Genomic DNA, 69,660 nt, shown 5'->3' with positions numbered 1-69,660 from the left:
TGCGTTTGGCCCTGGAGAAACTCCAATAATGAAATGCCTCTTAATAGTAAAAGTGGAAATATGCCTTACCTTTTGCTTCTCCAGAAGAATATTCTGGTAATAACAAGATTTAGGTAAAGCGGAGGCAGTAAAACAACATTGTTATTGAAAATTAGGTAGATTCAACTTCTTTTTAAGTCTGATACTGCCCTCTGCTGGGGCGTGGGAGAGGAGCAAAGCTGGCTTGTGCTTCTACATGAGTGTCTTAGTATGTGTGTGTGTGTGTGCATGTGTGCGTGTGAGCCTTGCAGTGTGGGGCAGCAGGGGAAAGAGGAGAAAGGGAATTTCTTCTAGCTATAAAGCAATCCCTGCAGCTACCTCAAATGGATTCAATTTCAAAAGGACCCAAAATGAATTCTTTCTTGAAGATTGTCTTTCATCTGTGACCCCTAGATTTGTCAGCCATCTTGTTATTATCAAAATATAAGGTTCCTATAAATCTCTTTACTCTCCCTCGCCTCTAAGAGCAGTAAGTGTTAACATTCTGTCCATTTTATCCTCAAGAATCCCTTCTTTTCCAACGAGGCCATTCGTGGGCAGTCCTCAAGAGCCAAGTCAGTTACCCTGACTTTCCCATGCTCAATACCTGAGTGTCTTCCTTCCACAGCCATCCCTGCAGGGCGCGGGGCTGCACATGGATCTTAGGTCAAAGAATCATCTATCGTCATGTCAAATCTTGGAGACCAAATAGCCAACCTCTCTAATTTTAATGAGGAGTGTTACGGAGCAGCCCCGATATTGAACGGGTTCCTGGCTGTGGGTCCTCACCCTCACGCTTAAAAGGGACTTATGAATACTCCACTGCAGGCACACACAAAAGGTTCATAAAAGGTTTATTTACAAGGGAAAAGGAAATAAGGAAAATGTACAACTCAGGGAGAAAATAGGGAAATAAAGTCTTCAATGCGTCCTACCCGATCCGCCGACCTGGAAACCCAAAGTCACTCTCAGAGCTGGCCGGACGCTGCGAGCTGGCGTGGAGCCAAAATGGTGGGCCCTCCAAAGCCCACGTGTCTGCCTTTATACCAACCTGGCTGCTGAACCCCACCCTCAGGTCCCAGCCATCTTCCCTTTGGTGGTGATGGGATTTGGAGTTCCCAGTGTCTTTGGCTTTGGCCTGGGGTGGGGGTGGAGTCCACAAAGCCTGTATGGAAGTAGCTTTAGGACAGCCTTTCCCCCTAACAGGAGGACACTGAATCCCAGAGAGGGGAGGAGCACTTGACATCTTTCAACTTAAAAGAAAATTGACCTCAATTGCAGTTAGGAAGGAGGTCACCTGACTCCAAATCCATTGTCAGTGGATCTGGGGCCTGAAGAGAAAGAAAAGAGAGTGAGTGTGTGAAATCATAGCGTCCCTGCTCCCCTGGAGTTGAAACTCCCTGCACCCCTGGAGTTGAGATTTGGGTTTCCTGGAGAGTCTCTGCTTGGGGTTTATCATCAGTGTCTGTGTGCTCTATCCCCGTGCTGGGGAGTGGTTTCTCCACCCTCATATTATTCCCACTTAATCGCTACCCTTGGGCGGCTGTCAGTCTGCTGAGACATAGATCTGTGAGAAAAGGACAGTGACAAATGTGTGGTCATCACATGTTTTACCACAGAAAAATCATCATTCCTGAAAAAAAAATGTTGCAGGGGAGTTGTGTCTGAGGTAAAATTGGGAGTGTGCCTGAGGTAAAATTGGGAATGTGTCTGAGGTAAAGTCAGTTGTGTCTGAGGTATAATTGGAAGTTGTTTCTGAGGTAAAATCAGGAATTGTGTTTGAGGTAAAAATGTAACTGGTGGCTGAAGCCGAAGACTGTTACAGGTGGAGCCCCCTGGAGGGGGGGTGCTGGTGAGGGTGGAGAGCCCCAGATGAGATATGAACAAAGTCTCAGTGGGGGTGGAGACTCTGATAAGAAATAAAAGGAAATGCAGAAGCAGCCCCTGGGATTCAGTGTTTGGGATACAGCTTTCAGGATTTTAGCATTTTTGGATCTGCAGGGATTCTGGGGTCAGCCATTTCTGCCCCACCATGCTAATCTTCCAGAAGGCAGTTGCAAGCCTCTGAAGAACATGGAGAGGACTCCAGCAGCCAGCCTCAGAGAGGAAAAGCTCAGAGGCTTTGCAAGTAACTGAGCAACTGAAACTTTTCCCAGTGTTGCTGCTGTTACAGTGGTGAAGGTGAAGACCGGAGCAGGCACCTCCTGAGCTGCGTGAATGTGTCCAGTCCTTCAGCTACCACAGCTGCTGTTTCCAGTGTTGCTTGTCTGGTGTTGCACTGGCGCATCTCTGCAGCTCCGGGAGCATCTCCTGTTGTGTCTCCTGCTGTCTTTGTGAGTTGGATCCCGGCCTACAGTCTGGCTGCCACGAGCTCCAGTTCCTCAGTGGTGGGAAGACACCATATGGAAGCGTTTGTGTTTAGGACTTTAAAATAACGGACTCGGGGCCTCCCCGGTGGCGCAGCGGTTGAGCGCTGGGTTGCGAAGCTGCCTGAGGCATCTGTGGCGCTGGTTCGATCCCCGGCTGCTGCCCGGCCACCAGAGGAGGGTCCCACATGGCGTGCAGACCTCTCCTGCCGCCCGCTGCTCCCCTCAGCAGTGTACTCGGTCCCTCTGCCTGCTCTGCTTCCCGCTCTGGCTCTGGTGAATTCACTCATCCTCCCGCACTTCTGACTGTACCCAGTGCTTGTATAAACAAACAAACAAACAAATAAATAAATAATACATGCCTCTTTAAAAAAAAAACAAAAACAATTAAAAAAAATAAAACAATGGACTCGGCTTCGGGTGAGTTAAACAGTCATTTTGGCCTAATAATTCTTTGTTTTTCCCTGGTTTGTTAAATAAATCCCATTATTGTTTTTTCCTAGAATTGAATATTCTTGCAATTGTGCATGCGGTGAAGAACTCAGATGGTGACCAGTAAACCATTTGGGCAGTGTCCTTGGCCAGCTTTAGTGCCCCTTGCGGTATCAAAGCAAGTAGGAATTCCTTTGCATTTTGGTAAGGTACTATCAACCTCAGTAGCCCAGTGTACTTGAATATTTGCAGGAGTGGGGGTCCTTTATTTCCAAACTTGGACTCCACAGACTACCTAATTCTATTATTTTTTTTTTTTAAGAATTCTAGAAGCCCATGTCCCAAAGCATGCCATCAAGATGATCTAGGAAATAATTTATGAGCTTGCGCTCTATGGGCAGCAGCTGGCTCTACAACATGCTTCCTTTTTCTGAGGCAGTGGAAGGGCCTTTGCAAGTGTCTTCCACCAGCACGTTTGTATACAAGAGGACACTGGCTCCGCTGCACTGTGCCAGCGTCACAGAGGTACAGAGATACAAAGCTGAGTCCCCCACCTCTGCAGGATGGATCTTCAGGGTGGAAAATGTTCCATTAGGTCTTTCGGCTACGAAGCGTTTCTTGAGCCTCTCGGACTCACTTGCAATTTTTTGGTATTGGAAAGAAATCAGAAATTCCATTTCATGCCTGAGGTTCTGACGGTACCAGTAAAGAAATGTGTCCCTAATAATTGGATCTCATCACATTATCACCCCCTGTCCGATCTCTATGATCCTGTGTCTGGGGGTCTGTCTGATTCCAGAATCTGTGTATCCTGTGGGAAAGACAGAGCCATAGAGAGGGAAGGGTGTCCCGAGGAAAACATACACAAATTCTCCTGAACCCCAGAGCTCACCTGTCCCCAGAAGACAGAGAGTCACCCAGCAGAGGAGCCTGGCACCCATGCAGGATCCCAGCAAGATGAGGTTCTCCTGGTAATGGTTCATGAAGCCCAGCAGCACAGAGAAATGGCAGTTGAGGTTCCGGAGGCCCCACAATGTAGATCTGACCGAGACATCACAGTTCCTGGTAACCCCAGCTGTCCCAGGGACACCCTTTTTATAGGAGAGGAGTAACCCCTGGTCCTGATGTTTTGACCCAGGGGTTTATTTTGCTACGTGGTTGATGTAAACAGGCTCCAACCCCTTTGAGGGTCTTACAGAAGTTGGAGTGTAAGGAAAATACGAGTGAAAAAGGGAATAGAAGAGAGACAAAAAATGCAAGAAGAAAATGGTAGGGCCTCAAGCTAAAGTTGCTATGTGTTCCATCTTATAAAGTTCTCCTGGCAGAGGTGCTCAAACTTTAGCATGAACAAAAATCACTAGTGGCTTCATAAAATTATATATATTCCTATAACTCAACTCCAGAAACTCTGACTGTAATTTTACCCTGTTCTGAAATTACTTGTCTAACATGTTTCCCAGGTGACACTGAGCAAAGTCGTCTCAGAATACACTTTGCATTTTTTATTTAGAGATTTTTCATAGCTAAAAAATCAAAAAGAAGACTACTTTTTGCAAAACAAAAAATGAGAATGTTAAAAATTTAAATATAAAAATGGAATTTTCCACAGAATGGGAATATTTAATGGGTAGATTTAACTTCTGAAAACTATATTTAAAAAAAGAGATAGGGAATGAGAGTTGTAACTGAAAATGTGAAAGAAGATGAGGGAAAGAAATTTCCAGGACTTACTATATGGTCAATGTTGTCCAGTGTGTCCAAATGATCACTCAGGCAGAGAAAAAAATGTCTTTGTTGTAGTAAATATGTAATTATGACCTTGAGTGGAATAGTTTCATAAAAATGAAATATCTACAGTTCACTCAATAAAAATAATTTAAAATAAAATTTAGAACTAAAAAAAGACATTCTGTGAAAAAACTGAAGGTGGCATCCAAAGACTGATTAAAACATGATTTCTGGACGATGAAAGTAAGGATTTAGAGGAGAGTGGCTTGGAGAGGAATAGGAATAGATCAAAGCAACACTCATTTTTGAGCCCTGGAAAAGGAACTTGAATATGAACAAGACAACAGGTTCAGTTTATGTTAAAATGAGAAAAGATGCCGTGAGAGATGGTTGATAGACTTCCCCAAAGTTGGTGTATGTGGTGCTGAAATGACCGGTTTTGTCAACAGAATCCATTCTCAAATTTTAATTCATAATCCTGTGTCCATCAGGTATTTTCCCACTGAGGACACAAAAATCTGCTTCTTAGCGCCATAGGAACTAATGAGTGTCTTTACTGGATCTGTCCCACTTAAAATTAACATTTTTTTTTCCTGTCTGGATTTAACTTCTTAAAAAATAATTAAGCATAGTCTGCATTTGGGCTGGCATTGTTCTGGAAACTAAGAATTTCCCCAGCATGCATCCATCATGGAGCCCTGGAATGTGAGAAGAGACATAGAGCCCCGACTTCTCATTTGCAGAAGGAAAAACTGGGAATTAGGCAGATGAATAAGGAGCAGAAGCTTTAATCATCTGTGAGGAAAGGGGTGATAGTAGGTTTCCAAGTCACACCATTTCAATCCATGCCCCTTTGTTACAACATTGACAAGAAAAGAATTAGTGCTGGCGCGTGCTGAACACAAAATTTTTGAGAAAGTGTTTTCCTTATAAGTCATTTTATTTAAAGTCACAGTTTTGAAGAACCCATGGAGGGCGAAAGTGAGGACTGATTATTGATTTGGGGGGGCGCCAAGAGAGAAGTGTTTTTAGCAGGTGGGGAGCCCAGGTAACTGTGTTTACTTCTCTGACTTTTACTTAAAATCAGTAGAATAGCACCTTGGGGGGACTTCTGAGCCTCTTGAGGAAAGAGTTGGAAGCCAGTGATGCTGACTATGCAAAAATAAAATTTGCATTGCGGGAATATCTCCATGTTCTTTGGAATTAAGATGAGGACACATTCTTACCCTCTGAATCAGGCACCCCATGCCTGCAGCCCCTGGTGTCTTCCTGCATCCTTGGAATGTATTCACTGGGGCATCCAGGAATCAGTCAGTCATCCTAGATATTCCCATATGGTAAAGAAACCACAAGACACATAATGGCTTTTTGAAAGCTCTTCTAGCAGATTCCAGAAATCTGTTTTGTTTAAAAAACTATGGCACTTGTCATTTTTATTAAATTAATTTTATTAAATTAATATTAAATGTATTGATAATATTCAAAATGAAAATATTTTTAAAATTAATGAAAATTTAATTAATATTTAAAATTTAAAAATGCAAAGCAACCTCTAGTATCTTTCAAAGCACTGCTTCTAGCTTTTGAACTGAGACTTATCGTGTGGGCCACTTTCATAGTTCTAGACAGGTGAAGAGCAGGAAAGACAGGTAAACATGGGATGTGAAAAGCATGACCCAGGCAGTCATTTGTCTTCAGGGCTGGCACGGATTTCTAGCACTTGGAATTTCCCCACTTGCTAAGAACTCTGTGCGATTGTGTCCACATGCATTTGGGGCAGCCTCTTCTTAGTCAAAGGTCAAGAGAGTGGGCCCATCTCTGGCCTGGGCCTGCCCTGTAACAGCTCTATGACTCCAACTTAGATTTTTTAAAAAGCAAGTTAAAAAAAAGCAACTATTGGGCCTCCCGGTGGCGCAGCGGTTGAGCGATGGGTTGCAAAGCTGCCTGCAGCCTCTGCAGCGCCAGTTCGATCCTTGGCCACCAGGCAAGGGTCCCACATGGCGCGCAGACCTCTCCTGCCGCCCGCTGCTCCCCTCAGCAGTGTACTTCGGTCCTTCTGCCTGCTCTGCTTCCCGCTCTGGTTCTGGTGAATTCTCTCACTCTCCTGCACTTCTGACTGTACCCAGTGCGTGTATAAATAAATAAATTAAATCTTAAAAAAAAAAAAGAGCAAGGATTGAAAAAAAAAAAGCAACTATTTTCTACGGGCGAGGGCAGTGAAGGGGTGACTGAGGTCAACGGGAAACACCACAAAGGAAACGTGGGTAAGTGCGGCCCCTTCTCCACTCTGGGCATGATGATGCGAATGGTCTCTGCAGGTCTGTGTCCAACCACTGCCCACAGAGACAGCGTGAGCCCCGAACCACTTCCTGCTGGGGCGGTGGCAGCGGGCTCTCAGGAAGGGTGCAGGAGACAGAGGTTTATGAACAGAGGGGAGGGAGCCCTTTAGCGCTGTGCCTCTGCTGCTGGCACAGAGATACAGGGCTGAGTCCTCCAAGCCTGCTGGCTGGATGGCAAGAGCACAGAGAGACGTGCTATGCTGGGTGCCATCGAAATTTTCAGGGGTGTCTTTCTCCTTATTTTTGTTATTGTTATAAAAATAGAGCAGCGGCACTGGTGCCTGCCCCGGCTTCTGCTGGTACCAGTACATGGCATTATGCTGCAGATTCTGAGTACAGCTCAGGGTCACATGTTGGCCTGCCTTGGCCACCTGGAATCTTGGGGTCTGGGTGACTGAGGCATCCAGGCGACCTGCAGGGACACGAGGAGAAATGAGGGATGGTCAGAGGAGGCCAGTGTTGCTGCCATGGAGAGGACAGTGACGAGGACAAGATCGGCGCAGCCCGAGAGTTCTCTCTGGGCAGGACCCACCTGCTCCCAGGAGACAAAGGGCCACACACAGCAGAAGGCTGGGACCCATGGCGGGGCGCAATGGGCAGGGGCCTGTCCCTGACCTGATCTCTGGCTTGCGAGGCGGGTGTTCCGAGGCCCTGGTCCCTGATAGGTAGTCTGCGTGTGATGACAGCGCTGCCGGCGACTTCCCCCCACAAGCCTGTCCTTATTGGGGTGTTGTCCCCAGCTTCCTCCTGGCAGGCTTCTGGGCTGGGCTTGGCAGGAGCAGTTCCTTGGCTTGGGGGGAGAAGCTCATCCTTGGATGAGCGGTTACTTTATTTGCCCATCCTCCCTCTGCTGCCCAGGCCACAGGGTCTCTCCGCCTCCCGCCTCCCTTCCATGTGCCTCAGCCTAGGAACAGCTTTTGCGGATGTCCCACGAACCTGTTGAGAGGATGTCTTTGTGTTCTGCTAAGCACATCCCCAGTGGGTGACTGATTCTGCAAGCTATTTCCACCTTAGAAACCAAACCCTGGAGTTCCTCCACCTCAACCCACTTTTCAGGACATGCTCTGCACCTGCAGCTCTCTGCAGCTCTCCCTGGTGCCACAATGCCTCCTTGTGGCCACCAAAGGGTCTAGGAGCAGCCTTCCTACACTGTGGCAGGAAATCTGCATAAGGCAAGACATGGCAGGTCTTAGAAATGTCCCTGATCCCTCATCCTGTGCCAGATAATCTCCCTGACAGGGACCAAGCCAAGCCTTCCTTAACCCTCCTTCTCCCAGCGCTGCCATCATTACTCACAGTGGGCACAGCGCCCCCAAGTGGCCAGCTGGGGCGGCTGCTTTACCTACACTATCCAGAACCTCCTGATCCACCAGGACCCAGCACAGTGCTGGCTGATTTGCTCACCTGCCTCCCAGCTCACCCTTTGCATAAAGCATGGGGCTAAAGCAAACATTTCTCCAAAAGGAAACAAAAAATCTGATCTCCTCAATGAGCTTCTAGAAAAGGGAGTGTCAGCTAGCTGCTTGATGTCGGTGTACCTGGAAACAGGTGAGGCTTGGGCAAAGCATCTTATTTATCCAAATAGAGACAATCCCTGGGGAGAGATGACCATGGAGTTCTAGCAGCCAGAACATCCCCTAAACAGCTGGAACAATCCCATCAGCTGTGAAGAGGGAACTGCCTATTTACATGTGTTGTTATTTAAAACACCCAATTCAACTCTTTGGCCATTTTAAAGGGAGAACAGCTGGATAGTCCCAGGCACTCAGTTCCCCTGGGGAGGGGAGTACTGAGCACCTGCATGCTTCAGGGCCTCTGGGTGCTAGGAGGGCACTTCTGAGGTTTGTGAGCAGGAAAGCAGTGGCGGGGCCACACTGTGTCTAAGCTGCTGGCGCAGAGGTACACGGCCGAGTCCCGCAGCTCTGTGAAGTTGATCTTCAGGGTGGAGGATCAACCCTGTGGTCTATGAGCAGAGAACCGATCCTGAGGCAGCCCTGACTTGTCTCCTTCATTCTTGCCTTGGAAGTACACCAAAAACTTTGGGCCCTGCCCCAGCGTCTGTTGGTACCAATACAAGACAGTGTCCCAGAAATAGGGTCACAGCTGAGAGTTACATTCTGTCCAGTCTGTGCAACCCGGTACCTGGGGGTCTGGGTCACTCCAGCACCTGAGTGGGCTGTGGAGACAGGATCTGGGAATAGAATGAGGAGAACGTCTGTCATCATCACACACACACGCACGCGCACACACACACACACGCACACACACTGGGCTGCTGGGTGTCTGAGGACTCACCTGCCCCCAGGAGACAGAGGGCCGCCCAGCACAGGAGCCTGGTGTCCATGGCAGGGAGGCAGGAGCAGGAGCCGTCCCGGGGGCTGTGAACGTGGCCGGGAGGAGGGGCGTCCTGGCCCCGCCAGGCAGTTCCTGTGGTGACGTCACTGCCTCTGTTGCCCCACCTCAGGGTCAGGCTCTCCATGTCCCTTGGATGACAGCTTGGGAGGATTTTTAGCGGCTTTTTCTGTTTAACAAAATCTTGCCTGCGCCTCAGCTCCGGCCGCAGCGCTTTGGGTGCCTCCCTGGCACCTGGGCCGTGTTCTCATCACCCACCTCCCCTCGGGGTCCCGGGCGTTGTCCCCAAGCCGTGTCCAAGGCACCTCCGGGGCTAGATGCCAAAGGTGTTCCCCGCCTCCTCGCAAGCCAGACCCCCTGTGAGTGTCACTATTCCCTGCACATCCCCTCCCCCTCCAGCATCTCCTGGTCAGTGTCACCCACACCTGAGTGGAAGGTGCTCCATCTCGAAGCCCCCGACTGCAGGGACGTATTCAGAGAAAAGATAAAAGACAGGATAGATGACGCCTTACTTTAAGAAGGTCTGACTAAACCGTAAATGAATCACATGAGAGGAGCGTCTTAAACTATCTCACGCCGCCTCCCTCACGTCCAATTTAGAGATGAACCTCACCCAACAAGCCCAACACAGGACACTCACACACATCACACATTGAGAAAGTGACAAGTTATTGTGACGCAAACAGACAACTTTCAAATTTGGCATCAAAAGCAGCAGGACGGATATTTTTGCTGAGAGTCCTGAGGAGCGTGGCTGTAGCCAGACACACACTCCAAAAACAAGCTCCTCGTGTGCGTGTAAAGCTCTGGGTACCCCGGCTGCTGTCCGGGCCGTGATGACAGTTGGTCACTCAGCACCTCCCCGCTCACGGGTCATGCAGATTTTCAGCAGTTTGCACGGTGTAGCGGCTGGTCTTTTGCCAGGTCCACAGCCGTCCAACCCTCGGAGGCATGTGCTAGTGGTGCTGTGCCTCTGCCTCCCCACTTTCCCTGCAGGCTGGGGTGCAGGGGCACAAGAGGGTAACAGTTTATGAAGTGCTTCAGGTCTGTACTTCATAGATGCCCAACTGCCCCCGCCTCAGCCAGTGAATGGACCCCAGCCATGAAGTCTCACACAGGGGTGCACACTCCTGTGGAGGGATGTGACTGGGAGAAAATAAAGTTATTGTGCAATTGGTAGTTTAACAAAAAAATTTGAAACCATGAATTTTAATCCAAGCCAAAGGAATAGTAATAATTTGTTCTTTCTACTTTTCCCACTTTTTATAAAATTAAGTTTATATTTTTAAAGTGAGGTAAATGGTTTCCAACACTCTATATGGTTTTAGGTATAGGATCACATCTCCTCAGGTGGACATTACACCACACGCACCACCCCAATCCCTATGGCTTCCACAGACTCCATAGGGCCCCCGCATGTCTTTGTTCCCCATCTGCTCCCTGCCATGACTACAAACCTCAGAATTTCAGTGAAATTTCTAAGCTTTGTTATGGAATAGTTTTGTCTATTCCTTGTTTTGTTTCTTTATATTCTCCATTAGAGTGAAATCATGCAGCATTTGCCCTTCTTATGACTTATTTTGCTTAGCATCATCCAACCAGTTATGTTGTTCCAAACGGTAACTCGTGTCTTTTTTATGACCGAGGAATATTCCACCGAGCGTATACACCAGCCCTTCTTTATCCACTCACCCATCCTGAGACACTTAGGCTGTTTCCAAATCTCCGCTATTGTAAACATCGCTGCAGCGAACAGAGAGTCATAAATCTGTCCATTTAGTTTTTTAGACTCCTAATCTACCATCCAAAGTCTCCAGAGAGTGCAAACACTGCTCTGTGCTCACAGAGATTTCGTTAGTCATCTCGTTTTGATCATTCTGCAAGTCAGCAGCACTGTAAGTTGTCTTAGTTTCCTAAGATTTTCCTTAAGTAATTTTTCCACTGTGTGTTGGATGACTTGTTATTGAGAATCTTTCCTCTGGAGGATTTCTGTTTGGTATTCTATGGACTTGAAATCCAAGGCAACTGTCCGTAATAACTGCAGATGCGGAGGATCCAGATCACCCAGGATGCTGAGGCGGTTCATTAGCTTTCTTATTTGCTCTTCTATACTGAAAAGAAAATGAAATAGAAATTTCCTGTTGGATGCTGCTGTTTCTCAGCTTTACTCAGTGCCAGAATATTCTAGATCCAATGAACAGTGTAAAGTGCTGTTTGTACACACACACACACACACACACACCCCGATGGACCTCAGCCACACTCTCTAGGACCCTCAGCCTGAAATGCCATTGCTGGGGGTTCTGGGAAGAACAGCCGGGTTAGGGAGATGTTCACTCTGGTTTTGGAGACACGCTGGCCCTCTGGATAAGGCCCTGCAGCCCTGCTGACCTACCTGAATAATGGAGCACCTGGACAATTGCCCCATGTCCTGTCTAGACAGATGGTCTGTCTGCTGAGGGCATTCCAGCGCCATCCTGTGTCCTGCTGCCTAAGTGGCTCCTTTGCAGCTGCAGGTTACAGCACGCATGGAGGCCCCTGGAGACAGACACACAATACACACAAGGCTGAGGCAGTAGCTTGAATCTGCAAAGGCAAGGGAAGGAGGCTGGGAGCTGCAACTTTCAAAGTATGACAGAAGCTTCCAGCTCAATCCAGAGCTCACCTGCCCCAGGAGCACATGGAAGATGTCTGGACTCATAGCAGGGTCAGGAGGAGAGTGTAGTCCAGCTAAATGCTCTGATCCAGAGGACTGAGTGAAGGAGATTGGAAGTTTTTTCCTCAAAGCAAGGACTGTGACATAACTGCCACGGCTCTGCAGAGTCTCCCCCTCCAGGTCTATAGGCAACTATGGGGCCTCCTCGGTGGCGCAGCGGTTGAGCGATGGGTTGCGAAGCTTCCCACAGCCTCTGAAGGCGGTTCGATCCCCGGCTGCTCCCCAGCCACCGGAGGAGGGTCCCACATGGCGCGCAGACCTCTCCTGCCGCCCGCTGCTCCCCTCAGCAGTGTATTTCATCGATCTGCCTGCTCTGCTCCCCGCTCTGGCTCTGGTGAGTTCTCTCACCCTCCCGTGCTTCTGACTGTACCCAGTGCTTGTATAAATAAATAAACTAAATCTTAAAAAAAAAACAAAAAGAGCAAGGATTAAAAAAAAAAAAGCAAGTATTTTCTACGGGCGAGGGCAGTGAAGGGGTGACTGAGGTCATCGGGAAACTCCGCAAACGCAACGTGGGTAAGTGCGGCCCCTTCTCCACTCTGGGGGTGATGATGCGAATGGTCTCTGCAGGTCTGTGTCCAACCGCCCCCCACAGAGACAGTGTGAGCCCAGAACCACTTCCTGCTGGGGCAGTGGCTGCCGGCTCTCAGGAAGGGTGCAGGAGACAGAGGTTTATGAACAGAGGGGAGGGAGCCCTTTAGCGCTGTGCCTCTGCTGCTGGCACAGAGATACAGGGCTGAGTCCTCCAAGCCTGCCCGCTGGATGGCAAGAGAACAAAGAGACGTGCTATGCCGGGTGCCCTTGAAGTTTTTGGCGATGTCTTTCTCCTTTCTTTCATCCTTGTTGTAAAGATAGAGCAGCAGCACTGGCGCCTGCCCCGGCTTCTGCTGGTACCAGTACATGACTTCATGATTCCGATTCTGAGTACAGTTCAGGGTCACATTTTGGCCTGCCTTGGCCACCTGGAATCTTGGGGTCTGGGTGACTGAGGCATCCAGGCGACCTGCAGGGACACGAGGAGAAATGAGGCATGGTCAGAGGAGACCAGTGTGGCTGCCATGGAGAAGACAGTGACGAGGTCAAGATCCGCGCAGCCCGAGAGTTCTCTCTGGGCAGGACCCACCTGCTCCCAGGAGACAAAGGGCCACACACAGCAGAAGGCTGGGACCCATGGCGGGGCGCAATGGGCAGGGGCCTGTCCCCGACCTGATCTCTGGCTTGTGAGGCGGGTGTTCCCAGGCCCTGGTCCCTGATAGGTAGTCTGCGTGTGATGACAGCGCTGCCGGCGACTTCCCCCCACAAGCCTGTCCTTATTGGGGTGTTGTCCCCAGCTTCCTCCTGGCAGGTGTCTGGGCTGGGCTTGGCAGGAGCAGTTCCTTGGCTTGGGGGGAGCAGCTCATCCTTGGATGAGCTGTTCCATTATTTGCCCCATCCTCCCTCTGCCGCCCATGGCACAGGGTCTCTCTGCCTCCCGCCTCCCTTCCATGTGCCTCAGCCTAGGAACAGCTTTTGCGGACGTCCCAAGAACCTGTTGAGAGGATGTCTTTGTGTTCTGCTAAGCACATCCCCAGTGGGTGACTGATTCTGCAGCTATTTCCACCTTAGAAACCAAACCCTGGAATTCCTCCTCCTCCACCCACTTTTCAGGACATGCTCTGCAACTGCAGCTCTCTGCAGCTCTCCCTGGTGCCACAATGCCTCCTTGTGGCCACCGAAGGGTCCAGGAGCAGCCTTCCTACACTGTGGCAGGAAATCTGCATGAGGCAAGACATGGCAGGTCTTAGAAATGCATCTGATCCCTCATCCTGTGCCTGCATTCCCCTGCCATGGCAGTGAGCAGACCTCTGAGAACAGCAGCTGCAGTGACCGCCAAGTGTTCAGGGTCGGCAGACACACAGCTCTGGATAGTGCTGACCCAGATCTTTCTTACATAAAAATAAGCAGACCCTGCGGATACAGAAAATTATCTCTATTTGTAATAATGAACAAATATTTTCTGAACACACAGTGTGCCGACACCTGGGAAACTCCCCCCGTAGAAAGCAGAGAAGCAGAGAGGGAAGGACAGATAGCAATGTCACTCCTGTCCATGGTGGCAGCAACTCGGGGGAGCCTGCTGTTTGCTGTTTGCTGCTGTCATGTAACCACCATCTGCATCGTCAGAGCCGACTGTCTGGGTTTTGATTGCATCTGTTTACAGGACAGTCATTACCAGCCCCCGATGGCTGAGTCTTTGAATTCTGGACTCTGGGGTTGCTGCCCAGCACTGCTTCAAGGCCCCACGTGATAATTACGTTCAAACAGCATTTTCAGTCTTCGTGCTTCAACAAATCACTGATGTGGTCAGGGCGGAGAGGAAAGATCCCGCCACGTTCCTCTTGGGCTGGCCCAGCAATCACATTAGCATCCGTCAGATTAGCAGGAGGAAAGAACAAATTTAATAACGTACCTACAGGGAATCAACTGGATGTAACTTCTAAAGTGAAGGGGGCAAAATGGCGGTATTTATCCTGAGCTAAGGAATGGGCAGGGCCCGAGGCTTCGGGAGGACCGAATGCTCTGATTCCCGTTCCCCTGCTGTATTGACAGGGGCCTCTGCTAGCACAGTCATTTCTGCAGATCACCCCCAGCTGGGTAAAGCTCCCGACTTCCATTCCTAGAGGAAGCTAAGGGGGTGGGAAACATTGCTCGTGAGCCTGCCGGACTCCAGTGACCCCAACTTGAAATATTTCTCACGCCAAAGTGACACTTCTTGAGAAGGCCTGTTCTGGCCATCTTGGGGGTGTCTGCTCGCCCTGCAGATCCGCTTCTTCCCCTGCAGAATGAGGATGAAGCTGAGGTTTCTGTTCAGCGCTGCTGGGAGCCGAGTGAGCGAGGAAACCAAAATGTTTGTGCACAGGAAGAAAGCGTGTCTGCCAGGCTGTGGCTAAGCTTCTGGCACAGAAGTACATGGCCAAGTCCCCCTGCTCAACGGGCTGGATCCGGAGTGTGGAATTGACTCTTTTGGGTCTCTCTGCAGAAAACCGTTTCTCAGGCATCTGTGAACCAAGGACAGACTCGTCCTCAAAGCGAATCAGAAGCTAGAGGCCTGTCCCGGGGTCTGCCGGTACCAATACAGGCTAGGGTGCTTGGAAACAGGATCACACCACAAAGCTACGCCCTTCTCCAACTTGAAATCTATGTCCTAGAAGTTGTTAGGCTCTACATTCCCTCAACCACACACCACAGCCTCCTCCCCCAGCCTAGCAGGTCTCCAAATGCACGAGACAATACTCTGCAGCGTCTTCTTGACCATGACCTGAGGTACACCATGGGATTTTAGGGGAGCATTGAGCTGTAGGCTCGACAGCTGCCCTGATGATGTGAATATGAGAGACTTGGAAGATCTCTGGGCTCCACCTTCTCTCTGTACATGGTTTACCAAGCTCTTCCTCCTCTGGGCCTCCCCACCAGTGCCCGTCCTGCACAGGAGGCATCACGAACACCTCGCTCCACACAGAGCGGGAGATCCTGCCCTTTGCTTGGAATTGACAGGTGCTGGCAGAGATGTGAGAAGATTCGCCGAAGCTGGGGCTGAGGTTCGGCAGCACTTTACTGAATTCGGCAGGACAGAGAGTGCAAGGAAAGGATGAGAAGCAGCCTGGTTGTGGCTCCCTCCATTACACCCTCAGCTGAGTAGGAAGCTTGGGGTCCAAAAAGCCATTAACCCTGCGGTAGAAGCTCCCGGCACAGAGATACTGGGCTGCATCCCTCAGCTCATGGAGCTCGTGGTCAGCTCAGGGCGATGGTTACTGAGCTGCTGAACTGAGAGAGAATCCATCCTGGAGGTTTCTCGCTCCTTGCCATCATAATGAGACCCCCTCTTGGGTCTCCATGGTGAGAGAACAGGAATTTTCTATTCTTGCTCCCTTGTCTCCTCCCTTTTCTCCCTTAGGAGGGCTTATCTGCCACGTCCCTGTCCGGTTGTCACCTGCTTCTGTTATAGGACAGGGAGAGGGGCAGCCAAACCCCGCAAACCTGTCTATTCTAAATGGGTTCTGCCATCCGCCGCATCAACACAAAACATATGAGACTTTAATGGGAAGGAACTTTAATAAAACTAGGAAACAATACAGGAAAGGCAAAGAATCTAGTTTCTAAATCAAGCACCCAAAGTTCCCCGTCCCCTCGTGGGTAAAAGTCCATCCATATGGGATTGGCCCAGAACAAGGCCCCAAAGCCTGCCACAAGTCTATAGCATCTTCCAGTGGGGACCCACAGAAAAGGGTCACAAACAACCACACAAGCCTGGAAGGAAAAGAGCAAAATCAACATCAAGATAAGAGCTGCCATTGTCACCTCCCCACGGGTCTCACCCACATCTGTGTCACCCAGTCCACAACGAAAAGACAAGCGCAGTTTCGTCACTTGTCTCTCGGCTCCATGCGCCTCCTCCAGGTCTCCTTCTGGCTCCATCCTACTTCCTTCCTCAGTCTCTTCTGCCCCTTTTCCTCTCCCTGCTCAGCTCCACCCTCCTTTGGGTGGGGCAGGGAACCTGGAACTTCCCCTTTTCCTGGGAACCACCCTGTTACACTTCCAGCTCCCCCCACCTACCCCTGGCACCACTGACCCAGGTCTTCCCCATACTGCCCAGCCTACTTCCCAGCAGGTGGCCATGGCTGCACTGAGCTAGGCTGGCAGGTTGGGGCAGGGGTTACTGTTTTTCCCCAAGTCCGCTCTCTCCTCTTTACCAGGCTCACATTATCAAGGCAGCCCCGCTCAACCCTCCTAACACCCCAAATGTGGACTCTGAGAGAGTCTTTGCTCCATGCCAGTGAAGTGCCTGACTCCGGCTGTGACACACCCCTGCCTGTCAGTGCCTCTGAGGAGAGTGATCAACCCTGCCTGGCCAACACTGAGTCACCAGATAATCTCCCTGACAGGGACCAAGTCAAGCCTTCCTTAACCCTCCTTCTCCCAGCGCTGCCATCATTGCTCACAGTGGGCACAGCGCCCCCAAGTGGCCAGCTGGGGCGGCTGCTTTACCTACACTATCCAGAACCTCCTGATCCACCAGGACCCAGCGCAGTGCTGGCTGATTTGCTCACCTGCCTCCCAGCTCACCCTTTGTATAAAGCATGGGGCTAAAGCAAACATTTCTCCAAAAGGAAACAAAAAATCTGATCTCCTCAATGAGCTTCTAGAAAAGGGAGTGTCAGCTAGCTGCTTGATGTCCATGCACCTGGGAACAGGTGAGGCTTGAGCAAAGCATCTTATTTATCCAAATAGAGACAATCCCTGGGAGAGATGACCATGGAGTTCTAGCAGCCAGAACATCCTCTAAACAGCTGGAACAATCCCATCAGTCATGAAGAGGGAACTGCCTATTTACATGTGTTGTTATTTAAAACACCCAATTCAACTCTTTGGCCATGTTAGAGGGAGAACAGCTGGATAGTCTCAGGCACTCAGTTCCCCTGGGGAGGGGAGTACTGAGCACCTGCATGCTTCAGGGCCTCTGGGTGCTAGGAGGGCACTTCTGAGGTTTGTGAGCAGGAAGGTGGTGGCGGGGCCGCACTGTGTCTAAGCTGCTGGCGCAGAGGTACACGGCCGAGTCCCCCAGCTCTGTGAAGTTGATCTTCAGGGTGGAGGATGAACCCTGTGGTCTCTGAGCAGAGAACCGATCCTGAGGCAGCCCCGACTTGTCTCCTTCATTCTCGTTTTGGAAGTACACCAAAAACTTTGGGCCCTGCCCGAGCGTCTGTTGGTACCAATACAAGACAGTGTGGCCGGAAATAGGGTCACAGCTGAGAGTTACATTCTGTCCAGTCTGTGCAACCCGGTACCTGGGGCTCTGGGTCACTCCAGCACCTGAGTGGTCTGTGGAGACAGGATCCGGGAATAGAATGAGAAGAATGTCTGTCATCATCACACACACACACACACACACACACGCACACACACACTGGGCTGCTGGGTGTGTGAGGACTCACCTGCCCCCAGGAGACAGAGGGCCGCCCAGCACAGGAGCCTGGTGTCCATGGCAGGGAGGCAGGAGCGGGAGCCGCCCGGGGGCTGTGAGCGAGGCCGGGAGGAGGGGCGTCCTGGCCCCGCCAGGCAGTTTCTGTGGTGACGTCACTGCCTCTGTGGCCCCACCTCAGGGTCAGGCTCTCCATGTCCCTTGGATGACAGCTTGGGAGGTTTTAAGCGGCTTTTTATCTTTAACAAAATCTTGCCTGCGTCTCAGTTCCGGCCGCAGCGCTGTCTGGGCCTCCCTGGCTCCTGGGCCGTGTTCTCAACACCCACCTCCCCTCGGGGTCCCGGGCGTTCTCCCCAAGCCATGTCCAAGGCACCTCCGGGGCTAGATGCCAAAGGTGTTCCCCGCCTCCTCGCAAGCCAGACCCCCTGTGAGTGTCACTATTCCCTGCACATCCCCTGCCCCTCCAGCATCTCGTGGTCAGTGTCACCCACACCTGAGGCGAAGGTGCTCCTTCTCGAAGCCCCCGACTGCATGGACGTATTCAGAGACCCCAGGGGTGAGATGACGCCTTATTTGATAAGGTCTGATGAAAATGTAAATCATGAAAGCCTGAGAGGAGCATCTTGAACCCTCTCACGCAGCCTCCCTCTTGTCCAGTTTAGAGATGAGCCTCACCCCACAAGCCCGACACAGGACACTCACACACATCACACATTGAAAAAGTGACGAGTTCTCTGTGACGCAAACAGACAACTTTCAAATTTGGCATCAAAAGCAGCAGGACAGATATTTTTGCTGAGAGTCCCTGAGGAGTGTGGCTGTAGCCAGACACACACTCCAAAAACAAGCTCCTGGTGTGTGTAAAGCTCTGGGTACCCTGGCTGCTGTCCCTGCCTTGATGACAGTTGGTCACTCAGCAGCTCCCAGCTCACTTGTCATGCAGATGTTCAGCAGTTTGCACCTTGTAGCAGGCTGGTCTTTTGCCAGGTTCACAGCCAGCCCCCCTAGGAGGCAGGTCTAGTGGGGCTGTGCCCCTGACTCCCCACTTCCCCTGCAGGCTGGCATGCAAGGTCATGGGAGGGTAACAGGTTATGCAGCGCTTCAGGTCAGTACTTCATGGGAAGCCCAACTGCCCCCTGCCTCAGCCACCAATGGACCCCAACTATGAAATCTCACACGGGGGTGCACACTGCTATGGAGGGATGTGACTGGGAGAAAATAAAATTATTGTGCAATTTGTAGTTTAACAAAAAAAAAAATTGAATCCATGAATTTTAATCCAAGCCAAAGGAATAGTAAGAATTTGGTTCTTTCTACTTTTCCCCCTTTTTATAAAATTAAGTTTATATTTTTAAAGTGACGTAAATGATTTACAACACTGTATATGATTCTGAGGTGTAGGATCACACCTGTTCAGGTGGACTGTGACATAACTGCCCCCACTCTGCAGAGTCCCCCACCCCAGGTCCACCCTGACTGGGCTCAGGCAGCATCAGCACCATCTCTCATGGTTGTTGCTAGTGTGGCTGGAGGAGGTGTGGCATGTGACTTCCATACAGAGTTTAGGGTGCAGTGCACCCCTTACTTTCCCATATTCCTCGGAGACAGTTGCTTCTTCTGCACCTGACTTGACCTCAAGGCTGTCTTGCCCCAACCCTTCAACTGTGTGTCTCAGCAAAGATTACAGGGACATCCCACCTCGTTCAGAGATTTAAGGAACTGGTGGTAATAACTGAAAACTTCAATATCTGCTGCTAATGTACCCACACCCGAATTTTTCTTAATCCTTCCCCCATCTGTCTCCAGACTCTCCCCAGAGTCCTTGACATCACAGCGCCCCCTGGGGGCCAACAGGTGAAGCTTCTAATTGTTTTCCTCAAGGCCTGCAGTGTCTGTGCAGCTCCAGGGAGTCTCCACCCCAAAGACTGGACCCCAGGAAGACTCGCAGGTCTGGTCATCAGATGCTCCGGGGACTCACCTGTACTGAGGAGGAGACATCATGGCCGTGAGCTTTAGTCTCACTCGTGCACTCAGCGTGGAAGGTGAGGAAAGAGAGAAAATGGCTGCTGAGGGCAGGTAGGAGGCTTGTTCTGGCCGTCATGTCTCATCACTCGGCCGCCACGAGACAGCGAAGACGGTCACGTCTACCAGGGTGGGAGGCTGCTCCCAGCATCCAGGAGGCGTCCTCGGGATGGGGTGTAAGAGGCTCTAGAGGGAAGAAGAGGCCTGGGAGGTAGCAGCCCACTCTGCAGTTGCAGGAGCAGCATGGTGGGGAGCCTGAGCTCAGGGCGGGGCTGCTTCCAGGAGAGCACATCAAGGTCCTGGCCATTCCATGTCAGGGAACTTCAGTCCTTGCCTTGGGGCGCAGGCGAGCTCTGAGAATCCTAGGACCAGAGCGCCCTGACTGTTCTCATCAGCAACATCACAGGCACAGCATTCAGAGGCTCAGCGGGTCTCTCCCCGCCAAGCACAGCTGACAGCAAATTGGCTTCTTCTCACTGGGGCGCAGAGGGCCAGGCCCGTGTGCGCCTCCCGCACTGGGAGGAGAAGGGGGCTGAGGTTTGTGAGCAGGAAGGCAGTGGCGGGGCCACGCTGTGTCTAAGCTGCTGGCGCACAGGTACACGGCCGAGTCCCCCTGCTGCACGGGCTTGATCTCCAGAGTGGAGGGTGACTTCCTCAGCCACACAGCAGAGATCCTGTCACCAGGCACCCCCGACTTGTCTAATTCAACATCCTCTTGTAAGTTCACCAGAAACTTCGGGCCCTGCCCCAGCATCTGTTGGTACCAATACACGGCCCTGTGCCCAGAAATAGGGTCACAGCTGAGAGTTACATTCTGTCCAGTCTGTGCAACCCGGTACCTGGGGGTCTGGGACACTCCAGCACCTGAGTGGGCTGTGGAGACAGGATCTGGGAATAGAATGAGGAGAACGTCTGTCATCATCACACACACACACACACACACACACACACACACACACAGGGCTGCTGGGTGTCTGAGGACTCACCTGCCCCCAGGAGACAGAGGGCCGCCCAGCACAGGAGCCTGGTGTCCATGGCAGGGAGGCAGGAGCAGCAGCAGCCCCGGGGGCTGTGAGCGAGGCCGGGAGGAGGGGCGTCCTGGCCCCGCCAGGCAGTTTCTGTGGTGACGTCACTGCCTCTGTTGCCCCACCTCAGGGTCAGGCTCTCCATGTCCCTTGGATGACAGCTTGGGAGGTTTTTAAGCGGCTTTTTCTCTTTAACAAAATCTTGCCTGCGCCTCAGCTCCGGCCACAGCGCTGTCTGGGCCTCCCTGGCACCTGGGCCCTGTCCTCATCACCCACCTCCCCTCGGGGTCCCCAAGCCGTGTCCAGGCACCTCTGGGACCAGATGCCAAAGGTGTTCCCCGCCTCCTCGCAAGCCAGACCCCCTGTGAGTGTCACTATTCCCTGCACATCCCCTCCCCCTCCAGCCTCTCATGGTAATGTCACCCACACCTGAGTGGAAGGTGCTCCTTCTCGAAGCCCCGACTGCAGGGACGTATTCAGAGAAAAGACAAAAGACAGGATAGATGACGCCTTACTTTAAGAAGGTCTGACTAAAACGTAAATGAATCACATGAGAGGAGCGTCTTAAACTATCTCACGCCGCCTCCCTCCCGTCCAATTTAGAGATGAACCTCACCCAACAAGCCCAACACAGGACACTCACACACATCACACATTGAGAAAGTGACAAGTTATTGTGACGCAAACAGACAACTTTCAAATTTGGCATCAAAGCAGCAGGACGGATATTTTTGCTGAGAGTCCTGAGGAGCGTGGCTGTAGCCAGACACAGACTCCAAAAACAAGCTCCTCGTGTGTGTGTAAAGCTCTGGGTACCCCGGCTGCTGTCCGTGCCGTGATGACAGTTGGTCACTCAGCAGCTCCCCGCTCACGGGTCATGCAGATTTTCAGCAGTTTGCACCGTGTAGCGGGCTGGTCTTTTGCCAGGTCCACAGCTGGCCCCCCTTGGAGAGAGGTGCTAGGGAGCTGTGCCCCTGCCTCCCCACTTCCCCTGCAGGCTGGGGTGCAGGGGCACGGGAAGGTAACAGGTTATGCAGCGCTTCAGGTCTGTACTTCATAGGAAGCCCAACTGCCCCCGCCTCAGCCAGTTAATGGACCCCAACCATGAAGTCTCACACGGGGGTGCACACTCCTGTGGGGGGATGAGACTGGGAGAAAATAAAGTTTTGTGCAATTTGTAGTTTAGCTAAAAAATTTTGAATCCATGAATGTTTATCCAAGCCAAAGGAATAGTAAGAATTTGGTTCTTTCTACTTTTCCCAATTTTTATAAAATTAAGCTTATATTTTTAAAGCAAGGTAGATGGATTACAACACTTTAATGATTCTGAGGTGTAGGATCACACCTGTTCAGGTGGACATTACACCACACGCACCACCCCAATACCTATAGCCTCCACAGACTCCACAGGGCCCCCTCATGCCTTTGTTCCCCATCTGCTCCCTGCCATGACTACAAACATCAGAATTTCAGTGAAATTTCTAATCTTTGTTATGGAATAGTTTCGTCTGTTCCTTTATTTTGTTTCTTTATATTCTCCATTAGAGTGAAATCATCCAGCATTTGCCCGTCTTCTGACAGATTTTGCTTAGCATCATCCGCCAGTTCATGTTGTTGCAAACGGCAACTTTTGCCTTTTTTATGACCGAGTCGTGTTCCCGGGGTGTATACACCACCTCTTCTTTATCCACACTCCCATCCTCGGACACTTAGGCTGTTTCCTTATCTCTGCTATTGTAGACAGAGCTGCAGTGAACAGTCATAAATCTCTCCACTTAGTGTTTTATATTCTTAATCTATTATCCAAAGTCTCCAGAGAGTGAAACCGCTGCTCTGTGCTCACAGAGATTTCGTTAGTCATCTCATTTTGATCATTCTGCAGGTCAGCAACCCTCAATCTAAAGTTGTCTTTGTTTCCTAAGATTTTCCTTAAGTATTTTTTTCACTGTGTGTTGGATGACTTCTTATTGAGAATCTTTCCTCTGGTATTCTATGGTGTTGAAATCCAAGGCAACTGTCCATAATAATTACAGATGCGGAGGATCCAGATCACCCAGAAGCTGAGGCTGTTCATTTGCTTTCTTCGTTGCTCCTTTGTACTGAAAAGAAAATGAAATAGAAATTTCATGTTGGATGCTGCTGTTTCTCAGCTTTACTCAGTGCCAGAATATTCTAGATCCAATGAATAGTGTAAAGTGCTGTTTGTACACACAAACACACACACACACACACACACACACAGACAAACCCCAATGGACCTCAGCCACACTGTCTAGGACCCTTAGCCTGAAATGCCATTGCTGGGGGTTCTGGGAAGAACAACCCAGGGTTGGGGAGATGCTCAATCTGGTTTTGGAGACACCAGTGCCCTTCAGGATAAGCCCCCTGCAGCCCTGAATAATGGAGCAGCCCTGAATAATGGAGCCCCCTGCTGACCTACCTTATTAATGGAGTACCCAGACACAGCCCCACCTCCTCTCTACACCATCATGTTGCAGATTCTGCATCTGCTGAGGGCATTCCAGCGCCATCCTGTGTCCTGCTGCCTAACACGCCTCCTTGGTGTCTGTTCCATTACAGCACACCTGGGGCCCACTGGAGACAGACCAACCATCAGCACAAGGCTGAGGCAGTAACTTGACTCTGCAAAGGCAAGGGAAGGAGGCTGGGAGCTGGGACTTTGTGAAGTATGACAGACGTTTCCAGCTGAATCCAGAGCTCACCTGTCCTCAGGAGCACATGGTTCGGGCTCTTGGCAGGGTCAGGACAAGAGGAGATTGTCCCAGTTAAATGCTCTGGTTCACAGGACTGAGAAAAGGGGATTGCAGGTTTTATCCAAAGTGGGGGGAACTGTGGCATCGCTGCTCCCTACTCCTGCAGTCTCCTGACCTTGGGCCCCTCCTGACTGGGCTCAGGCAGCATCAGCACCAGCTCTCATGGCTGCTGTCAGCATACAGGCAGGACAGGTAGGACGCGACCCCCATACAGAGCTCAGGGTGACTGTACCCCCTTTCTTGCCCATATTCCTCAGAGACAGTTACTTCTCTGCACCTGCCCTGGCATCAAGGCTGTCTTCAAATCCTTCAGCTGTGGGTCTCAGCCAAGATTAGAGGGACGTCCCACCTCACTCAGAGCTGTAAGGAGCCTGTGGCAATAACTGAAAACTTCCTCAACATCTGCCTGCTAAGGGATCCCCCCTGGAGTTTGTTTATTAACCCTTTGCCAGCCTGTTCTCCAGACGCCCTGGCGTCCCACCGCCCCCTCGTGGCCGGTAACTGATGCTGCACCCAGTTTCCTTCCAGGCCTGCCAGTGTCTGCACAGCTCCAGGGGTGTCTCAGGCAGAGGCTGGGAGCCCGAGGAGGACACGCAGGGCTAGACATCAGGGTGCTCAGGACACCGGCTGACGCGAGGGGAGATGTGCTGGGCGGTGCTTCAGGCTCGCTTGTGGCACTGGCAATAGGAGAAGCGGACAAGACAGAGAAACGGGTAGCACAGGGCAGGCAGGGGAGGAGGCTTATTCTGGCCCTCATTGTCTCATTGCTTGGCAGCCATGAGAGCAGTCAGGACGGTCACGTCTACCAGGAGGGCAGGCTGCTCCCAGCCTCCAGGAGGCGTCCGTGGGACGGGGTGGAAGAGGTTCTAGAAGGGAGAAGAGGCCTGGGAGGTGGCAGCCCACTCTGCAGTTGCTGGACCAGCATGGTGGGGAGCCTGAGCTCAGGACAGGGCTTCTGGGTGGGCAGCCAGTGGAGGCTGAAGCCACTTCCAGTGTCCAGCACCTTCAGTCCTGGCCTTGGGGCGCGGGCCCGATCTGGGGCTTACTCCTTAGACCAGAGCGCCCTGACTGTTCTCATCAGCATCATCACAGGCACAGCATTCCGAGGCTCAGCGGGTCTCTCCCTGCCAAGCACAGCTGACTGCAAATCAGCTTCTTCTCAGTGGGGCACAGAGGGCCAGGCCCGTGTGCGCCTCCCGGCACTGTGAGGAGAAGGGGGCTGAGGTTTGTGAGGAGGAAGGCAGTGGCGGGGCCACGCTGTGTCTAAGCTGCTGGCGCACAGGTACACGGCCGAGTCCCCCTGCTGCACCGACTTGATCTCCAGAGTGGAGGGTGAATTCCTTGGCCACACAGCAGAGATCTGATCACCAGGCACCCCTGACTTGTCTACTAGACCATTGTTTTGGAAGTACAGCAGATACTTCGGGCCCTGCCCCAGGGTCTGTTGGTACCAGTACACGGCAGTGTGCCCAGAAATAGGGTCACAGCTGAGAGTTACATTCTGTCCAGTCTGTGCAACCCGGTACCTGGGGGTCTAGGTCACTCCAGCACCTGAGTGGGCTGTGGAGACAGGATCTGGGAATAGAATGAAGAAAACATCTGTGAACATTATCACATGCACAGACACACACACACACACACACACACTGGGCTGCTGGGTGTTGAGGACTCACCTGCCCCCAGGAGACAGAGGGCCGCCCAGCACAGGAGCCTGGTGTCCATGGCAGGGAGGCAGGAGCAGGAGCCGCCCGGGGGCTGTGAGCATGGCCGGGAGGAGGGGCGTCCTGGCCCCGCCAGGCAGTTCCTGTGGTGACATCACTGCCTCTGTTGCCCCACCTCAGGGTCAGGCTCTCCATGTCCCTTGGATGACAGCTTGGAAGGTTTTTTAGCGGCTTTTTCTCCTTAACAAACTCTTGCCTGTGCCTCAGCAACGGCCGCAGCGCTGTCTGGGCCTCCCTGGCACCTGGGCCGTGTTCTCATCACCCACCTCCCCTCGGGGTCCCGGGCGTTGTCCCCAAGCCGTGTCCAAGGCACCTCCGGGACCAGATGCCAAAGGTGTTCCCCGCCTCCTCGCAAGCCAGACCCCCTGTGAGTGTCACTATTCCCTGCACATCCCCTCCCCCTCCAGCCTCTCCTGGTCAGTGTCACCCATACCTGAGGCGAAGGTGCTCCTTCTTGAAGCCCCAAACTGCACAAACCTATTCAGAGACCCAGGGGTGAGATGATACTGAGAACACACTTTCTCTGCAGGTCGGTCGAGGCCCCCTCTGTGCCTCCTATGTCTGAGCTGTTCCATACGGTCCCAAGCAAGGTGGTGGCCTCCCGTGTGCTGGTGTTGAAACATGGGCTCCTCATCTATTCATGTGCAATAGTATCAGTGTCTCTTACTTTCTAATATATTGAAATCTTGTCACCATTTCTAATAAAACTCAGGGTTCATTTGGAATTGTTTTTACTCTTATAAATGTCATTTTCAAAGAATTGTCCTTTGCTTTTTTACTCACTGTATTATTGACAGAATATTGTCTTTATGATATTTTTCATCAGTCTCATTCTTTTTTTTAAAGATTTATTTATTTATGCAACAAGCGCTGGGGTACAGGCCAGAGAGGCCGGGTGTGAGAGGATTCACCAGAGACAGAGTGGGGAGCAGAACAGGCAGATCTACTGAAATCCACTGCTGAGGGGAGCAGCGGGGAGACAGGAGAGGTCTGCTGCACCACTTGTGTAACTCCCTGGCCGGGGATGGATCTCGTGCTGCAGTGGCTGGGATCGCTGGATAGTGCTGTGCCTTTAGCTGCACCACCAGGGAGGCCCCATCAGTCTTCAGTGAAGGAGGACTGTGGTTCTGAGTTAATCTCTACATCTAACTCCCTTTCATACCTTTTCTCTGTGGCTCTCAGTGTTCTTATTTCTTTGGAAAATTTTATCTTTTTGGCTACTTGAAATACCTTCTCATTGTTATCCATGGTCAACATTTTTACCATCAAATAAGTGAGGATGTGTGTTTTTAATCACTTGTGGAAATTTTTCAGCCTTTGTCATCTCCCTAATTTTTCCTTCTGAAATTTCAATCATAGGTAAGAAAAGGAAGTCCTGGTGAAAGGCTATGAGTGTTCTCACAGACGAAACACCCCGTTTTTTCTTTCCTATCCTTTTACTTCTCTTTCCTATTTTACATTTAGTCTGTGTGATATTTCATTATTTTCTTTGAATCTGTCTTATATGTCTCTAATAGGTCTTTTAGAACATCTAATCCGCGTTTTAACTTACCCATTTTTTTCAGTGTAAATCGTGTCTAGATATCCTATCCCTGGTTTTTTAAAGTGACCTGTTGCTTCTTGACAGTCTCTTTTCTTCCTCGTGTGTCAATTCCTTCTTATAGTTACTCAAATGCAGCTTTTTGAGCTAATGTATCTCCTAAGGTCAAATGGCTTCCATTTCAAATGTTTATAGTTTCCACTCACTTTCTTGCATGGGGTTTGCGCTTAGTACTCTCGCCTGGGGAAACATGTGTCTGTGTTAATCTGTGGGACTACGAGGGGCTGGAGTGAGCGCGCTATTCAGAGTCCACAATTCCTGGAGGAACAGCTGAAATCCCGAAGGTGTGAGCCGGGAATCGCCTGCTGTCCCTGGGCTGCTGAGAAACTGCAGGGTAAGAGTATCAGGAAATGTCCTCAGGGCAATATTTTAGGCCTGCATAGAATTCTGACTTCTGTTTAATTACACTCTCTCCATAAATCAGTCAATTAGGTAAGTGCATTAAGGATTTTCTGCTCTTCAATTATACACACACACACACACACACACACAGAGAGAGACAGACAGACAGACAGAGAGAGACAGAGAGACAGACAACCAGCCCTCACGTATGGACATTCTTTCTTCTTTACTTTCAGACCAAGCCATTAGTCACAGGACTCCAGGGCTCCCTGTGCTGACAGTGTACAAGAGCTCTGATGAGTCCCGGGGTGCAGGGCCCCCGCCTTCTTGTGCAGAGGGGAGGTGAGCCTGCAGCACTGTGCATAGCTGGTGGCACAGAAGTACACAGCTGTCTGGGAGGTGTTGGCAGACTTCAGCTCAAGAAGGAAGTTGTTCTTTTCTCTGGAGGCGTCATACCCCTCGTGGATGTCTCCCTTGTATACGGTACCAGAACCACGTGAGTAGTGGATCAGCTTCAGCCCGAGTCCTGGGTCCTGGCAATACCAGTACATGTAGTCGTGGTTCATATCCTGGTCACAACTCAGGTTCCTGCTCTGTTCTGTCCTCAGGATCTGGAATCTGGGGTTCTGAAAGACCCCAGCCTTCACCACACCTGTGCAAAGGAGATGAAGCTAATGGAGCCACAGACCCAACAGAAAGGCTGAGCACGGAGGCCTTGACCATGTCCCCAGGACAGGGGCCCCGCCCAGGACTCACCTGCCTGCAGGAGACCCCAGACCCCCCAGCACAGGAGGGGGACGCTCATGGCAGAGACAGGAGACTGCGGGTGCTGGGGCTGTGGGTGCTGGTGAGAGGGGAGCGGGGCTGTGAGGGAGTGTTGTGAGATGTCACAGCCCTCCTGGCCCAGGGCCAACCTGTGACAGGGCCACGCCCATCCCCTGGGGTCAGTGGGTGCTCAGAGCTCACAGGCCCTCCTGCCCAGGACCTCAGGTGGGTAAAGATCTGGGAGCAGGGGTGACTCCAAGGTGAGTGGAAAATGTTCTTTTGTTATTTGAAACATTGCATGTCACAGGGGCGTCTCTTCACGCAGAACGACTGTCACTAGCTGGGTGATGAGTACAGCCGGGTGTCAGGTGCTCTGGGGCACGGAATCCCCTCCTTAGAGGACCTGGGTCAGCTCAGATCTGCGGCCTTACCTCCATGTTCTGAATCAGGGTTGAGCCTCGGCCCCACACCATGCAGCCGGTGCTGAGGCCGTGACCTTGTGTTTCTGAGGTCCTGCGGGTGTGCCGGGTCCCCGGGGCTCCAGCTCCCGTGCTGGGTGTGAGATGTCAGCGTCCCAGGGGCCAAGAGAAGGACACAGACCCTGAGCCCAGAATCACAGGAGGAGCCTGATGTTGGAGACTCAAGTCCAGGCCTTGGCCTGCGGCCTGGAAAACCAGTGGGTCCCGGTCGGTGCCCAGGACTCTGCCCTGGATGGGGGACACGCAGCAGGGGACTGGAGGCAGCAAGGCCAGAGCAGGAGGGGGCTCCCCTCTGCACCCAGTGTCCTGGGGAGCTCATCTCCGTCACCCATGTCACTAGAGCCACCTCGTCTGAAAGGACAGAGAGAAACTTGTGATCTTGAAGGCAGGAATGTCCCTTCATTAACTGCATCACAGGGAGAGTTATGAACACGGGATTAGAGCCCACGGCCCCGGAAGCCCCCGCCCCGTGCGTGCGAAGGGCTGTTGCATTTGGTCAAGTTATTTTACTTGGACAAATTCCCTCATCTCTGGAACGAGAACAGTGACTGCATTCGCCTCTAACAGTTTTCTCTCAGAAATAATTAAAGTTTATTTTTTTTTTTAAATGAAGGGAAAATAGCAACTTGACAGTAAACCCCACTCGTACGTTGTTTTCGCGACGCCTCTTCCCCTGGGGTTGTTTCCTTCGGTGTTTGACCGTCCATGAAGCCCGCAGGCTTCTGTAGAGAGTCAAATGTGAAGGTGCATATGGGATTTTCAAACTGAACCTTAAAATCTCAGTCAGGAACCATTTTCATATTACAGAGCGTGATTCAATAACACCCTGTGCAAGAGGGGACTGAACACACTTGTGGGAAAAAGCAGGTCTGAATAATGATGATTCGGGTCCGTTTTCCCCGGGAACTGAATCATGAAGAGGAGACGGCGCGTCCTTGCGGGGAGTCCCGCCCCACTTCCATGCAGCTGGGGGGGCACATCTGGGGGCTCCCTGGCCTTGAAGCCCCCATGCTGATGGCCCTGACTGAGGCCCGAGGTGGGGGATGCAGTGCAGGAAACATTTTATTTCATAAGGGAAAATCAGAGGATGTTCTTTGCCTTGCAGTTACATGGCCCTTGAGGTTTTCTGGGTGGGTGTTGTGATGATCAGAAAAAAAGCATCATCTTCCCTGCGCGCTAATCTGGGCCTGGAAGGGGAAGCCAAATGAGGGGTGATTCTACCTGGGGGGGTGGGGAGCATAGGTGTTCAAAGCAACTTGAGTTTGGTTCCTCCCTGGAGCAGTTCTGAAATGGAGCCAGGGACGGACACTTCCCCACAGACAGTAAATTACTAAAATAAATAAATCTTTTGGCTGTTTTCCTGTCATCACATATCACACACAGGAGCCAAAACACACTGTCCTACCCCGGGGCTGAGCCTCCTGCCCCTGACCTGCCCTCCCCCTCACTTCCTGAGCTGGGCTGGAGGGTATTTGTGCTCTGGGCTGCTGCTCCTGCAGGGCTGTGCCAAGCTGCTGGCGCAGAGATACAGGGCCGTGTCCCCGGCTCCACGAAGCCCATGTTCAGCTCAGAGCGATGATGGACTTCCAACTGCCCAACTTTGAATCTATCAGGGAGACTTCCTTTTTCTCGATCTTCTCCAGCATAATAATGAACCAGGAACTCAGGGCCCTGGCCCGGGGACTGCTGGTACCAGTACACAGACAGGTGTCCTTTCTCATAGGAACATGCGAGATTCGCGTTCTGTCCTCTCGCTGTGACCAGATACTTGGGGTTCTGCGTGACTTCAGAGTCCACTGGGCCTGTGGGAGGAGACACACAGGAGCTGAGGCAGAGCCAGGGGAAGCCTCTGCTCAGCCATCACCAGGGCAGGCAGGTCACCAGGCATCTGAGCCTCTCCCAGGCTCCCCAGGGTGCCAGGACCCACCTGTTCCCAGGAGACAAAGGGCCACACTGCAGAGGAGCCTGGAGCCCATGGCGGCCTCAGGCCCTGGCAGCTCCTGGTTCAGGGAGGTCTGAGTTAGTCACCTCCCAGGCCCTGATTGGACACTTGCTGCTGATGTCACTGTTGTGACATCACTGTCCTGCTGTTCCTCTCTCTGCAGGACTCCCCTGGCCTGCTGTGCCTTTAACAGAGCCCAAGGCTGGCCACTCTCTGTTCAGTCCCTGTCTGCACAGCGCACACGTGGGTGGGTGTGGGCTCAGCCCCTCCCCCTATGCCCACAAATACCTGTTCTCTTCTGTCTGCCTCTCTTGACACTAGTTACCATCATCATCATCTCTTCACCTTTCCTTCCCTTGCAGTTGAAGGGACAGATGAGAGGAAGGACCATGACCACTTCCCTGGACAGGGGAGTCTCTGTGACTGCACTATTCCCTGGACCTCCCAGTGCCTCAGCCCCCTCCCTGACAAGGCATGTGTCCAAGACTCCCCTTCAGCTGGGCCCTCCTGGGCACTGACCCCTCCTCCAGAGCACCTGCACATCTGTGGGCCCACAGCGACTCCCAGTGGCCACAGGTCCTCAGGCCCATGGATACCCCTGGTGTGTGGGAATCAGAGTGGACACTACTCCACCTGCCCAGTGCTCAGCTCTCCATTTACTGTTCTTTCAGTCTGGCTGCCTTAAGACTGAGATTTAAGTCCACTCATACATGTGAATTTACTGTAAGAACAATCATTTGATCAAGCAGGGGATGATTATTCCACCATTAGCACATGATGATGGAAAACAACAGGCGCCATAAACAGGCCATGAAAATGAATATTTCCTAACACAGCTCCTCCTGGTCCCGAGACCTAAGGATCCACTAGTAAGTACTCACTTTTAGACAGAGCATTTATAAAAAGGATTTACGTATTTTACATAACATTTCTGATCTTATAAACTCTTAAAACTTGTCAGTGATAATGAACACTCCCAGCCAGGACTAAAGTCCTTCATCTAAACTCCTTAATCTATAGACATCCTCTCTTGTCTCCCTTGTTACCCCGCCACCAACTTTACCAGAAATCTCAACTCTCAGAATTACATTTACAGACGTTGTATTTACTCAGGATACAGAAAGTGCCTCTTGTTGAATTGTGCATTTCCACACCAGGGACAGAGGCTTGCACAAACTGATGCTGGCCCCACAAGGGAATATTCTATAGAAACTCTTACACACGCTCTCTGCCTTGGGGCTCACTCACGCTCACACACGGGAGCTCAGGCTGGGAGGCCAGGACCTGAGTGTGAAAACCCATGCAGAGTCCTTGCATCAGAGAATTGCTCGTGATCAGTGAATCAAGACAAGCAGGGGCAAAAGTCATAGTTTACTGTTTATTCCTGACTCTGTCAGAGCAAAATCTCTCCCCCTCTGAGGCCCGGGCTCTCATGTCAGTAGACGAGCACATTGTGTGGGTCCTGACTTAACCTGCAGGTGGGACGTGGTCATGGGGACCGGGCCAGGGCTGGGAGCCATGGGTCAGAGGGCATGTGCACCCCGAGCACAGGAGGCCAGACCTTGGACCATACTGGACTCGGAGATGTGGACAGAGAGTCTGAGGGGCTCTCAGGTGGTGACTGCTGTCAGAGGAGTCAGGACAGTCGGGGATTGTCCTCCATCCTGTAGGTGTGTTTGGGTGTTTCCCTTTCCTGGCTGGGGCAGGGCCTCCATAAGGGGCAGGGTCACTGGCTCCCCACACAGGTAGGCTGGTCCTCAGCCTGGATCTCACTTTGATGAGTCAACAGATCACGGAGGACATGAGCCCTGTCCACGGGGGCATTTCTCTTGTGAGGAGTCCAAAGGGGGCCAGAATCTTCCCGTTGTCTGTAAGAACTGGTCCAGGAGCCTGTCTGAGACGAGATAATGTCCTCCCGACTCCACTGGCCTCACTCTGACCTGGAGTCCTGCTGTCCAGGGCCTTCAAGCCTCACAGAAGCGCAGGAAGGAGACAGAGCCCCTGCTTTGGAGGGAGTCTGAATCCACAGTCATGAGAGAAAATCCTTAGTCAGGACCTGGACATCTAGATCTGAGCCAGAGCAGTTGGGGGGCAGGTCACCTGGGACAGGTATATAGGGATTAAACCAACTTCACCTCTAGGAGGAACTTGTGTAAACTTCGTGTTGTAGAGAGTCACAGCAACTGCCCTAGCAACATTAAAATTGCATAAAGTTGAAAAATAATCAGATAAGCTGTAAACTTTCAACTCAGCATCACAGTCACCTGCTCCATCCAGGGCCTCACGCACTTTGGGCACAGGCACCCATGAGAGTTTAGAACAAGGGACTGAGCTCCACAGGGCAGGGAGAGTGTCCTGCCCATGTGTGGAGGGACAACAGCAGCAGACACACCTCGCGTGTCACTGTCCTCCTTGGGGAGTCAGTGGCTGCTCAGGGCACCTCCTGCCCAGGAGCACACGTGAGTGTGGAGATCAGGGTAGGTGCAGAATCGAAGGAGAATGGAAAATGTTCTCTTTTTATTGGGTGATCACATGTCACGGGGCTCTCCTTGTGCAGAACAATTGTCAATAGTGAGTGATGAGTATAGCCGGGGTAACAGGTGCTCAGGGGCCCGGAACACCCTCCTTAGAAGACCGGAGTCAGCCCAGGTCTGTGGCCATGACCTTCATGTTCTGAATCAACATTGAGTCTCAGACCCACAGATTATGCAGCTGGTCCTGAGGCCATGACATTGCATTTCTCATCTGGGGTTCCTAAGGGGGTGCTAGGTCCCTGAGGCATCAGCTCCTGTCCTGGGTCTGGGGGAGTCAGCAAACCCGGGCTACAAGGAGCCGTGCAGAGAGTCAGAGGAGCAGCCAGTTGAGGACACTGCTCACACATCTACAAATAAGACAAATAATACTGATGGACTGATGTGGTGATGAGCAGTAAAATGCTTGATCTTCTCTGCATGGCTAATCTGGGCCTGGAAGGGGAAGCCAGATGAGGGGTGATTCTACAGGGGGGTCGGTGGGAAGCACAGGTGTTCAAAGCAAACTTGAGTTTGGCTCCTCCCTGCAGCAGTTCTGAAATAGAAGCGGGGAAGGAATTTCCCACAGATAATGAGATAGTAAAATAATACTTCTGTTGGCGGTTTTCCACCTATCACATATCACACCCAGGATCCCAGAGACACTGTCCTGCCCCCAGTGCTGAGCCTCCTGCCCCAGCCCCCGCCTCCCCCTCACTTCCTGAGCTGGGCCTGAGGGTTTTTGTGCTCTGGGCTGCTGCTCCTGCAGGGCTGTGCCAAGCTGCTGGCACAGAGATACAGGGCCGAGTCCTCTAGCTCCAGGAGGTCCATGTTCAGCTGAGAGCGATAATTGTCTTTCAACTGCTCAACATTGAATCAGTCAGGGAGACTTTCTTTGTCTCGCTCGTTCCCATTGTAATACTGAACCAAGAACTTGGGGCCCTGGTCCAGGGCCTGCCGGTACCAGAACACAGACAGGTGTCCATTCTCATAGGAACAACTCAGTGTCACATTCTTTTTTCTCGCTGTGACCAGATACTTGGGGTTCTGCGTGACTTTAGAGTCCACTGGGCCTGTGGGAGGAGACACACAGGAGCTGAGGCAGAGCCAGGGGAAGCTTCTGCTCAGCCATCACCAGGGCAGGCTGGTCACCAGGCAGCTGAGCCACTCCCGAGCTCCCCAAGGTGCCAGGACCCACCCGCTCCCAGGAGACAAAGGGCCACACAGCAGAGGAGCCTGGAGTCCATGGCGGCCTCAGGCCCTGGCAGCTCCTGGCTTAGGGGGGTCTGAGTTAGTCACCTCCTGGGCCCTGATTGGGTACATGCCATTGATGTCACTGTTGTGACATCACTGTCCTGCTATTCAACTCCCTGCAAGACTCCCCTGGCCAGCTGCATCTTTAACAGGACCAGGGCTGGGAGCCATGCACCCCGAGCACAGGAGGCCGGACCTTGGACTTTCCTGGACTTGGAGATGTGGGCGGAGAGTCTGAGGGGCTCAGGTGGTGACTGCTGTCAGAGGAGTCAGGACAGTCGGGGATTGTCCTCAATCCTGTAGGTGTGCTTGGGTGTTTCCCTTTCCTGGCTGGGGCAGGGCCTCCATAAGGGGCAGGGTCACCGGCTCCCCCCACAGGTAGGCTGGTCCTCAGCCTGGATCTCACTTTGATGAGTCAACAGATCACAGAAGACATGAGCCCTGTCCATGGGAGCATTTCTCTTGTGAGGCATCAAAAGGGGGCCAGAACCTTCCCATTGTCTGTAAGAACTGGTCTAGGAGCCTGTCTGAGGTAAGTTAATGTCCTCCTGACTCCACTGGCCTCACTCTGACCTGGGGTCCTGGAGTTCAGGCTCTTCCAGCATCACAGAAGCACAGGAAGGAGACGGAGCCCCAGCTTTGGAGGGAGTCTGAATCCATGGTCAGGAGAGAAAATCCTTGGTCTGGACCTGGACATCTAGATCTGAGCCAGAGCAGTTGGGGCCCAGGTCACCTGGGACAGGTGTATAGGGATTAAGCCAACTTCACCTCAAGGAGGAACTTGTGTAAACTTCGTGTTGTAGAGAGTCACAGCAACTGCCCTTGCAACATTAAAATTGCATAAAGGTGAAAAATAACCAGATAAGCTGTAAACTTTCAACTCAGCATCACGGTCACCTGCTCCATCCAGGGCCTCACGCACTTTGGGCACAGGAACCCATGAGAGTTTAGAACAAGGGACTGAGCTCCACAGGGCAGGGAGAGTGTCCTGCCCATGTGTGGAGGGGCAGCAGCAGCAGACACACCTCACGTGTCACTGCCCTCCTTGGGGAGTCAGTGGCTGCTCAGGGGACCTCCTGCCCAGGAGCTCAGGTGAGTGTGGGGTTCAGGGGAGGGGAGGAACCAAGGGAGAATGGAAAATATTCCCTTTTTATTGGGTGATCACATGTCATGGGGCTTTCCTCGTGCAGAGCAATTGTCACTAGTGAGTGATGAGTATAGCCGGGGTAACAGGTGCTCAGGGGCTCGGAAACCCTCCTTACAGGACTGGGTTCAGCCCAGTCTGTGGCCATGATCTTCATGTTCTGAATTAGGTTTGAGCCTCAGGCCCACAGATCATGTAGCTGGTCCTGAGGCCGTGACCTTGCATTTCTCATCTGGGGTTCTTAAGGGGGTGCTGGGTCCCTGGGGCATCAGCTTCTGTCCTGGGTCTGGGGGTGTCAGCAAACCTGGGCTACAAGGAGCCGTGCAGAGAGTCAGAGGAGCAGCCTGTTGAGGACACTGCTCACACATCTACAAATAAGCCAAATAACACTGATGGATTGATGGGGTGATGAGCAGTTAATTGCCTGATCTTCTTTGTGCAGCTAATCTAGGCCTGGAAGGGAAGCCAGATGAGGGGCGATTCTACTTGGGGAGGTGGTGGGAAGCACAGGTGTTCAAAGCAGACTTGAGTTTGGCGGTTTTTCTGTCATCACATATCACACACAGGAGCCCAGAGACACTGTCCTGCCCCCAGGGCTGAGACACCTGCCCCAGCCCCGCCCTCCCCCTCACTTCCTGAGCTGGGCTGGAAGGTTTTTGTGCTCTGGGCTGCTGCTCCTGCAGGGCTGTGCCAAGCTGCTGGCACAGAGATACAGGGCCGAATCCCCCACCTCCACGGAGCTCATGTTCAGCTGAGAGTGATGATCGCCTGTCGACTGCCCAACTTTGAATCGGTCAGGGAGACTTCCTTTGTCTCGCTCGTCCCCATTGTAATACTGAACCAGGAACTCGGGGCTGTGGCCCTGGGCCTGCCGGTACCAGTACACAGACTCGTGTCCAGTCTTATAGGAACATCTCAGGGTCACGTTCTGTCCTCTTGCTGTGACCAGATACTTGGGGTTCTGCGTGACTTCAGAGTCCACTGGGCCTGTGGGAGGAGACACACAGGAGCAGAACCAGGGGAATCGTCTGCTCAGCCATCACCAGGGCAGGCGGGTCCCCAGGCAGCTTAGCCTCTCCTGGGCTCCCCAGGGTGCCAGGACCCACCTGCTCCCAGGAGACAAAGGACCACACAGCAGAGGAGCCTGGAGCCCATGGCGGCCTCAGGCCTTGGCAAGTCCTGGCTCAGGGGGGTCTGAATTAGTCACCTCCTGGGCCTTAATTGGGTACTTGCTGCTGATGTCACTGCTGTGACATCACTGCCCTACTATTCAACTCCCTGCAGGACTCCCCTGGCCTGCTGCGCCTTTAACAGAGCCCAAGGCTGGTCACTCTCTGTCCATGCCCTGTCTGCACAGCCCGCACTTGGGTGGTTTGGGCTCTACCCCTCCCCATATGCCCACAAGCACTTGTTCTCCCCTGTCTGCCTCTCTTGACACTGTTACCATCATCATCATCTCTTTACCTTTCCTTCCCTTGCAGTTGAAGGGACAGAGGAGGCGAAGGCCACGTCCACTTCCCTGGACAGGAGAGTCTCTGTGACTGCACGTGTCCAGGGACCTCCCAGTGACTCAGCCCCCTCCCTGACAAGGCATGTGGGCAAGACTCCCCTTCAGCTGGGCCCTCCTGGGCACTGACCCTCCCTCCAGAGCACCTGCTCTTCTGTGGGCCCACAGCGCCTCCCAGTGGCCACAGGTCCTCAGGCCCATGGATTCCCCTGGTGTGTGGGAATCAGAGTGGACACTCCTCCAATGGCCCAGAGCCCAGATTCCATTCACTTCTCTCTCAGCCTGGCCACCTTAAGGCTGAGATTTAAGTCTACTCATATGTGTGCACTGAATGTAAGAACAATCCTCTAGATCAAGAAGGGGATGATTATTCCACCATTAGCACACGATGATGGAAACACCAGGCTCCATACACAGGCCATGAAAATGAGTATTTCCCAACACAGCTCCTCCTCTGAGACCTATGCATTTCCACTAGTAAGTACTGATTTTTAGAGCATTTATGAAAAGGATATACGTATTTTACATAAAATTTCTAATCTTATAATCTCTTAAACCTGTCGGTGATAATGAACACTCCCAGCCAGGACTGGAGTCCTTCATGTAAATTCCTTAATCTATAGACATCCTCTCTTCTCTCCCTTGTTACCCGCCACCAACTTTATCAGAAATCAACTCTCAGACGTTATATTTACTCAGGATACAGAAAATGCCACTTGTTAAATAGTGCATTTCCACACCAGGACAGAGGCTTGTACAAACTGATGCTTTTCTCTCTAGGGAATATTCTATAGAAACTCTGACACACTCTCTCTGCCTCGGGCTCCCTCACACTGACACACGGGAGCTCAGGCAGGGAGGCCAGGACCTGAGTGTGAAACCCCACGCAGAGTCCTTGCATCAGAGAATTGCTTGTGATCTGTGAATGAAGATGAGCAGGGGACAAAAGTCATAGTTTACTGTTTATTCCTGACTCTCTCAGAGTAAAATATCTGTCTCCCTCTGAGGCCCGGGCTCTCATGTCAGTAGACGAGCACGTTGTGAGAGTCCCCACTTAACCCACAGGTGGGACATAGTCAGGGGGACGGGACCTGGGCTGGGAGCCGCAGGCCAGAGCGCATGTGCACCCCGGGCACAGGAGGCCAGGCCTCGGGCTCCCTGACTCGCAGACGTGGGCGGGGAGTCTGAGGGGCTCAGGGCTGTGACTGTTGTCAGAGGAGTCAGGACAGCCGGGGATTGTCCTCCATCCTGTAGGTGTGTTTGGGAATTTCCCTTTCCTGGCTGGGGCAGGGCCTCCATAAGGGGCAGGTTCACCGGCTCCACCCACAGGCAGCTGGTCCTCAGCCTGGATCTCACTTTGATGAGTCAACAGATCAGGGAGGACATGAGCTCCTGTCCACGGGGGCATTTCTCTTGTGAGGAGTCCAAAGGAGGCCAGAACCTTCCCATTGTCTGTAAGAGCTGGTCCAGGAACCTGTCTGAGACGAGATAATGTCCTCCCGACTCCACTGGCCTCACTCTGACCTGGGGTCCTGCAGTCCAGGCTCTTCCAGCCTCACAGAAGCTCAGGAAGGAGACAGAGCCCCTGCTTTGGAGGGAGTCTGAATCCACAGTCGGGAGAGAAAATCCTTAGTCAGGACCTGGACATCTAGATCTGAGCCAGCGCAGTTGGGGGCAGGTCACATGTGATAAAGCAACTTTACCTCATTAAGCATAATGGGGGGATGAAAGTGGTGAAGGCCGAGTCAAGTTGGAAAGACTGCGCGAGCAGGTGTCGGCCCTCAAACAATCCACGCTGGGCTCTCAGGTGATGTGCACAGGTAGGAGCAAAACTGCATCTGCCAGACACCATTTCCTTTACATTCTGGGCTAGAGCTTGTCAAGGAGGAACTTGTGTAAACTTCGTGTTGTAGAGAGTCTCAGCAACTGCCCTTGCAACATTAAAAGTGCATAAAGGTGAAAAATAATCAGATAAGCTGTAAAGTTTCAACTCAGCATCACGGTCACCTGCTCCATCCAGGGACTCAGCCACTTTGGGCACAGGCACCCATGAGACCTTAGAACAAGGGACTGACCTCCACAGGGCAGGGAGGGAGAGCGCCTGGGGAGCAGGTGTGGGGCTGCGCTCCCCGGAGCAGGAGTGAGTCTCTTCAGGAAGGAAGGGTCCATGTCCAGATGTGGAAACAGACCCAGTCTCTGAGATAAGAAGGGGTGACAGGTGACACCAGGGGCATGGGGCTAAAGGCCAGGTGAGCTGTGAAAGATAGCACAGGGGCTGGTAGCACAGGGGCATGTGCACCCAGAGGCAGCAGAGGTGTGACTACCTCACCTGGGTTCACACCGACTGCAGGGACCCCACTACAGCAGGGTTCCTTGAGCTCAGAGTTGCAAAGGGCTCTGCTGAATCCCGGGGTTCAACGACCCCGCCTTCTTGTGCAGAGAGGAGGTGAGCCTGCAGCGCTGTGCATAGCTGGTGGCACAGAAGTACACAGAAGTCTGGGAGCGGGTGGCAGGCTCCAGCGTGAGCATGTAGTCAGCTGTGTCTGGTCTGGAGTCCTGGTACCCACTATGGATGTCTCCTTCCAGTTTACTATTGGAGCCGAGGGAGTAATAGATCAGCCTGAGCCCAAGTCCCGGGTCCTGGCAATACCAGTACATGTTGTCATAGCCCATCTCTTGGACACCACTCAGGTTGCACCTCTGTCCTGACCTCTGGATATGAAATCTGGGGTCCTGAGAGACTCCAGCCTTCATCACACCTGTGCACAAGGAGACGAAATTGATGGAGCTGCAGACAAAATGGAGAGGCTGAGCACTGAGGCCTTGACCGTGTCTCCCAGGACAGGGGCCCCGCCAGGACTCACCTGCCTGCAGGAGACCCCAGACTCCCCAGCACAGGAGGAGACCCTGATGGCAGGGACAGGAGACTGAGGGTGCTGGGGCTGTGGGTGCTGCTGAGAGGGGAGCGGGGCTGTGAGGGAGTGTTGTGAGATGTCACAGCCCTCCTGGCCCAGGGCCAACCTGTGACAGGGCCACGCCCCTCCCCGGGCTCCAATGACAAGTGTCCAGTGAGCAGCTCCGAGTGGAGAGTGTGTTACTCTAAGTGAACTAGTCTTATACTTTGCTCTGTCTGCTTGTAAATCAGTGTGAAACTTTATATTATTTCTTCCTGTGATATTATTTTTCACCACACACTCGTCTCTTCATCTAATTATTTCTATAGTTCTGAAACTTTAAAGAATATATGTAGCACCTTGATGTGCGCGATGGCTGGAGGGTCCAAATCATCCAAGAGTTTTTCTGCATCTTAGTGACGAGTCCCACTTCTCTCCTTCCATCCACAGCGGCGCCGCTGCCGTCTGGATCATCAACATTTCAGACTCACTTTGCTGTTTCATCTAAGTCATTGTACTGGACACTGGCCGGGGCTGCTGCAGAGTGTCCTGCCCCTGAACCCTGACCCCATGTGGAGGGGCAGCAGCAGCGGACACACCACCCATGTCACTACCCTCCTTGGGGAGTCAGTGGCTACTCAGGGGACCTCCTGTCCAGGAGCTCAGGTGAGTGTGGGATTCAGAGAAGGAGCAGAATCCAGGGAGACTGGAAAATATTCTCTTTTTATTGGGTGATCACAAGTCACGGGGCTCTCCTTGTGCTCATGATTGTCACTAATGAGTGATGAGTATAACCGGGGTAACAGGTGCTCAGGGGCACGGAAACCCCTCCTTAGAAAACTGGAGTCAGCCTATGTCTATGGCCGTGACCTTCATGTTCAAATCAGGTTTGAGCCTCAGACTCACAGAATATGCAGCCGGGCCTAAGGCCATGACCTTGTGATTCTCATATGGGGTCCCTGAGTGGGTGCCGAGTCCATGGGGCGTCAGCTCCTGTCCTGGGTCTGGGAGAGTCAGCATACCTAGGCTAAAAGGAGCCGTGTAGCCAGAGTCAGAGGGGCAGCCTGTTGAGGACTCTGCTCACACATTTACAAATAAGCCAAATAACACTGATGGATTGATGGGTGATGAGCAGTAAATTACTTAATCTTCCCTGCATGGCTACTCTGGGCCTGGAAGGGGAAGACAGAAGAGGGGTGATTCTACCTGGGAGCATGGGAGCACAGGTGTTCAAAGCAGACTTGAGTTTGGTTCCTCCCTGCAGCATCTCTGAAATCAAACCAGGGAAGGACATTTCCCACAGATAATGAGAAAGTAAAATAATACTTCCGTTGGCTGTTTGCCTGTCATCACATATCACACACAGGAGCCCAGAGACACTGTCCGACCCCCCAGGGCTGAGCCTCCTGCCCCAGCCCCGCCCTCCCCCTCACTTCCTGAGCTGGGCAGGAGGGTTTTTGTGCTCTGGGCTGCTGCTCCTGCAGGGCTGTGCAAGCTGCTGGCGCAGAGATACAGGGCCGTGTCCCCCAGCTCCACGGAGCTCATGTTCAGCTCAGAGCGATGATCGTCTTCCAACTGCCCAAATTTGAATCGATGAGGGAAACTTTCTTTTTCTAGCTCTTTCCCACCATAATACCGAACCAGGAAAGCTGGACCCTGGCCCAGGGCCTGCTTGTACCAGTACACATTCGTGTGTCCTTGCTCATAGGAACATGTCAGGGTCACGTTCTGTCCTCTTGCTGTGACCAGATACTTGGGGTTCTGTGTGACTTCAGAGTCCACTGGGCCTGTGGGAGGAGACACACAGGAGCTGAGGCAGAGCCAAGGGAAGTGTCTGCTCAGCCATCACCAGGGCAGGCTGGTCACCAGACAGCTGAGTTTCTGCCCAGCTCCCCAGGGTGCCAGGACCCACCTGCTCCCAGGAGACAAAGGGCCACACAGCAGAGGAGCCTGGAACCCATGGCAGCCTCAGGCCCTGGCAATTCCTGGCTAAGGGGGTTCTGAGTTAGTCACCTCCCGGGACCTGATTGGGCACTTGCCGCTGATGTCACTGCTGTGACGTCACTGCCCTGCTGTTCCTCTCCCAGCCTTACTCCCCAGGCCTGTTGTACCTTAACAGGACCCAAGGCTGGTCACTCTCTGTCCATTCCTGTCTGCACAGCCCGCACATGGGTGGCTGTGGGCTCAGCCCTCCCCCTACGCCCACAAACACTTGTTCTCCCCTGTCTGCCTCTCTTGACACTGGTTACCATCATCATCATCTCTTTACCTTTCCTTCCTTTGCAGTTGAAGGGACAGAGGAGGGGAAGGCCACGTCCACTTCCCTGGACAGGGGAGTCTCTGTGACTGCACGTGTCCAGGGACCTCCAGATGCCTCAGCCCCCTCCTTGACAAGGCATGTGGCCAAGACTCCCCTTCAGCTGGGCCCTCCTGGGCACTGACCCCGCCTCCAGAGCACCTGCACATCTGCGGGCCCACAGCACCTCCCAGTGGCCACAGGTCCTCAGGCCCATGGATACCCCTGGTGTGTGGGAATCAGAGTGGACACTCCTCCACCAGCCCAGTGCCCAGACTCCATTTACTTCTCTCTCAGCCTGGCTGCCTTAAGGCTGAGATTTCAGTCCACTCATATGTGTGCACTGATTGTAACAACAATCTTTTGATCAAGAAGGGGATGATTATTCCACCATTAGCACACGATGATGGAAAACACCAGGCACCATATTATTTCTTCCTGTGATATTATTTTTCACCACACACTCGTCTCTTCATCTAATTATTTCTATAGTTTTGAAACTTTAAAGAATATATGTAGCACCTTGATGTGTGCGATGGCTGGAGGGTCCAAATCATCCAAGAGTTTTTCTGCATCTTAGTGACGAGTCCCACTTCTCTCCTTCCATCCACAGCAGCGCCGCTGCCGTCTGGATCATCAACATTTCAGACTCACTTTGCTGTTTCTTCTAAGTCACTGTACGGGACACTGGCCGGGGCTGCTGCAGAGTGTCCTGCCCCTGAACCCTGACCCCATATGAAGGGTCAGCAGCAGCGGACACATCACCCATGTCACTGCCCTTCTTGGGGAGTCAGTGGCTACTCAGGGGACCTCCTGTCCAGGAGCTCAGGTGAGTGTGGGATTCAGAGTTGGGGCAGAATCCAGGGAGATTGGAAAATGTTCTCTTTTTTTTGGGTGATCACAAGTCACGGGGCTCTTCTTGTGCTCATGATTATCACTAGTGAGTGATGAGTATAACCGGGGTAACAGGTGCTCAGGGGCACGGAACCCCCTCCTTAGAATACCGGGTCAGCCCATGTCTGTGGCCATGACCTTCATGTTCAAATCAGGTTAGAGCCTCAGGTCCACATCATGCAGCCGCTCCTGAGGCCATGACCTTTTGTTTCTCATCTGGGTCCTTGAGAGGGTGCTGGGTCCCTGGGGCGTCAGCTCCTGTCCTCGGTCTGTGGGAGTCAGCAAACCCAGGCTACAAGGAGCCGTGTAGACAGAGTGAGAGGAGCAGCCTGTTGAGGACACTGCTCACGCATCTACAAATAAGCCAGATAACACTGATGGATTGATGGGGTGATGAGCAGTAAAATGCTTGATTTCCCTGTGCAGCTAATCTGGGCCTGGAAGGGGAAGCCAGATGAGGGGTGATTCTACCTTGGGGGTGGTGGAAAGCACAGGTGTACAAAGCTGACTGAGTGGTTCCTCCCTGCAGCAGCTCTGAAATTGAAGGAGGGAAGGACACTTCCACACAGATAATAAGAGAGTAAAATAATACTTCTGTTGGCGGTTTTCCTTCATCACATATCACACAATGAGCCCCAGAGACACTGTCCTGCCCCCCAGGACTGAGGTTCCTGCCCCAGCCTGCCCTCCCCAACACATCCTGAGTTGTGCTGGAGGTTTTTATACCTGGGCTGCTGCTCTTGCAGGGCTGTGCCAAGCTGCTGGCACAGAGATACAGGCCGAGTCCCCCAGTTCCATGAGGGTCATGTTCAGATCAAAGCGATGATGGTCTTTCAAATGCCCAACTATGAATCGTTGAGGGAGACTTCCTTTATCTTTCTCTGTCCCACCAAAATACTGAACCAGGAACTCAAAATTATACACATAAACACACACACACACACACACACACCACAGACAGAGAGACACAGATAGACAGATAGACAGACAGACAGAGAGACAGGCAACCAGCCCTCACGTATGGACATTCTTTCTTCTTTACTTTCAGACCAAGCCATTAGTCACAGGACTCCAGGGCTCCCTGTGCTGACAGTGTACAAGAGCTCTGATGAGTCCCAGGGTGCAGGGCCCCCGCCTTCTTGTGCAGAGGGGAGGTGAGCCTGCAGCGCTGTGCATAGCTGGTGGCACAGAAGTACACAGCTGTCTGGGAGGTGTTGGCAGACTTCAGCTCAAGAAGGAAGTTGTTCTTTTCTCTGGAGGCGTCATACCCCTCGTGGATGTCTCCCTTGTATACGGTACCAGAAACATGTGAGTAGTGGATCAGCTTAAGCCCGAGTCCCGGGTCCTGGCGATACCAGAACATGTAGTCGTGGTTCATATCCTGGTCACAACTCAGGTTCCTGCTCTGTTCTGTCCTCAGGATCTGGAATCTGGGGCTCTGAAAGACCCCAGCCTTCACCACACCTGTGCACAAGGAGACGAAGCTGATGGAGCCACAGACCCAACAGAAAGGCTGAGCACTGAGGCCTTGACCTTGTCCCCCAGGACAGGTGCCCTGTCCAGGACTCACCTGCCTGCAGGAGACCCCAGACCCCCCAGCACAGGAGGGGGACGCTCATGGCAGGGACAGGAGACTGCGGGTGCTGGGGCTGTGGGTGCTGGTGAGAGGGGAGCGGGGCCGTAAGGGAGTGTTGTGAGATGTCACAGCCCTCCTGGCCCAGGGCCAACCTGTGACAGGGCCACGCCCATCCCCTGGGGTCAGTGGGTGCTCAGAGCTCACAGGCCCTCCTGCCCAGGACCACAGGTGGGTAAAGATCTGGGAGCAGGGGTGACTCCAAGGTGAGTGGAAAATGTTCTTTTGTTATTTGGAACATTGCATGTCACAGGGGCGTCTCTTCACGCAGAACGACTGTCACTAGCTGGGTGATGAGTACAGCCGGGTGTCAGGTGCTCTGGGGCACGGAATCCCCTCCTTAGAGGACCTGGGTCAGCTCAGATCTGCGGCCTTACCTCCATGTTCTGAATCAGGGTTGAGCCTCGGCCCCACACCATGCAGCCGGTGCTGAGGCCGTGACCTTGTGTTTCTGAGGTCCTGCGGGTGTGCCGGGTCCCCGGGGCTCCAGCTCCCGTGCTGGGTGTGAGATGTCAGCGTCCCAGGGGCCAAGAGAAGGACACAGACCCTGAGCCCAGAATCACAGGAGGAGCCTGATGTTGGAGACTCAAGTCCAGGCCCTGGCCTGCGGCCTGGAAAACCAGTGGGTCCCGGTCGGTGCCCAGGACTCTGCCCTGGATGGGGGACACGCAGCAGGGGACTGGAGGCAGCAAGGCCAGAGCAGGAGGGGGCTCCCCTCTGCGCCCAGTGTCCTGGGGAGCTCATCTCCGCCACCCATGTCACTAGAGCCACCTCGTCAGAAAGGACAGAGAGAAACTTGTGATCTTGAAGGCAAGAATGTCCCTTCATTAACTGCATCACAGCCGAGAGTTATGAACACGGGATTAGAGCCCACGGCCCCGGAAGCCCCCGCCCCGTGCGTGCGAAGGGCTGTTGCATTTGGTCAAGTTATTTCACTTTGGACTAATTCCCTCATCTCTGGAACGAGAACAGTGACTGCATTCGCCTCTAACAGTTTTCTCTCAGAAATAATTAAAGTTTTTTTTTTTTTTAAATGAAGGGAAAACAGCAACTTGACAGCAAACCCCACCTGTGCTTTGTTTTTGCGACCCTCTTCCCCTGGGGTTGTTTCCTTCGGTGTTTGACCGTCCATGAAGCCCGCAGGCTTCTGTAGAGAGTCAAATGTGAAGGTGCATATGGGATTTTCAAACTGAACCTTAAAATCTCAGTCAGGAACCATTTTCATATTACAGAGCGTGATTCAATAACACCCTGTGCAAGAGGGGACTGAACACACTTGTGGGAAAAAGCAGGTCTGAATAATGATGATTCGGGTCCGTTTCCCCTGAGAACTGAATCATGAAGAGGAGACGGCGCGTCCTTGCGGGGAGTCCCCCCCACTTCCATGCAGCTGGGGGGGCACATCTGGGGGCTCCCTGGCCTTGAAGCCCCCATGCTGATGCCCTGACTGAGGCCCGGGGTGGGGGACGCAGAGCAGGAAACATTTATTTCACAAGGACGGATGACAGGATGTTCTCTGCCTTGAAGTTACATGGCCCTTGAGGTTTTCTGGGTGGGTGTTGTGATGATCAGAAAAAAGCTTCATCTTCCCTGTGGGGCTAATCTGGGCCTGGAAGGGGAAGCCAGATGAGGGGCGATTCTACCTGGGAGGGCGGTGGGAAGCACAGGTGTTCAAAGCAGACTTGAGTTTGGTTCCTCCCTGCAGCAGTTCTGAAATGAAGGACACTTCCCCACAGATAATAAGGTAGTAAAATAATACTTCTGTTGGCTGTTTTCCTGCCATCACATATCACACACAGGAGCCCAGAGACACTGTCCTACCCCCCAGGGCTGAGCCTCCTGCCCCAGCCCCGCCCTCCCCCTCACTTCCTGAGCTGGGCCTGAGGGTTTTTGTGCTCTGGGCTGCTGCTCCTGCAGGGCTGTGGCAAGCTGCTGGCGCAGAGATACAGGGCCGTGTCCCCCGGCTCCAAGAGGCTCATGTTCAGCTGAGAGCGATGATCGTTTTTCGACTGCACAACTTTGAATCGGTCAGGGAGACTTCCTTTGTCTCGCTCGTTCCCATTGTAATACTGAACCAAGAACTTGGGACCATGGCCCTGGGCCTCCCGGTACCAGTACATAGACAGGTGTCCATTCTCATAGGAACATTTCAATGTCACGTTCTGTCCGCTCGCTGTGACCAGATACTTGGGGTTCTGCGTGACTTCAGAGTCCACTGGGCCTGTGGGAGGAGACACACAGGAGCTGAGGAAGACCCAGGGGAAGACTCTGCTCAGCCATCACCAGGGCAGGCTGGTCACCAGGCAGCTGAGCCCCTCCAGGGCTCCCAGGGTGCCAGGACCTACCTGCTGCCAGGAGACAAAGGGCCACACAGCAGAGGATCCTGGAGCCTATGGTGGGTCAGGCCTTGGCAGCTCCTGGCTTGGGGGGGAGGGTCTGAGTTAGTCACCTAGTGGGCCCTGATTGGATACTTGCCGATGATGTCACTGCTGTGATGTCACTGTCCTGTTGTTCCTCTCCCTGCAGGACTCCCCTGGCATGTTGCACATTTAACAGGACCCAAGGCTGGTCACTCTCTGTCCATGCCCTGTCTGCACAGCCCACACGTGGTTGGTTGTGGGCTCAGCCCTCCCCATATGCCCACAAGCACTTGTTCTCCCCTGTCTGCCTCTCTTGACACTGTTACCATCATCATTGTTCTTTACCACTCCTTCCCTTGCAGTTGAAGGGACAGAGGAGGGGAAGGCCACGTCCACTTCCCTGGGCAGGAGAGTCTCTGTGACTGCAAGTGTCCCGGGACCTCCCAGTGCCTCAGCCCCCTCCCTGACAAGGCACTTGGCCAAGACTCCCCTTCAGCTGGGCCCTCCTGGGCACTGACCCCTCCTCCAGAGCACCTGCACATCTGTGGGCCCACAGCGCCTCCCAGTGGCCACAGGTGCTCAGGCCCATGGATTCCCCTGGTGTGTGGGAATCAGAGTGGACACTCCTCCACCTGCCCAGTGCCCAGACTCCATTCACTTCTCTCTCAGCCTGGCCGCTTTGGTTGAGATTTAAGTCCACCCGTATGTGTGCACTGATTGTAAGAACAATGATTTGATCAAGAAGGGGATGATTATTCCACCATTAGCACACGATGATGGAAAACACCAGGCGCCGAACAAAGGCCATGAAATTGAGTATTTCCCAACACAGCTCCTCCTGGCCCCGGGACCTAAGGATCCACTAGTAAGTACTGACTTTTAGAGCATTTATAAAAAGGATTTATGTATTTTACACAAAATTTCTAATCTTTTAAACTCTTAAAACTTGTCAGTGATAATGAACACTCCCAGCCAGGACTGAAGTCCTTCATCTAAATTCCTTGATCTATAGACATCCTCTCTTGTCTCCCTTGTTACCCCGCCACCAACTTTACCAGAAATCTCAACTCTCAGAATTGCATTTATAGACGTTGTATTTACTCAGGATACAGAAAGTGCCACTTGTTAAATTGTGCATTTCCACACCAGGGACAGAGGCTTGTACAAACTGATGTCCCCATTGTGGATGTCTCCTTCCAGTTTACTTTTGGAGCCGAGGGAGTAATAAATCAGCCTGAGCCCGAGTCCCGGGTCCTGGCAATACCAGGACATGTTGTTATAGCCCATGTCTTGGACACAACTCAGTTTGCACCTCTGTCCTGTCCTCAGGATCTGGAATCTGGGGTCCTGAGAGACCCCATCCTTCACCACACCTGTGCACAAGGAGATGAAGCTGATGGAGCCGCAGACACAACGGAGAGGCTGAGCGCTGAGGCCTTGACTGTGTCCCCCAGGACAGGGTCCCCGCCCAGGTCTCACCTGCCTGCAGGAGACCCCAGACCCCCAGCACAGGAGAGGGACGCTCATAGGAGGGACAGGAGACTGAGGGTGCTGGGGCTGTGGGTGCTACTGGGAGAGAAGCGGGGCTGTGAGGGATTGTTGTGAGATGTCACAGCCCTCCTGGCCCAGGGCCAAACTGTGACAGGGCCACGCCCCTCCCCGGGCTCCAATGACAAGTGTCCAGGGCAGCTCCGAGTGGAGAGTGTGTTACTCTAAGTGAACTAGTCTTATACTTTGCTCTGTCTGCTTGTAAATCAGTGTGAAACTTTATATTATTTCTTCCTGTGATATTATTTTTCATGACACACTGGTCTCGTCATCTAATTATTTCTATAGTTTTCAAACTTTAAAAATGTTTGTAGCACCTTGATGTGCGCGATGGCTGGAGGGTCCAAATCATCCAAGAGTTTTTCTGCATCTTAGTGACCAGTCCTACTTCTCTCCTCCATCCACAGCAGCACCGCTGCTGTCTGGATCATCAGCATTTCAGACTCACTTTGCTGTTTCTTCTAAGTCATTGTATGGACTCTGCCGGGGACGCTGCAGAGTGTCCTGCACGCGTGGGGAGGGGCAGCAGCAGCAGACACACCTCACGTGTCACTGCCCTCCTTGGGGAGTCAGTGGCTGCTCAGGGGACCTCTTGCCCAGGAGCTGCTGCACCTCCCCTGCAGTGACCCTTAGGGCTAATGGCTTTCGCCACGGTCCCTAGGTCCGGCTGGGCAAGGAACCAGCACCCAGGGGAGAACAGCAAAACTCCCTGAAGCAGGGGGAGAACAGCAAACCCCCGAAGACATAGATAAGACGGAAGCTTGTTGAAAGATAATGACCCCAAGGAGCCACTACAGGAATGCTGACCACACGGAACCTTATCTCACCTTCTCAAGGCCCACAAACTTTATTCTAATACAACAGTCTCTCTAAAATCTTTTCTCTTTGTAAAATCTTTTCTCTTTCTCTGTCTAAAAAGGTCATTGGTTGCTGATTAAAAAGAACATACGAAATCTAATAACTAGGCTAATCCAAATGAAACGTTACTAAACACTGTGTATTAATAGAACTGTTAGCTTAATAATTTCTCTGTTGTATGCTTAGCCTTGTTAGCATTAATCTTAATGATAAAAAAATTACATTGTGAAAAGTAAAACTCACCCGTGCTAATTAATAGTAATTTAGTGGTAGTGAGTAGTTTAAATAAAAAGTAATCACATAAAACAAAAGAAAAAAATGAATAGCCTAACTACTTAGGATTGCGCCTGAGTCCAGATGTAGATCACTGCCCTGTCAATGATAAGCTAAACCTATAAGCAAGCTGATTTCTTCACTGATGTTCGCCATTCCTATGCTTTCAGAAAACATATATATACTGGTCACCAACTCAAAGAAAATGACACTCAGATTTTCACTCTCTTGAAGTGTGTCTGTTTGTCATTTCTTTCGCTGACTCCCTGACCACCCTGCACGCTTCTCTCAACCCTGAGACGGCCTCATCGTTCACTGCTGTGCTGGTCCGCGGCAGGAACACAGGTGAGTGTGGGGTTCAGGGGAGGGGCACAATCCAGGGCGAATGGAAAATGTTCTCTTTTCTTTGGATGATCACATTTCACTGGGCTCTCCTTGTGCAGAATGATTGTCACTAGTGAGTGATGAGTATAACCGGGGTAACAGGTGCTCAGGGTCACGGAACGCCCTCCTTACAAGCCGAAGTGAGCCCAGATCTGTGGCCTTGACCTTCATGTTCTGAATCAGGTTTGAGCCTCAGGCCCTGAGTTTCAGATGTGCCTTCCCCTCAACTGTCCCTTCAACTGCAAGGGAAGGAAAGGTAAAGAGATGACCTTGCATTTCTCATCTGGGTTTCCAAAGTGGTGCCAGGTCCCTGGGGCATCAGCTCCTGTCCTGGGTCTGGGAGAGTCAACAAACCCGGGGTACAAGGAGCCGTGCAGCCAGAGTCAGAGGAGCAGCCTGTTGCGGACACTGCTCACACATCCACAAATAAGCCAAATAATACTGATGGATGATGTGGTGATGAGCAGTAAAATCCAGGCCTCTGCACGACTAATCTCTGCACGACTAATCTAGGCCTGGAAGGGGAAGCCAGATGAGGGGTGATTCTACCTGACTGAGGCCCGGGGTGGGGGACGCATAGCAGGAAACATTTATTTCACAAGGAAGGATCACAGGATGTTCTTTGCCTTGAAGTTACATGGCCCTTGAGGTTTTCTGGGTGGGTGTTGTGATGATCAGAAAAAAGCTTCATCTTCCCAGTGTGGCTAATCTGGGCTGGAAAGGGAAGCCAGATGAGGGGGATTCTACCTGGGGGGGGCGGTGGGAAGCACAGGTGTTCAAAGCAGACTTGAGTTTGGTTCCTCCCCGCAGCATCTCTGAAATCAAACCAGGGAAGGACATTTCCCACAGATAATAAGGTAGTAAAATAATACTTCTGTTGGTGGTTTTCCACCTCATCTCATATCACACACAGGAGCCCAGAGACACTGTCCGACCCCCAGGGCTGAGCCTCCTGCCCCAGCCCCGCCTCCCCCTCACTTCCTGAGCTGGGCTGGAGGGTTTTTGTGCTCTGGGCTGCTGCTCTTGTAGGCTGTGCCAAGCTGCTGGCGCAGAGATACAGGGCCGTGTCCCCAGCTCCACGGAGCTCATGTTCAGCTCAGAGCGATAATCGTTTTTCGACTGCACAACTTTGAATCGGTCGGGGAGATTTTCTTTTTCTTGCTCTTTCTCATCATAATACCGAACCAGGAACGCTGGACCCTGGCCGGGCCTGCTTGTACCAGTACACATACTGGTGTTCTTTCTCATAGGAACATGTGAGGTTCGCGTTCTGTCCGCTCACTGTGACCAGATACTTGGGGTTCTGCGTGACTTCAGAGTCCACTGGGCCTGTGAGAGGAGACACACAGGAGCTGAGGCAGAGCCAGGGATGTGTCTGCTCAGCCATTACCAGGGCAGGCTGGTCACCAGGCAGCTGAGCCTGTTCCTGGGCTCTCCAGGCTGTCAGGACCCTCCTGCTCCCAGGAGACAAAAGGCCACACAGCAGGAGGAGCCTGGAGCCCATGGCGGCCTCAAGCCCTGGCAGCTCGTGGCTCAGGGGGTCTGAGTTAGTCACCTCCCGAGGACTGATGGGCACTTGCTGCTGATGTCACTGCTCTGTGATGTCACTGCCCTGCAGTTCCTCTCCCAAAGGACTCCCCAGGCCTGTTGCACCTTATAACAGGACGCAAGGCTAGTCACTCTCTGTCATGCCCTGTCTGCACAGCCCGCACATGGGTGAGTGTGGGCTCAGCCCTCCCCCTAGGCCCACAAGTACTTGTTCTCCCCTGTCTGCCTCTCTTGACACTGTTACCATCATCATCATCTCTTTCCCACTCCTTCCCTTGCAGTTGAAGGGACAGAGGAGGCGAAGACCACGTCCCCTCCCTGGACAGGGGAGTCTCTGTGACTGCACGTGTCCAGGGACCTCCCAATGACTCAGCCCCTCCTGACAAGGCATGTGGCCAAGACTCCCATTCAGATGGGCCCTCCTGGGCACTGAACCAGACTCCAGAGCACCTGCTCATCTGTGGGCCCACAGCGCCTCCAGTGGCCACAGGTCTCAGGCCCATGGATTCCCCTGGTGTGTGGGAATCAGAGTGGACACTCCTCCACCTGCCCAGTGCCGGGCTCTCCATTTACTGTTCTTCCAGTCTGGCTGCCTTAAGCTGAGTTTTAATTCCACTCATATATGTCAACTGATTGTAGAACAATGATTTGATGAAGGAGGGGATGATTTTTCCACCATTAGCACACGATGATGGAAAACACCAGGCTCCATACACAGGCCCCGAATGTGAAATATTTCCAAACACAGCTCCTCCTGGCCCCGGGACCTAAGGATCCACTAGTAAGTATTGATTTTTAGAGCATTTATAAAAAGGATATACGTCATTTTACATAAAATTTCTAATCTTTTAATCTCTTAAAACTTGTCAGTGGATAATGAACACTTCCAGCCAAGCTGACGTCCTTCGTCTAAACTCCTTAATCTATAGACATCCTCTCTTCATCTCCCTTGTTACCCCGCGCACCAAACTTTACCAGAAATCTCAACTCTCAGAATGGCACTTATAGACACTGTATTTACTCAGGATACAGAAAGTGCCACTTGTTAAATTGTGCATTTCCACACCAGGGACAGAGGCTTGTACCAACTGATGCTGCCCCACCAAGGGAATATCTATAAGAACTCGGACACACTCTCTCTGCCCCGGGCCTCACTCACCTCACACAACGGGAGCTCAGGCTGGGAGGCCAGGACCTGAGTGTGAAAACCCACGCAGAGTCCTGCATCAGAGAATTGCTCGTGGTCATTGATCAAAGAGCAGGGGGGCAAAAGTCATAGTTTACTGTTTATTCCTGACTCTGTTAGCGTAAAATCTCTCTCCATCTGAGCCCGGCCTCTCATGTCAGTAGGCGAGCACATTGCGTGGGTACTGACTTAACCCGCAGGCAGAAACATGGTCAGGGGGACCGGCCTGGGCTGGGAGCCGCGGGCCAGAGCGCATGTGGACCCGGGCACAGCAGGCTGGACCTCGGCCTCCCTGGACTCGCAATGTGGGCGGAGAGTCTCAGAAGCGCTCAGTGGTGACTGTGATAAGAGGACGCAGGACAGTCGCGGGATTGTCCTCCATCCTGTAGGTGTGTTTGGGTTTTCCCTTTCCTGGCTGGGGCAGGGCCTCTATAAGGGGCAGGGTCACCGGCTCCCCAACAGGCAGCTGGTCCTCAGCCTGAATCTCACTTTGATGAACTCAACAGATCACGGAGGTCATGAGCTCCTGTCCACGGGGGCATTTCTCTTGTGAGGCAGTCCAAGGGGGCCAGAGCCTTCCGTCGTCTGTAAGAACTGGTCCAGGAGCCTGTCTGAGACGAGATAATGTCCTCCCGACTCCACTGGCCTCACTCTGACCTGGGGTCCTGTAGTCCAGGCTCTTTCAGCATCACAGAAGCACAGGAAGGAGACAGAGCCCCTGCTTTGGAGGGAGTCTGATCCACAGTCGGGAGAGAAAATCCTTAGTCAGGACCTGGACATCTAGATCTGAGCCAGCGCAGTTGGGCGGTCGGTCACCTGGGACAGGTGTATAGGGAATAAACCAACTTCACCTCAATAAGCATAATGGGGGGATGAAAGTGGTGAAGGCCGAGTCAAGTTGGAAAGACTGCGCGAGCAGGTGTCGGCCCTCAAACAATCCACGCTGGGCTCTCAGGTGATGTGCACAGGTAGGAGCGAAACTGCATCTGCCAGACACCATTTCCTTTACATTCTGGGCTAGAGCTTGTCAAGGAGGAACTTGTGTAAACTTCGTGTTGTAGAGAGTCTCAGCAACTGCCCTTGCAACATTAAAAGTGCATAAAGGTGAAAAATAATCAGATAAGCTGTAAACTTTCAACTCAGCATCACGGTCACCTGCTCCATCCAGGGACTCAGCCACTTTGGGCACAGGCACCCATGAGATCTTAGAAGAAGGGGCTGAGCTCCACAGGGCAGGGAGGGAGAGCATGTGGAGCAAAGGTGGGGCTGCGCTGCCCAGAGCTAATTTGAGTCTCTTCAGGAAGGAAGGGTCCATGTCCAGGCAGGGAAACAGACTCAGTCTCTGAGATCAGAAGGGGTGACAGGTGAGACCAGGGGGCTGGGGCAGACAGGCCAGGTGAGCTGTGCAAGATAAATCATAGCACAGGGGCATGTGACACAGAGGCAGCAGAGGTGTGACTCACTCGCCCGGGCTCATACCGACTGCCGGCACCCCACTACTGTTGGGTCTCCTGAGCTCAGAGTTGCAAAGGGCACTTCTGAGTTCCAGGGGTCAAGGTCCCGCCTTCTTGTGTAGAGAGGAGGTGAGCCTGCAGCGCTGTGCATAGCTGGTGGCACAGAAGTACACAGATGTCTGGGAGCGGGTGGCAGGCTCTAGTGTGAGCATGTAGTCAGCTGTGTCTGGTCTGGAGACCTGGTACCCACTATGGATGTCTCCTTCCAGTTTACTTTTGGAGCCGAGGGAGTAATAAATCAGCATGAGCCCGAGTCCCGGGTCCTGGCGATACCAGTACATGTTGTCATAGTCCTTATCCTGGACACAACTCAGGTTGCACCTCTGTCCTGCCCTCAGGATCTGAATCTGGGGTCCTGAGAGACCCCAGCCTTCACCACACCTGTGCACAAGGAGATGAAGCTGATGGAGCTGCAAAGACGACAGAGAGGCTGAGCACTGAGGCCTTGACCATGTACCCTAGGACAGGGGCCCCGCCCAGGACTCACCTGCCTGGCAGCAGACCCCAGACCCCCAGCACAGGAGGGGGACACTGATGGCAGGGACAGGAGTCTGAGGATGCTGGGGCTTTGGGTGCTGGTTAGAGTGAACCCGGGCTGTGAGGGAGTGTTGTGAGATGTCACAGCCCTCCTGGCCCAGGGCCAACCTGTGACAGGGCCACGCCCCTCCCGGGCTCCAATGACAAGTGTCCAGGGCAGCTCCGAGTGGAGAGTGTGTTACTCTAAGTGAACTAGTCTTATACTTTGCTCTGTCTGCTTGTAAATCAGTGTGAAACTTTATATTATTTCTTCCTGTGATATTATTTTTCACCACACACATCTCTTCATCTAATTATTTCTATAGTTTTGAAACTTTAAAGAATATATGTAGCACCTTGATGTGCGCGATGGCTGGAGGGTCCAAATCATCCAAGAGTTTTTCTGCATCTTAGTGACCAGTCCTACTTCTCTCCTTCCATCCACGGCGCCGCTGCCGTCTGGATCATCAACATTTCAGACTCACTTTGCTGTTTCCTCTAAGTCACTGTATGGACTCTGGCCGGGGCCACTGGAGAGTGTCCTTCCCCCGAGCAATGCCCCGAGTTGAGACAAAGCAGACACACCTCACTTGTCGCTGCCCTCCTTGGGGAGTCAGTGGCTGCTCAGGGGACCTCCTGCCCAGGAGCACAGGTGAGTGTGGGGTTTCAGGGAGGGGCCCATCCAGGGAGACTGGAAAATGTTCTCTTCTTATCGGGTGTTCATATGTCACGGGGCTCTCCTTGTGCAGAACGATTGTCACTAGTGAGTGATGAGTATAGCCGGGTCACGGGTGCTCAGGGGCACGGAACCCCATCCTTAGAGGGCTGGAGTCAGCCCAGGTCTGTGGCCCTAACCTTCATGTTCTGAATCAGGTTTGATCCTCAGGCCCACAGATCATGCAGCTGGTCCTGAGGCCGTGACCTTGTGTTTCTCATCTGGGGTTCCTAAGGGGGTGGGGCATCAGCTCCTGTCCTGGGTCTGGGGGAGTCAGCAAACCCGGGCTACAAGGAGCCGTGCAGCCAGAGTGAGAGGAGCAGCCTGTTGAGGACACTGCTCACATCTACAAATAAGCCAAATAACACTGATGGATTGATACGGTGATGAGCAGTAAAATGATTGATCTACCCTGTGTAGCTAATCTGGGCCTGGAAGGGGAAGCCAGATGAGGGGCGATTCTACCTGAGGGTGGGTGTGGGGGGTGCACAGGTGTTCAAAGCAGACTTGAGTTTGTAACCTCCCTGCAGCAGTTCTGAAATCTAACAAGGGAAGGACACCTCCCACAGGTAATAAGTAGTAAAATAAACTATGGTGGCTGTTTTCAAGTCATCATGTATCCCACACAGGAGCCCAGACACACTGTCTTGCACCTAGGGCTGGGCTCCTGCCCCGCCCCGCCCTCCCCCCACTTCCTGAGCTGGGCTGGTGGGTTTTTGTGCTCTGGGCTGTTGCTCCTGCAGGGCTGTGCCAAGCTGCTGGCGCAGAGATACAGGGCCGAGTCCCCGGCTCCACGAGGCTCATATTCAGCTCAGAGCGACGACGGACTTGTAACTGCCCAACTTTGAATCGGTCAGGGAGACTTCCTTTTTCTTGCTGTTTCCCATTGTAATACTGAACCAGGAAATCGGGGCCCTGGCCTGGGGCCTGCTTGTACCAGTACACAGACTGGTGTTTTGTCTCATAGGAACATCTCAGGGTCACGTTCTGTCCTCTGCTGTGACCAGATACTTGGGGTTCTGCGTGACTTCAGAGGCCACTGGGCCTGTGGGAGGAGACACACAGGAGCTGAGGCAGAGCCAGGGGAAGCCTCTGCTCAGCCATCACCAGGGCAGGCTGGTCACCAGGCAGCTGAGGTTCTGCCGAGCTCCCCAGGGTGCCAGGACCCACCTGCTCCCAGGAGACAAAGGGCCACACAGCAGAGGAGCCTGGAGCCCATGGCGCCTCAGGCCCTGGTAGCTCCTGGCTCAGGGGAGACTGAGTTAGTCACCTCCTGGGCCTGATTGGGCACTTGTCGCTGATGTCACTGCTGTGATGTCACTGCCCTGCTGTTCCTCTCCCTGCAGGACTCCCTGGCCTGTTGCGCCTTTATCAGGGCCCAAGGCTGGTCACTCTTTGTCCTTTCCTGTCTGCACAGCCTCACGTGGTTGTGTGTGGGCTCAGCCCCTCTCCATAGGCCCACAAACTTCTGATCTCCACTGCCCGTCTCTCCTCACACCAGCCCATGATCCCCCAACTCCTTCACCCTCTGTTTCCTTTGCAGGTGCTGGAGCTGCCCCACTGGTGGCTACTGAAGTTCAAGGCCCATGTTCATTTCCATGGGCAGAGGAGACTTATCATTCCAGGTCCTTGTCCTCCCAGTGTTCGATCCACCTGCCTGGCTAGGTATTTAGTTGAGACTTCCCTTCAGCTGGGCCCTCCTGGGCTCTGTCCCCCTCTGGTGCATCCCGACATCTGTGGGCCCACAGCGCCTCTTAGTGGCCACCGGCCCATGAGCTCATAGATTCATGTTTTCTGTCTAATTAGAACAGACTTTTATTCTGAACCACTCTGAATTTTACTCTGACATGTGATCCCAACGTTCCCATCTACAGAAATGAGCATTTTACATTCCCCTCCTGGCCGATGCAGGGTCCCCTTCTATGCAAAAATAGCCCGGGACCAAAGAGTGTATGAACCAGACTTGGATTAAGGCAAAAAAATATGTACCATGACAATTAGTACAGTCAGTGGATGAGAAAAGACAGAAGAATTCAGCTTGTAGATTTTGAGGTCTATGGTGCCTGTGGATTCTACATGGAAACACTATTTTCCGTTGCCACCAGGGCTGTGACTCACTCACCCGGGTTCACAGCTTCGGCGGGGACCCCAGGGCTTCAGAACTCACTGTGCTGACAGTGTACAAGTGCTCTGATGAGCCCCGGGGTGAGAGCCCCGCCTTCTTGTGCAGAGAGGAGGTGAGCCTGCAGCGCTGTGCATAGCTGGTGGCACAGAAGTACACAGCTGTCTGGGAGGTGGTGGCAGACTCCAGCGTGAGCAGGAACTTGGCTTTGTCTGGTCTAGAGACCTTGTACCCACCAGGGATGTCTCCTTCAGCGCTGAGATTAGTATTCGCTGAGTAATGGAGAAGCCTTAGCCCGAGTTCCGGGTCCTGGCGATACCAGTACATGTAGTTATAGTCCATATCCTGGGCACAGCTCAGCTGCCCACGCTGTTTTGTCCTCAGGATCTGGTATCTCGGGCTCTGAGAGACCCCAGCCTTCACCACACCTGTGCACAAGGAGATGAAGCTGATGGAGCTGCAGACACAAAGGAGAGGCTGAGTATTGAGGCTTTGACCGTGTTGCCCAGGACTCACCTGCCTGCAGGAGACCCCAGACCCCCCAGCACAGGAGGGCGACGCTCATGGCAGGGCCAGGAGACTGAGGGTGCTGGGGCTGTGGGTGCCGAGAAGGGAGTGTGGCTGTGAGGGAGTGTTGTGAGATGTCACAGGCCTCCTGGCCCAGGGCCAACCTGTGACAGGGCCACGCCCCTCCCCGGGCTTTAACGCAAAATATCCAGTGAGTGGGAAGATGCATCTTCCTGGGTTGACACAAGTCATACAGTTTCTGCACCTCTGTGTCAGTCAGTGTGTTGCTTTTCCTACGTGTCATTCCGGAGAGAGTGTTCACATCACCCTGGTTTATTCCTCTCAATATTTCTTTTTTTTTTTTTTTAAGTTTTACATATTTATGCATACAAGAACTGGGTACAGGCCAGAGATGCGGGGGTGGAGGGGTGGAAAGATTCACCAGAGAGAGAGTGGGAGCAGAACAGGCAGACTGACCAAAACACACTGCTGAGGGGAGCAGCGGGGAGATAGGAGAGGTCTGCTGTGCCATATGGACTGCTCCCTGGCTGGCCGGGGTCAAGCTTGCACTGCAGAGCCCGCGGACAGCTTCACAGTGCTGCACGCAACCTGCTGCACCACCAGGGAAGCCCTCTCAAACATTTCTATCCTTAGAGAGTCCCAGGGATTTTCATGACGTCTGTGTCCCAGATGGTCCCTAGAGAGACTCATCCTGTCACTGACCTTCCCCTGGGAGGGATTCCCCTGCTGTCTGACCCCACAGCTCAGGGCGGGGCCATTAGCATTTCATGACAACACCCTTTTCTCTGTTTCTTGTCAAGTCCCTGACATGGACACTGGCCAGGGCAGCTGGAGACTGTCCTGCCCCGGAGCCCAGACGCGTGTGTGAGGGGCAGTGGCAACAGACACACCTCATGCGTCGCTGCTCTTCCTTGGGGAGACAGTGGGTGCTCAGAGCTCACAGGACCCCAGGAGCACAGCTGGGGAGGGTGACTCCAGGGTGAAGGGAAATGTTCTCTTTTCCTTGGGTCATACCATGCCACGGGGATGTCTCTTCATGGAGAACAACTGGCACTGAGTGATGCAAAAGTGGTGCTTACAGTGTTCTGGGCCACAGATCCCCTCCGTCGAGGGCCTGCGCCAGCCCAGATCTGTGGCTGTGCCCTTCATGTTGTGAATCAGGTTTGAGCCGGGGGCCCACAGATCATGAAGCCAGTCCTGTGTCCTGACCTGACCTTGTGCTTCTCATCTGAGGGCCCTGAGGGGGTGCCGGGTTCCTGGGGCTCAGCTCCTGTCCTGGGTCTGGGGAGTCAACAAACCTGGCCTGGAAGGAGCTGTGAAGCCAGAGACACAGGCGCAGACTGTTCAGGACATTCCCGCAGGTGCATAAATAATCCAAGTCTTAATGAGTGATTCTGTGTCTTTCCCCAGGGTGAGCCTCCTGCTGCAGCCCCCGCCCTCGCCCTCACTCCTGAGCTGGGCAGGAGGGTGTTTGTGCTCTGGGCTGCTGACCTGCGGGGCTTGCCAAGCTGCTGGCGCTGAGATAAAGGCCCTGGTCCCCAGCTCCACGGGCCTCATGTTCAGCTCAGAGTGATGGTCTTTGAACTGTTCACCTTCGAACTGTTTAGGGAGACTTCGTCTTTTTTTGCTCTTTCCACCATAACACTGAAACTGGAACTAAGGGCTCTGGCCCGGGGCCTGCTTGTACCAGTACACAGACAGGTGTCCAGTCTCACAGGAACATGTGAGGTTCGCGTTCTGTCCTCTCACTGTTTCCAGATACTTGGGGTTTTGCGTGACTTCAGAGTCCACTGGGCCTGTGGGAGGAGACACACAGGAGCTGAGGCAGAGCCAGGGGAAGCCTCTGCTCAGCCATCACCAGGGCAGGCTGGCCACCAGGCAGCTGAGGTTCTGCCGAGCTCCCCAGGGTGCCAGGACCCACCTGCTCCCAGGAGACAAAGGGCCACACAGCAGAGGAGCCTGGAGCCCATGGAGGCCTCAGGCCCTGTCAGTTCCTGGCTCAGAGGGGTCTGAGTTAGTCACCTCCTGGGCCCTGACTGGGCACTTGCCGCTGATGTCACTGCTGTTATGTCACTGCCCTGCTGTTCTTCTCCCTGCAGGACTCCCCTGGCCTGCTGTGCCTTTAACAGGACCAAAGGCTGGACACTCTCTGTCCATTCCCAGTCTGCGCAACCTCACGTCGGTGGGTGTGGGCTCAGCCCCTCCCCATATGCCCACAAACACCCCTTCTGCTCTGTCTGTCCTGCATGTTGCTAGTTCCAACCCTTGGCCCCCAACTCCTCCACCTCCACTTCCTGTGCAGGTGCAGGGAGCTGCCTCCTTGGTGCAGGCTGAAGGCAAGGCCCACATTTGCATCCCTGGGCAGGGAATTGTCTCTGGCTCCAGGTGTTCTATGAACTTCTAGCAACTCAGACCCCTCCCTGACAAGGATTCCCCTTCAGCTGAGCCCTCCTCAGCACTGTCTCCCCCTCTGGTGTAACCCACATCTATGGTCCCACAGTGCCTCCCAGTGGCCACAGGTGCTCAAGCTCATGGATTCCCCTCCTGTGAGGGAATCAGAGTAGACATTCCTCCACCAACCAGATGCCCAGCTCTGCATTTACTGCTCTCTCAGCCTGGCTGCCTAAAGGCTGATCTTTAACTCCACCCTTAGATTGTGTGAACTTATTGTATGAACCAGCATTTTGGTTAAGAAGGGAGTGATTATTACACCACTGCAATTAGGATGTGATGGTGGAAAACACCGTGCAGAGATGCAGGCCATGAAAACCATGTTTCCAAACGCAGCTGCTCCTGATCACAGATGAGATGAACGACTGTCCCTGAGGGCGATTTTGCTGCTAGTGTCCAAAACCAAGAATTGAGTCAAGGATGTGTCTGAGACGAGGTCTCATCCTGCTGTCTCCACTGGCCCCTCGTTCTAACCAGAGCTCCTGGTGTCCAGGCTACTCCAGCATCACAGAAGCTCATGAAGAGACAGAGCCCCCAGTGCCTATGGGGGACTCTGTGTGTCCCCTTGATGAGAAATTTCCTAGTTAGGGTCTGGAAATATGATCCAAGTATCATGGTTAGGGGACAATCACGCTGGCCTGGTGTACAGGGGATACACCAACTTTACCTACTAAACATTATTTGAGGGGAAGAAAGTGTTGAGGGTCAAGTCAAGGGTGACACCGTGTGAGCAGATGTCAGGCCTTAGGATCCACGCTGGGCTAGTAGGTGTTGCGCTACCAGGTGGAGGGAATCGGCATTTCCCAGATACCATTTCCGTTACATCCTGGTCTAGAGTGTGTCAAGGAGGGACTTGTGCAAACTTCATTATGTGGAGTCACAGCATTTGCCTTATAAGATTAACATTGAGTGAAGATGAAAAATAAGCAGACAAGAAGATGGGAAATTTCACCATTCTACCATTAAGTCCACAGGCTCCACGAGAGCCGAACACAAGATATTGAGCTCCTCAGTGAGGAGGGAGAGCACCTGGGGAGCAGGTGTGGGGCTGCGCTGCCCAGAGCAGGAGTGAGCCTCTTCTGGAAGGAAGAGTCCATGTCCAGGCCGGGGAAACAGACCCAGACTCTGAGATAAGAAGCGGTGATGGGTGAGGACAGGGGGCTGGAGCAGAGAGGCCAGGTGAGCTGTGCAAGCTTAATCAGTAGCCACGGGGGCATCTGCCCCCAGGGCAGCTGAGGGGTGACTCACTCACCCAGGTTCGCACCGACTGCAGGGACCCCTATTTTAGGATTCCCTGAGCTCAGAGTCTGCAAAGGCTCTGCTGTGTCCCGGAGTGCAGGGCCCCCGCCTTCTTGTGCAGAGAGGAGGTGAGCCTGCAGCACTGTGCATAGCTGGTGGCACAGAAGTACACAGCTGTCCGGGAGGTGTTGGCAGGCTCCAGCATGAGCAGGAATTTGTTACTATTTTCTCTGTAGACTTTGTACCCCTCAGTGATGTCTCCCTCATATAAGGTACCAGAAGAAGAGGTATAACAGATCAGTCTCAGTCCTAGTCCCGGGTCCTGGCGATACCAGTACATGTAGTCATGGTTCATATCCTGTACACAACTCAGGTTGCACCTCTGTTCTGTCCTCAGGATCTGGAATCTGGGGTCCTGAGAGATCCTAGCATTCACCACACCTGTGCACAAGGAGATGAAGCTGATGGAGCTGCAGACATAACGGAGCGACTGAGCACTGAGGCCTTGACAGTGTCCCCCAGGACAGGGGCCCTGCCCAGGACTCACCTGCCTGCAAGAGACCCCAGACCCCCCAGCACAGGAGGGGGACACTCATGGCAGAGATCAGAGACTGCTGGTCCTGGGGCTGTGGGTGCTGATGAGAGGGGAGCAGGGCTGTGAGGGAGTGTTGTGAGATGTAACAGCCCTCCTGGCCCAGGGCCAACCTGTAACAGGGCCACGCCCCTCCCTGGGCTCCAATGCAAAATGTCCAGAGAGCAGCTCAGAGTGGGAGGAGCAGCATCTGAATCCAGGGCTCCCAAGGGGTCTGAACTCTCCGTCAGTCAGTTGATAGCTGCATGTAGATTTCCTTCCTATGCTGTAACTCTTCACAGTACACTGACATTCTCATCTAGATTCTCTGTAGTTTCTCTTGTAGGAAAATCCTGATGTGATCCTGATGGTTTTTATGACTCCTGTGCCCCAGCTGCTGCCAATATTGTGTTTGAAATTTAAGTCTGGCCCATCCTTCCTGTCCTTCCACCCCAGAGTCCCCTACTATCTGGTCCAAGCCCCAGGGCAGGAGCTCCAGCAGTTCACACTCATTGTGCTGTTTCCTGTAAGTCACTGACCCGGGACACTGGCCTGGGCTCACATGATTCCTGTTTCTAATCTAAGTCTCTCCTGACGTTCAGTCCAGGGTAAAACCACAGGGCCCGGGTCTGGGCGAGGCAGCACCCTCAGGGCTGGCATGAAGGGCAGACACTGAAGCAGAAACTGAGGGGGCCCTGATGCTGTAACCATGTCTCAGACCTTGACCTGGGTGGGAGCCGGTTCCATGTCTGTGTCCAGGATTTTCTGCCCCAAGAGATTGAAGGCCATTGATGTCAATGATATGATGTTCCATGATATGATGGCACATACCACTCATGTTTTCCTCGCTATGTTTAATTGTGGCAGGTTATATATCTAACTTTTAATGCATTTGGAGTTCATTTTTGTGTATGGAATTAGAGTGATCCAAATTCATTCTTTTTGGCGTGACCTTCTGGCTTCCCCAGCACCATTTATTAAAGACTCTGTATATGCCCCCCATTATATGGTTCATTTATATCATATGATCGGGCAGGTAATGAGGGTCCTGCTCACTTCTGTGACCACTTCCCCGGCCAGTCAGTGCTTTTCATTCATTCATTCCTTCATTCACGCCCCCATCTCCCTCTCCATTCTCTCTGGATGGGATCCCTGTGAAGCACATTGTAATGAGCGCAGAGTCAGAGCATTTACCTTCATGGGGTTAACATCTACTTGAGAATCAAACCCGTACAGGTACTAGAAACTCCATCGAGCCTAAATTCACCCACTAAGGGCACAGGCAAGCAGGAGGGTTTATCAGAAGGAGGCTGAGCTCCACAGCAGAGGAGGGAGAGCTCCTGGGGAGCAGGTGTGGGGTCACAGCCCACAGCAGGAGTGAGCCTCCTCTGGAAGGAAGGGTCCATGTCCAGGCAGGGAAACAGACCCAGTCTCTGAGATGAGAAGGGACACAAGTGAGGGAGGAGGGGGGCTGGGGCAGAGAGGCCAGGGGAGCTGTGCAAGATAAAATCAGCAGCCACAGGGGCATTTGCCCCAAGGCTCTGAGTCAGGTCAGGACAACTGAGACTGCTGTGCATGCGACTCCCTCCCCAGGAAAACACCACCTGCAGCAATCCAAGTGCTCCAGGGTTCCTGAGCTAAAAGTTTGCAAAGGGCTCTGCTGAGACCTAGGGTCCAGACCCCTCTGCCTTCTTGTGCAGAGAGGAGCTGAGCCTGCAGCACTGTGCATCTTTGCTGGCACAGAAGTACACAGATGTCTGGTTGGGGGTGGCAGACTCCAGCGTGAGCAGGAAGTTGTTCTGTTTTAGTCTGGAGACGATGTACCCATGGTGGATGTCTCCTTTGTCTGTATTATTGACATCAAAGGAGTAATAGATCAGCCTCAGCCCAAGTTCTGGGTCCTGGCGATACCAGTACATGTAGTCGTGTTTCATATCCTGGACACAACTCAGGTTCCCACGCTGTCTTTTCATCAGGATCTGGAATCTGGGGCTCTGAGAGACCCAGCCTTTACCACACCTGTGCACAAGGAGATGAAGCTGATGGAGCCGCAGACACAAAAGAGAGGCTGAGCACTGAGGCCTTGACCATGTCCCCCAGGACAGGGGCCCCGCCCAGGACTCACCTGCCTGCAGGAGACCCCAGACTCCCCAACATAGGAGGGAGAAGCTCATGGCAGGGACAGGAGACTGAGGGTGCTGGGGTGATGCAGGTGCTGAGAAGGGAGTGGGGCTGTGAAGGGAGTGTTGTGAGATGTCACAGCCCTCCTGGCCCAGGGCCAACCTGTGACAGGGCCACGCCCCTTCCCTGGCTCCAGTGACAAATGTCCAGTGGGCAGCTCAGAGTGGGACAAACATCATTTGAATCCATGCTGTCTCACAAGTATATGAACTCTCTATCAGTCAGCTTACAGCTTCATGTAGATTTCACTTCCATGGTGTGATGCATCACAACAAACTGACTCTATTCATGTAAATTCACCTTTAGAAAACATCCTGATCTAATCCTGGTAATTTTTATGAACTTTGTCCCAGACGGTCCCAATACTGTGAAGATCAAGAGAGACTTACATCCTGTCACTGACCTTCCCCTGGGAGGGATTCCCCTGCTGTCTGATTCCACAGCTCAGGGCGGGCCATTAGGACTTCATTACAACACCCTTTTCTCTGTTTCTTGTCAAGTCCCTGACATGGACACTGGCCAGGGCAGCTGGAGACTGTCCTGCCCCGGAGCCCAGCCCCGTGTGTGGAGGGGCAGCAGCAGCAGACAAACCTCACATGTCACTGCCCCTCCCTGGGGAGACAGTGGGTCCTCAGACCTCACAGGACCCCAGGAGCACAGCCGGGGAGGGTGACTCCAGGATGAAGGGAAATGTTCTCTTTTCCTTGGGTCATCCCATGCCACAAGGATGTCTCCTCAAGGAGAACAACTGGCACTGAGTGATACAGAAGTGGGGCTCACAAGTGCTCTGGGGCCAGATCCCCTCCTTAGAGGGCCTGTGCCGGCCCAAATCTGTGGCCGTGCTCTTCATGTTGTGAATCAGGTTTGAGCCTGGGGCCCACAGATCATGCAGCTGTTCCTGTGGCCTGACCTTGAGTTTCTTATCTGAGGGCCCTGAGATTGTGTCCAGTCCCTGGGCCCAGCTCCTGTCCTGGATCTGGGGCAGTCAGCAAACCCAGGACTGGAAGGAGCCGTGAAGCCAGAGTCACAGGAGTAGCCTGTTTAGGACACTGCCTGCTGGGGAATAAATAATCAAAGTTATAATGAGTGATTTCTGTGTCTTTCCCCCAGGGCTGAATCTCCTGCTGCAGCCCCCGCCCTCACCCTCACTCCTGAGCTGGGCAGGAGGGTGTTTGTGCTCTGGGCTGCTGCTCCTGCGGGGCTGTGCCCAGCAGCTGGCACAGAGATACAGCAGCCCCCAGCTCCACAGGCATCAGGGTGAGCTCAGAGCGATGGTCCTGAACTGCTCAGCTGTGAATCATTGAGGGAGACTTCCTTTTTCTTGCTGTTTTCCATCGTAATACTGAACTGGGAACTTGGGGCCCTGGCCTGGGGTCTGCTAGTACAAGTATATAGACTCATGTCCAGTCTCATAGGAACATCTCAGGGTCACATTCTGTCCTCTTGCTGTGACCAGATGCTTAGGGTTCTGCGTGACTTCGGAGTCCACTGGGCCTGTGGGAGGAGACACACAGGAGCTGAGGCAGAGCCAGGGGAAGCCTCTGCTCAGCCATTACCGGGGCAGGCTGGTCAGCAGGCAGCTGAGCCCTCCTGGTCTCCCCAGGCTGCCAGGACCCACCTGCTAGCAGGAGACTAAGAGCCACACAGCAGAGGAGCCTGGAACCCATGGCAGCCTCAGGTCCTGGCAGCTCCTGGCTCAGGGGGGTCTGAGTTAGTCACCTCCTGGGCCCTGACTGGGCACTTGCTGCTGATGTCACTGCTGAGACTTCACTGCCCTGCAGTTCCTCTCCCTGCAGGACTCCCCTGGCTGGCTATTCCTTTAACAGGACCCAAGGCTGGTCACTCTCTGTCCATTCCTGTCTGCACAACCCACACGTGGGTGGTTGTGGGCTTAGCCCCTCCCCATATACCCACAAACACACCTTCTCCTCTGCCTGTCCTGCCTGCTGCTAGTTTCCCTTCCCTTGTCCCCCAACTCCTTAACCTCCACTTCCTGTGCAGGTGCAGGGAGCTGCCTCCTTGGTACAGGCTGAGGTCCAGGCCCACATCTACTATACTGGACAGGGGAGTCTCTGTTGCTCCTGGTGTTCTGGGACCTTCCAGAGACTCATTCCCCCTCCCTGACAAGGCATGTGGCCAAGACTCCCCTTCAGCTGGGCCTTCCTGGACACTGTTCCCCCCTCTGGTGTAACCCACATCCCTAGCCCACAGCGCCTCCCAGTTGGCCACAGGTCCTCAGGCCCATGGATTCCTCCCTGGTGTGTGAGCCAGAGCAGACAGTCCCCAGCCACCCAGGTGCCCAGCTCTCCATTTACTGCTCTCTGGCTGAAGATTTAAGCTTCACCTTTAATTCCACCATATTTGTGTGAGTCGGTGTATGAACCAGCATTTCGATTAAGAAGGGAATATTTTTTATATCTTTGCAATTAGTATGTGATGATGGACAAATACTCTGTGATGGACCAGCCACAAAAACAACTTGGTTCTAACCACAGCTCCTCCTGATTCATGAAATCTAAATATTTCCTCATTTTTTTTACCAGTTATTCCTGAATGTTAGATACTGCAGTTTTAGAGAGGATTTATATATTTTACACAAAATTTCTGACTTTATGAATCCTTAAAATGCGCCAGCCCAAACTAACACATGCAGCTAGGACTAGAGTCCTTATATTTAATTCCCTTAACCTATAGACATCCTTGTTCTTTTCTTTTATATCCTATCCCTAACCTGAATATATATCTCACTTTCAGCATTACATTAGAAGATTTTAAATTTTATGTATTTTACATTATAAATTCCCACAGCAGAGATGTAAGGCTTATACGCACTAATGCACAGATGCTCGTCCCACAAGAGAACATTCTATGCAAGCTCTTAACACACTCTCTCTGCCTCGTGCTCACTCACGTTCACACACGGGAGCTCAGGCTGGGAGGCCAGGATCTGAGTGTGAAACCCCACGCACAGTCCTTGCATCAGAGAATTGCTCATGATCAGTGAATGAAGACGAGCAGGGGCAAAAGTCATAGTTTACTATTTATTTCCGAGTCTTTCAGAGTAAAATCTCTCTCCCCTGAGTCCCGGGCTCTCATGTCAGTAGACCAGCACGTTGTGTGAGTCCCAACTTAACCCGCAGGCGGGACGTTGTCAGGGGGATCAGGCCTGGGTTGGGAGATGCAGGCTGAGCGCATGTGCACCCCGGGCACAGGAGGCCAGGCCTCGGGCCTCCCTGGACGTGGCAGATATGGCCTGAGAGTCTGAGGGGCTCAGAGCGGTGACTGTGGTCAGAGGAGGGAGGACAGTCGGGGATTGTCCTCCATCCTATAGATGTTTGTGTGTTTCCCTACCCTGGCTTGGGCAGGGCCTCCATAAGGGGCAAGGTCACCGGCTCCCCCAGAGGGCAGGCTGGTCCTCAGCACTAATCTACCTTTCATGAGTCAACAGATCACAGAGGACATCAACTCCCATCAAGGACTAGCAGAGAAGCAAAAGAAAGTTACCATCTCAGCCAAGGAGAAGCAAAGCCTTTGAGCAAGCATGATCACCAGTAACCAAGGACACAGCTGACCCAGAGGCATGCTGGTGTGACTCATCACCTGGGTTCACACTGCCCAGGGCCTCAGGGCTCCAGGGTTCCCTGTTCTGGGTCAGCAAAGGGCATGATGAGTCCTGGGGTGCTGGCCCCGCTTTCTTGTGCAGAGAGGAGGTGAGCCTGCAGCGCTGTGCATCACTGCTGGCACAGAAGTACACAGCTATCTGGGAGGTGGTGGCAGACTCCAGCGTGAGCAGGAAGTTCTTTTTATTTGGTCTGGACACATTGTACCCTTTGGGATGTCACCTTCATTTATACTCTTGGAGGTAATGGAGTAATAGATCAGCCTCAGCCCGAGTCCCGGGTCCTGGCGATACCAGTACATGTAGTTGTAGTTCATTTCCTGGACACAACTCAAGTTCACCCTCTGTTCTGTCCTCAGGACCTGGAATCTGGGGCTCTGAGAGACCCCAGCCTTCTCCACACCTGTGAAAGAGGAGATGAAGCTGATGGAGCCCCAGACACAACGGAGAGGCTGAGCACTGAGGCCTTGACCATGTCCCCCAGGCAGGGGCCCCACCCAGGACTCACCTGCCTGCAGGAGACCCCAGAACCCCCAGAATAGGAGGGAGACACTCATGGCGGGGACAGGAGACTAAGGGTGCTGGGGCTGTGGGTGCTGATGAGAGTGGAGTGGGGCTGTAAGGGAGTATTGTGAGATGTCACACCCAGGGCCAACCTGTGACAGGGCCACGCCCCTCTCTGGGCTCCAATGACAGATGTCCAGTGAGCAACTCAGAGTGGGAGGAACAGCATCTGAATCCAGGGCTCCCAGGGGGTCTGAACTTTCAGTCAGTCAGTAGATAGTTGCATGTAGATTTCATTCAGATGCTGTAACTCTTCATAATACATCACCAGGGCAGGCTGGTCAGCAGGCAGCTGAGCCCCACCCAGGCTCCCCACGGTGCCAGGACCCACCTGCTCCCAGGAGACAAAGGGCCACACAGCAGAGGAGTCTGGAGCCCATGGCAGCCTCAGGCCCTGGCAGCTCCTGGCTGAGTTAGTCACCTCCTGGGTCCTGATTGGGCACTTGCCGCTGATGTCAGTGCTCTGATGTCACTGCCCTGCTGTTCCTCTCCCTGCTGGACTCCCCTGGCCTGCTGTGCCTTTAACCAAGCCCAAGGCTGGTCACTCTGTCCATGCCTTGTTGCACAGCCCATGTGGTGGGTGTGGGCTCAGTCCCTCCCCATATGCCCAAAACCACCTGTTCTCCTCTGCCTGCCCCTCCTGTCAACAGTTGCACAGCATGTGACCCCCTACCTTCTTCACTCTCCAATCCAGTGCAGACTGTGGTCAAGGCCGTGTCCACCTCCCTGGGTGAGGAGTCTCAGTCTCTCCAGGGGTCCTGGGACCTCCCA

General features: G+C 52.9%; 1 protein-coding gene, 3 pseudogenes and 5 gene segments (V, D, J or C); all 9 read right to left on the bottom strand.

Annotated features, from left to right (window-relative positions):
- Window positions 1–8,689: 8,689 nt before the first annotated feature.
- LOC119251118 (T cell receptor beta variable 19-like) lies at window positions 8,690–13,123 on the bottom strand. The segment is given in 4 exon segments: window positions 8,690–8,818; window positions 8,998–9,059; window positions 12,661–12,954; window positions 13,075–13,123. Coding segments are annotated over 4 exon segments (534 nt in total).
- Window positions 13,124–27,610: 14,487 nt separating this feature from the next.
- Window positions 27,611–28,245, bottom strand: LOC129145365 (T cell receptor beta variable 6-2-like). The segment is given in 2 exon segments: window positions 27,611–28,046; window positions 28,151–28,245. Coding segments are annotated over 2 exon segments (456 nt in total).
- Window positions 28,246–29,619: 1,374 nt separating this feature from the next.
- Window positions 29,620–30,681, bottom strand: LOC119247935 (T cell receptor beta variable 9-like; annotated as a pseudogene).
- A 3,123-nt stretch (window positions 30,682–33,804) lies between these two features.
- Window positions 33,805–34,337, bottom strand: LOC119251107 (T cell receptor beta variable 9-like; annotated as a pseudogene).
- A 1,779-nt stretch (window positions 34,338–36,116) lies between these two features.
- Window positions 36,117–36,665, bottom strand: LOC129145250 (T cell receptor beta variable 9-like). The segment is given in 2 exon segments: window positions 36,117–36,475; window positions 36,595–36,665. Coding segments are annotated over 2 exon segments (408 nt in total).
- Window positions 36,666–44,136: 7,471 nt separating this feature from the next.
- Window positions 44,137–44,701, bottom strand: LOC119251096 (T cell receptor beta variable 6-2-like). The segment is given in 2 exon segments: window positions 44,137–44,543; window positions 44,650–44,701. Coding segments are annotated over 2 exon segments (456 nt in total).
- A 1,873-nt stretch (window positions 44,702–46,574) lies between these two features.
- On the bottom strand, window positions 46,575–54,184 carry LOC119251084 (M1-specific T cell receptor beta chain-like). Its single transcript, XM_037518583.1, has 4 exons — window positions 54,025–54,184; window positions 51,321–51,464; window positions 47,058–47,102; window positions 46,575–46,933 (listed from the first exon to the last, which is right to left on the bottom strand). Exons 1-4 carry the CDS (start codon window positions 54,182–54,184, stop codon window positions 46,575–46,577), a joined length of 708 nt encoding a protein of 235 aa, XP_037374480.1.
- A 3,558-nt stretch (window positions 54,185–57,742) lies between these two features.
- Window positions 57,743–58,301, bottom strand: LOC119251073 (T cell receptor beta variable 6-2-like). The segment is given in 2 exon segments: window positions 57,743–58,164; window positions 58,253–58,301. Coding segments are annotated over 2 exon segments (471 nt in total).
- A 10,028-nt stretch (window positions 58,302–68,329) lies between these two features.
- On the bottom strand, window positions 68,330–69,269 carry LOC119251063 (T cell receptor beta variable 6-1-like; annotated as a pseudogene).
- Between the last annotated feature and the right edge of the window lie 391 nt (window positions 69,270–69,660).

Source organism: Talpa occidentalis, unplaced genomic scaffold, assembly GCF_014898055.3.
Source record: "Talpa occidentalis isolate TD23 unplaced genomic scaffold, MPIMG_talOcc4v2.1, whole genome shotgun sequence".
Classification (NCBI taxonomy): Eukaryota; Metazoa; Chordata; class Mammalia; order Eulipotyphla; family Talpidae; genus Talpa; species Talpa occidentalis.
Note: the sequence above shows the minus strand (reverse complement) of the source record. Positions and strands in the feature narration are given on the sequence as shown.

What these genes read in the sequence shown, in the direction of transcription:
- LOC119251084 (XM_037518583.1), bottom strand. Translation starts at nt 54,184, where the DNA reads ATGGACCCTTCCTTCCTGAAGAGACTCAAATTAGCTCTGGGCAGCGCA. An exon ending in TGAGTCCCTGGATGGAGCAG is followed by an intron (nt 51,465 to 54,024) that starts GTGACCGTGATG and finishes CTCCTCTCACAG; the next exon opens with GCCCAGTGGACTCTGAAGTC. An exon ending in GCCAGGGTCCAGCGTTCCTG is followed by an intron (nt 47,103 to 51,320) that starts GTTCGGTATTAT and finishes GACCCACCATAG; the next exon opens with GCTCCAGGATCCTCTGCTGT.